The following is a 72089-nucleotide window of genomic DNA, read 5'->3' on the forward strand; positions in this document are numbered from 1 at the left end:
AAAAGGAAGGGAAAAGGCAATGGACACTGTACTGAAACATGGATTTGTGTAACTGTCTTTTTTCTTGGTAAGCTTAATATATTGAATTGAAAGAAACAAAAAGAAAAAAGGCCACAGTGCATTTCAACCCTCAGTTGAAAGCTTACACTTTACATATAGAAAGTCTCAGTCATCTCCGTTACTGTTTGACTTGACTTGTTCAGTTACCTCATTTGCAAATAAAGTAGATATTCCAGGAATAATAGAAGTGCACACACACACCCATTCAAAACACACCTGCCAGGTGACATGCAATGCCTGGGTGCACTGGTGCATATTGTCACATGATAACAGCTCCACCATTACTGGTGGACCTTTCTCCAGACTCCACCCCTTGTAAAGTCACATGGGACAAACTCCTGCACAAGCACAAGGAGTGTCAGATATCACATAGTTTTCTCTAGAATCAGGTGACACATTGAAAGTCTGTAGTGAGTATTCATAATCGAAACTTGTTGGCTAGATTAAGAAAAGACATTAATGTCCAAAACCTTTGAAGACAGGAGGGACTACATTTGAATTATAGAGGTGGGTCTGTATTCATTGATCTGTGAAGAATGTAAATGATCGTCTAAAATGTGTTTTTCATTGACAAAAGAGGCAGCTGTTAAATTGACAAATTAATGAGATTATACTTTTGTTTTAAACACTGCATTTGTCAGGCGTAAATGTAAAATGTACAGTAGTGTTTGAAGAGGGAGTTAAAAAGCTGTTTTGTCTGCCGGTGCTCACCACTTGGCTGAAGATCCAGTTTGACTACCTGACCTTTCTAGGAAGAAGGAAGTCTTTGTGACATGTCATATCTTAGTGTCGTTGAATGTCGCAAAACTTGATAGACTAACATGCAAATAATAATAAAAAAAAAATTATAATCAATTGTTTTATAAATAAAGTTTAGATTTTATTTTTTATTTTATTAAGTTAGTTACTATATTTAATTAAGAAAAACTATGACGTCATATTAATCTTATAAAGATTATTCCACTTTCACATTCTTTCACCTGCCAAGTGCTAAAACACTTTTGTTTTATTATAGAAATTTATTTATTTTTACTTTAATTATTATTGGTATTTTAATCAAATGTCATAAATGTATGGTTTAGAATTTCTAATTGTGTTGGCTAGATGGTTTTTTGTGCATATTCCAGTATAAACTTTAATAATTTTTGATTGTTTAATAATCTTATAATTCACCCAAATATGAAAAACCTGTCAATGTTTACTTACCGTATTACTATTCCAAAAGCATATGACTATTAAGATTAGGATAAAAAAAAAAAAGATATTTCTATTTTAAAATATTCCTTCATCTTTTTTCGATCATACATTTAATTAACACAAACCCTTTGTGCATATAAATTACATAGTAGCTAAATATAATCCATTTGAACCAAGTTGTTTAATCCAAGTCTTCCAAAGAAACAAAATTTATGAACAGATTTAATTTAGGCTTTTATTTATATATAAACACTGATCAATATATATATATATATATACACATACATTTAATATGGTAAAAATGGAAGTACTTAATTAAAATACGTAAACATATAAAGTGATTGTGCTTCTTTAGAAGAGATTAAAGAGATGAACTACAACATTAATAGCATGTATGTACATAAATTTAGCATGTACATGTACTGTATATACATGAAACATTAAAGGGTTAGTTCACCCAAAATTTAAATTAGCCATTCTAATCCAGGATCCAAGTCATCCTAGATGTATATGACTTTCTTCTTTCTACCAGTCGGAGTTATATTAAATATAGATTTTGATCTTTCAAGCGGTTTGATGCCACTCAGCGGGTGTTGCAGTGCTTCAGTCCAAAATAAGTTAAATAAAAAGCACACATCCTTTATAAAAAGTGTCTCACACAGCTCAGGGGGGTGAACAAAGTCCTCCTTTAATTAATCGATGCATTTTTGTTAGAAAAATATCCATATTCTAAGTGTAATAATCACTTTAATCCCTAAACTAACCTTTTAAGTCTATTAATGGCAACATTGTCTGGAGGAGTTATTTGGACACTCTCTGAGAAGAAGGAAAAAAAAGTACAATAGATCCCACTGGACCAGTAACCTTTCAAAAGATATGTCTTTGTGCATTATTTATTCCTAATCACTGACAGCTGATGGTTTTTGTACTTTTGGGAGCATCTGAATATTTTGTTTGCTCAATCCTGGTTACTATTTGATGCACATGACATCATATACTGGTATTCAGGTTGTTGTGTTTTTGATGATTCAGTTTTTAGTTATTTGCTGTAGTTATGTCAATCATTGCTAAGGAAGTTTATCAAAGTGTACGATCAAAGGTCATTATTTGCAGTACTAAAGGAAATGTGTCATCTGATATTCAAAATATGAATTAGACAAAAAGTAATCCATCATTTCCTTTTAAAAGTTGTGATGAATATGTTTATCATTCTCAATTGAATTATTATTTAATAATAATCCAATCTGTTTACTAAATCACCCCTCCCCCATTATTATTTTTTGAGGATATTGTTATACACTGTTCATTATTTGCCAAATTGTAGACTTTTATTTGATGTCTTTTATTGGCCATTGCTTTAGACTGGGCAAGTATGTGAGTGAGACTGGAAAGTATTTTCACTGCTTTGAAGCCAGGAAAGTCAGACATAAAATCACACAGAAAAAGTGCAAACTACAGAATATTAGGACACTGTGTATATGAAAGGTAAAATCACTTTCATGTTAGTATAATAAATATAATAAGGAACGGATAATGTACATCCAGGCGGTTGTTCTCGCAGAATAAACCCTGAGAGGGTGATCAGGACCCCGACACGAAGTGGCTTATAACATGGCTACTTGCCACATAAATAATTAGACACGAAATATTCATTTGAATTCAAATATTTGAATGCAAAGCTTCCGTGATGACAGCAGCTGTGAGACTAGCAAACTAAACAGATATTTAAGGCAAACGGTGCAGGCAAACCACGTATTACATAACATTTCACCACAAAATAATTAAGGCAATAAAATAATTAAGACGAAAAAAAAAATTAAAACCTTACCAGTTTGTTAGTTCTCTTATACTCCATTACAGCATACAAAATAATTGTAGCAAAATGGCAGCAGTTGGGTTTGTATAAAACGAGAGCTAGTCCACGATACCAGGATGATATAATTAAACAATTGTACACCATTTTAAATCAAGTTTTAGTATTTTATTAGCTAAACAAACGCAAAGCTTCCACCAAGAAAAAAAAAAATAGTTCAAGCAAGAGTACAGAGCCGACTGCTGTGTTATTCGCTTTTACAGGTTGTTATCCAGGGATAACATACCTTGGAATGTTGCGACTGACCAATCAGAATCAAGTATTCCATAGAGCCGTGTAATAATGATAAAGAACAACAACAACAATTTTTGCATGCACATATTACATTTTTCAAATGCATTAATCCTGTTTTATAATTTGTACTATCTTGAAACTATATCATTGAGCAAGTAGCTTTTTATAGTTTTACTATATGATGTGTGTTTTAAATCTGTGTTGATATGCAGCGTAAGGTTTACTCAAATGTTCACTCCAAAGGTCCCACCTCTCAAGTCAAAGTCCTCTGTGTCTCACTGTTAATAACTACTGTTCTTGTTGGTCTGGCTATGATTTTGTAATCCACCCAATGATGGCTTTAGATCAGTTGCTCTATTGGTTAAAATCCTCAAACTGTATACCCAAACAATAGCTTTATGTGCTTTACAGATGAATTTGAAGTCTTTATTTATTCAAGATAATCTTTGACTTGGTAATACAAGTTAATGATCCGATTCGTGAACAGATGATTCTTTTGAGACAATCTTTTAAAATAATCATTTATTTTGTTGAACGCAACCAGTGTGGAAACCAATGGTTCACAAACTTTATAGATCTGAGGTGCAGGGCTCGTAAAATAACTAGCCAGATGTCCCGGGGCTATTGTGTTTTCCAGTCGGGTTGCAAAACATATCACCGCTCTGCCCGATGGGCTATCGTGAATGGTGATGTAAAATTCCTAACTTGATTTGCGTTGTTCATTTGCTTGAAGTTGTGAAATTGATCGTATTTTCACTTGTTGCACTTGTTTCTAAATCTTGTAGATAGCGTTTTAAACAATTTGCGCACGTTCGGAGCTTATCGTAACTTCTGAATGAACAAATACACACACAATTATCTCAAAATAATTGTCTCTGCAAGTATTCTCGTACACACAGTTGGTTATGTTTTAAGTGAACGTATACAGAGGCCTGCTGCTCAGAGAAATTTGCTGTGCCGGATAAACCTGTCCCACTCTCTCTATAAATTAGATGACGTGTAAGGGGAAGTGTTTCAAGATATCCAATGGAGTATACCAAACTAATCAGGGAGGGAGGGCAAAACATTCATGCAAACAAAACACACTCCTTGTCGGCTGCGCCATCGACTCACCATTTGCGTAGAAAATAGATATAATATAAGGATTTCCGTCATTATATATATATATATATATATATATATATATATATATATATATATATATATATATATATATATAGTGACGGGGTGAATAATAATTTAAAAATCATATACAAATGCTGTGTAGTCCATAACAGCCAGTTTTACTCACTGAAATATTTATTCGTCATAAAATTATTACTTCACAATTGTATTAGAGTCTTACACACATGCTATTCAGTTAATAGAGTCATGCATAATTTAGAGTGATGACTGCTATTATAAGAGTTGCTTGAAGGAGCACAGGAGATGTACATAACATGATCTTGACCCTTAAGAAACTTTCATTCAATGCTGTCACGTAACAAATCTGTCCAAATATAAAATTAAATGAATAGCTAATTGCTACATTGAAATAAAAATGTAAAGACTGCACAGCTATTATTACTAAATAATTGGGAATTATGTAAAAATATAAAAACTGTGCACATTTCATTTATCTATTATAACATTTATGTAGTTTTGTTTGCTTGGCTGTTGCCTTAAAAAAGTCCAGAAATTTGGCAAGTTGTCCGTCAGGTATAATTTTTAATTATATGATGTCATTACCATGTCGTCAGCCAGTTACTGCACTGCTGATCATGGTTTTGAGTATCGATACATAACCCCTTTTAAACCACACCATGAATGCACAATTATCTTAGATAACTCAATCCAGCCTTACTAATCATCAACAACAGGTACGTTCGAGAAAACTAATTAGCCAGATCCTGATTAGCGCAATGATATCATCTTTGATGTGTCATTTGATCTCGGATGTAATAAGCGACGTACGAAGAATGGGCCCCAGGTCTGCTGTTGCAATCTCCACAATCATCTCGCCTTGTGATTGCTGTCTGAACTCCTCACACGGGGTCCCCCTGGTGGTGGGGGGTCCTATGCAGGTGCTTATATTGCTTATAGGGCTTGGGCGTTGCGTTGCATTCTGGGACGTGGCGGCCATGTTGATGGCCTCACGAATGTAAACATACAGCAAGTCGACAAGAAGAAGCAGAGTTGGGAGAAAGGGATATGCTAAATAGGGATGCCACGGACCGGTATGTGGACAATATCGGCACTATTAACATTTTGGATCCATATAAAATTTCCAAGGAAAAAGTGGAGCACCGACGACGACTTGCTGCCGCACTTTTGCATTACAGATATCTTCAGCTACCTTGTTTGTTTTGTGAGCGCCTACACTTCAGAACAGTTCTGATGCTACACATCATTGGAGTCTCATGTGTGGTTCACAAACAGATGGGTTTAGGAGCTGCAGATCATAAAAAAAAAAAAACAGTACAGTAATCCGGACAAAGGTGAGCTGTGGTCCACCTAGCTGCTAGTTTAGTAACCATTTGTTCTAAGAACCATCCACACATCGACTTTTAACTATGTGTTTAAAAATTGTAGTTAGTAGCTGTCAACCCTCCCATTTTTTTTTCAGGGTTCTCACGTATTTGAGCTCTTTTCCCGCTGTCTTCCCGTTTTAGTATTTTCCTCTAAAATATCCCGTTAGCCCTTCCATCGGACCTGTCAGTCTATGTACTGTTGTCCTGTTACTACCCTCTTGCCCTTCTAGCGAAACTTAGCGTGGCATTGGGCTTTTTAAGATAGCATGGTTGTTGTGAGAGCACGATCTCATGCCAATCTGTAAGCAAAGTCATGTCAGACCTAGCATCATAACTAGCTTAACTAGCTTAACGTTAATGATTTTTTGATGTCAGCAGAGGGATAACAACAGAAAGATTAATGTTAAAATTTTCCCATATTTTGGATGAGTAACCATGGAAATGTCCCTTATGTTCAATGTTGACTTAAGCTATATAAAGTAAATATTCAGATGTTATGGTCTCCGTGGTCGCGCCTCCAAGCAGGAAAGCGGTGGAAAGTTAATCCATTCAAATTTTTTCCCCCATGGTGATTATGTGTTGCGCTATTACACCCCACAGTACAGCAATGGTTGACCATGGTTGAAATAGATTTTAATGAATCAAATTAAGACACACGGCTGAGAGGGAGTACGTCTTAACACTGCGCAGTAGTCCGAGTAGCAATAGAGGAGGCCATCAACATGGCAGGGCCTGCACAGTACACAGGTTAAATGTGCCGTATGAATGGGCACAGAAAGACAGAAAGATGCATGCTCACAAACACATGAATGCAATACACAGGAGCTATTCAGACTTGTAATGTTAGCTATCAGTATATATGTTTGTTTGTCCGTGTGTGTCTATATTTGGCACATGTGAACATTGTCACATTCCTTAGAGTAGATCTAATTTTCTGAATTGTAATTCAAAGAAACTTGAATTTGAAAAACAGTTAATGCATCCTGGCTGTTCTTCTACCCTGGTCAACAAACCCCTCTGTACTTAAGTCCTATTAACCTTTAGATGTAAAATCTTTTAAAACGTTTATTCAGAACTTATAAACTAGGCTTTCTCAACATATAAAGACTAACTTTGCTGTTTTAGGTGTTCTGTTTTCAATCTTTGCTCTGTTTAAAATTCAAGAATAAAACTGTAATGTAAACATTTATACAGCTTCAGACACTTCAGATGTTTCCGTGTAGCAACAAAAACCCTTTTTACTGTTCGATAATAACACATATCACTCTTACTGTACTCATACTGTGGCATATTTCACAGTGATGTAATGTTTGTGCATCTCATGTTTCAAGTCAGGTAAAGCTGAAATGCTCTTCTAACTGATGTAACCTCAGTTTCCTGAGATATGGAACAAGTGTTGTGTTGATATGCTTATCAGTGATGCGCAGGTCAATGTATAAACAACCCGCACCCGACCAATGATTTCAATTAACCCGCCCGCAACTCGGACCGCAAAAAAATAAAAATAAAATATTGTACACAACCTGCTTCCTGACCTAAATTTTTTTACAAAATAGTACAATGGGTTGCCCCTTTATATTAATTTAATTACTTAAATAGGCTATAGACTACAGGATAATAAGCGTTATGACCGCACACATAAGGCTTGCCACAAAGAACCGGTAATGATTATGAATGTGTCTAAATTAGCAAGGAGACATTTAATTGTTTAGTAATAAACTGGTGTTTTCTGTGTCCCTGCTAAGATGAAGTTGACATTGCGGACTCGCCATGAACGCCATAGAGAATGCACATTTCATATGGATTAAATAATAAGAGAGTAGCCTATTTTATTTGATTTGAATATATTTGTTTAAAACTTACTTGGACTTACTTACTTTAGACATTTCAAGCTTTCTGTAATATATTGCCTATATTTCTTTTTAAACCCACGTAACTAAAAGATTAAGGCACTACCCGATCCAAAATATCACCCAAAGTTTCTACAGCTTTTTTCTTAGCTATTTCACTTCACGTCGTATTCTTCACCATGTCCCATAGAAAAACTGCTTTTGCATAAAATGCAAAAAGCTCTCTCTGCTTCGCCATCTACAGGTCTTAACCAAGAGTAAATTGTGGTCCATTTGCTATTAAAAGTGCATCTTCTCTTTTTCGTGGCCACACTGGCCATGACTGCTTAACCTGACCTAACAGCGCGCACGCACTCCTATTTGAGATTGTTGACAATGTTGAGGAGACATTCGTACACCAGTCAACAGTTTGATTGACGTACGACTGAGCCTATCGGCTAACTCTTTTATTGCTCTCCTCTGAACTATTGGACATAAGTTAACACTACACCTAAGGATGTTTCCGTGTATTTATTAGGCAGGGTTGAATGAAAAAGCAGGACAGATGCTGAATTTGCGTGAGGCGGGACAAAGGGTAAAATTGCTGTACAGTACAATGTAAAGTGAGACAGGTGGTCACTCTATAATCGCACCAGTTATTCAGCCAATAAAGTGTAGGCCTATGTATTTCAAAATTGTGTCTAGTACTATATAAATTACAAAGGTTTAATTGGCATCTTTATTTCAAACGACTCGACCGACCGCAACCCGAATATCATTAAAAATATTTTTGGTTAACTCGTAACCGTGGGTAAACACGGTGACTGCAGTGACCGCAGGCGTCTGCTCATTTCGGATCAACCCGCGCATCACTGATGCTTATGGAGAAACTCATGTTTACTCTGATACTGACGCCTGATTTGTTCACGCCCGTGTAGATGCATTTCATCAGAATTGTTCAAATGATAGCGACTGTCATCAACTCACATGCAGCCTTATAGCACAGCAGCCTACAAAATGCTGGTTCACTTATCTCTGGGAACCAAGATTATTTCAGTAACCAGGTCTCTCCCATTGATATGCTTATAGGAAACACATTCAATAGTGTCATGCTATAAGCAAGTGTAGAGAAGCCATCCTGGCAGCTGCGCAAATATCACCTACAGAAACTCCACTGGACCATGCTCAGGAGAAAGCCATTCCTCTGGTGGAATGGGCCCTCACTCCAATAGGATACTGTAAGCTCACTGAGATGTAAACCAAGGCTGCAGTGTCAACTATTCAGCAGGATGGTCTCTGCTTCATATCCTTTATAGTGGCTTCTGAAGCATACTAGAGCTGCTCTAAATGCCAGAAGTGGCTAGAGCACTCTACTTATATTCTAAGAGCCTGAACCAGGCAAAGTAAATTACTTTTGGTTAGCAAGAGCTAGAGGGGTGATGACTTGTGCTCTGGACAGAGTGGAGAACACTTTAGACAGATAGCTGTGTCTTGGTTTGAAGGCCCAAACTAACATGGATGGCATAATAATAATAATACTACTACTACTACTACTACTACTAATAATAATAATAACAATAACTTATATTTAAATAGTGCATTTAAATAGTGCTTTACATAGAGGGGTGGGGGGGTCTCCTCAACCACCACCAGTGTGCAGCATCCGTGTGGTATACTAGTTAGAAATTATTAACCACTTGATGGTAAAGAGGTATTTTTTAGGTATTGTAGACTCCAAAATATTATTAATCACCCTTACAGACAGCTGTAAAGACTCCCAAGAAGGAGTCAAAAATGAAGGATCATGCCCCTTGCTTGAGGGAGGCAGTTTTCATCTTTTCCACTTCTTGGTTCAGTCTGCCTGGCACATGAAAAATTTTTAGGGCTAGAAAATATGTCATCATCTCAAGAAGCTGATGTTACGCCATTGCTCCAGGCTGGACCAAGAGCCCTTCTACAGTTGGATGCATCTATCATGGCAACCTTCCTTCTGGAGCTCAGTCCCAATGGGAAGCCTGTCTGAAACAGGTGAAATGCCTTCCAAAGAACCACAGCGGTGGGTTACCTTGAAGCAAAGTTGTCCCAGGCACAATGGATGGGCCACATGTAAAGCAGGCCCATCAGAATCACAGAGGAGGCAGCTGACACGAGGCAGATCGTCCTCTGGAAGACTCTGGGGGGGTATGTGTGAGACATCCTGAATCTGATGCTGATGGCCACTGAATTGTTAGTGAACTTTTCAGCGTAATTCAGGGTTGCATCTGGGCAAACTCATTGATGCAACATTTGAAAAAATGGCAAGCATGGACATTTGCTCTTAGGAAATGCTCTTCGAGATCACTGGATGGCCTTATGGGAAGCACTGATGAGAGGCATTCTTCCGCTGCCAAGGCTTGCCAGTAGTGAGTTCAGGAATTTGGGGATGGAGAGGATGACATAGAATACATCTTGAGATGCAATTGAGATACTGCAACATTGTAACATTCATTGTAAAATCAGCTTAAAATTCTGAGCTTGGCTTGGCTTAAGTCATCCTTTGTCAAAGAACCACAGTATACAAAGGGAAATATGGGAAATCATTCAACAAGACACTCACAGTACATAATGATTATTTTCTAGTCATTGAATGTACAGTACAATATCCGTACACTTGTTATTTGAATGAATGCAACTGATGATGTCTACTAAGGTTACAGACATGAATACAAATGGTTGTTCCCTCAAAAAGTGCATTATATAATGATGTGGGTGACACATCTGGGGAATTTTACACTAGTAGGTCAGCTACATACTTTAGTTCGGTTTTAATGAAAACATTGAACTGTGTTCTTAGAGCAAGAGTGTCATGGGGCAAGTTGTTCAATTCAATTCAAGTTTATTTGTATAGCGCTTTTTACAAAACAAATCGTTACAAAGCAACTTTAGAGAAAATTATGTTTCTACAATATTTAGTAGTAGCTAGTAGTTTGTGCACATTTGACAAGATTTTAGAAAAAATAAAAATAATAATAATAATACAAGACGTAGTCAGCTAGACGATGAACTATCAATATTATTAATTAAGTTATTATATGATGCAGTCACACATTTAGAAATAATTGTTAGTTCTGTTTGTTGATTCAGGGTTAGCATCATCTGAGGTCCTCTGAGGGTCAGCATCATCTCTTCTCAGGTGTTCTGGATCCAGACTGGAGCTTGTGTAAATCCTAGTTACCACGGGATGTAAATCCTGGGGCGAAACATAGAAACAAAATAGAGACATCATTAGCATAGCTGCTGATCCAACAAAGTAAAATTAGTTTAACCCAAGCTAATGAATAAAAATGCACCTTTGATCAGATGCAACTACACTCACAATTTAAAAGATACATTATTCGAATGCTTGGCGAAAGAGATGTGTTTTTAATCTAGATTTAAACAGAGAGAGTGTGTCTGAACCCCGAACATTATCAGGAAGGCTATTCCAGAGTTTGGGAGCCAAATGTGAGAAAGCTCTACCTCCTTTAGTGGACTTTGCTATCCTAGGAACTACCAAAAGTCCAGCGTATTGTGACCTTAGGGTGCGTGATGGGTTGTAGCGTGGTAGACGGCTAGTTAGGTACGCAGTAGCTAAACCATTTAGGGCCTTATAGGTAAGTAATGATAATTTGTAACTGATACGGAACTTAATAGGTAGCCAGTGCAGAGACTGTAAAATTGGGGTAATATGATCATATTTTCTTGACCTCGTAAGGACTCTAGCTGCTGCATTTTGGACTACATGTAGCTTGTTTATTGACGAAGCAGGACAACCACCTAGAAGTGCATTACAATAGTCCAGTCTAGAGGTCATGAATGCATGAACTAGCTTTTCTGCATCAGAAACAGATAACATGTTTCGTAGCTTGGCAATGTTTCTAAGATGGAAGAATGCAGTTTTTGTAACATTGGAAATATGATTTTCAAAAGACAAATTGCTGTCTAATATAACACCCAGATTTCTGACTGTAGAGGAAGTAACAGTACATCCGTCTAGTTGCAGATTGTACATTTTTTTGTCCAATAATTAGTATCTCTGTCTTATCCGAATTTAATTGGAGAAAATTATTTGTCATCCATTCTTTTACATTTTTAACACACTCTGTTAGCTTAGATAATTGGGAAGTTTCATCTGGTCTCGTTGAGATATATAGCTGAGTATCATCAGCATAACAGTGGAAGCTAATTCCATATTTTCTAATAATATTACCAAGGGGCAACATGTATATTGAAAATAGAAGGGGACCTAGGACGGATCCTTGTGGCACTCCATATTTTACTGATGATAAATGAGATGACTCCCCATTTAAATAAACAAAATGGTAGCGATCGGACAGGTAGGATCTAAACCATCTTAGAGCCTGCCCTTGAATACCTGTATAGTTTTGTAATCTATCTATGAGTATGTCATGATCTATGGTGTCGAACGCAGCACTAAGATCAAGTAAGACTAGAAATGAGATGCAGCCTTGATCTGACGCAAGGAGCAGGTCATTTGTAATTTTAACAAGTGCAGTTTCTGTGCTATGGTGGGGCCTAAAACCTGACTGAAATTCTTCATACAGATCATTTTTATGCAGGAAGGTGCTCAATTGAGCAGACACAGCTTTTTCTAAAATTGTAGACATAAATGGAAGATTTGAAATAGGCCTATAATTTGCCAGTACACTAGGATCTAGTTTTGGTTTCTTAATAAGAGGCTTGATAACAGCCAGCTTGAATGGTTTTGGGATGTGACCTAAAGATAACGACGAGTTAATGATATTGAGAAGCGGTTCTTCGGCTACAGGTAACAGCTCTTTCAGTAATTTAGTGGGTACAGGATCTAATAAACATGTTGTTGGTTTAGATACAGTGATAAGTTTATTTAGCTCTTCCTGTCCTAGTTGCAGAGCACTGCAGTTTATCTTTGGGTGCGATGGATGAAATTGAAGTGTTAGATGCTGTAGAATCTACATTCGCTATTGTATTTCTAATGTTATCTATTTTATCAGTGAAAAAATTCATAAAGTCATTACTATTTAACGTTGGTGGAATATTTGAATCAGGTGGCGTCTGGTAATTTGTTAACTTAGTCACTGTGCTAAATAAAAACCTTGGATTGTTTTGGTTATTTTCAATGAGTTTGTGTATATGCTCTGCTCTAGCAGTTTTTAGAGCCTGTCTATAGCTGGACATACTGTTTTTCCATGCAATTCTAAAAATGTCTAAGTTAGTTTTTCTCCATTTGCATTCAAGACTACGAGTTTCTTTCTTGAGTGAGTGAGTATTACTGTTATACATACATACAAGTTGTCACATATTTCAAATATTAAAACACTGTTCATTCATTAGAACGTTAGGTATTGTGTATTCTATTAATTACCTGTAATTCGACAGTGACTTTGTTGGAAGCAATCTCTATCTCGTTGCGTTTACAACTCATGTAATTGTGAATTGTAATTATGTATGCATATTATGGTTCTATTCTGTAGCCCAGGAGGGTTTGTCTTGCTGCTCTCCCAGCTCTGTCCAAGCATGGCTGCATGGACAGGCATGTTGAGTATTGTCCAGAACATAACCATACCGCCAACACTAACTGTATTCAATATAATTGTCATTAATATACTTGACGGAAGTGGTCCTGATTGAACAAAATTTTCTAATTTCTAAATGTTACCTTTTTCATATGTTTGCTATTCCAATAACTGTTTTGTGTTTCATATTTGATTTTCTTTTTGGCAGAGATGGATGTGGGGCCATTTAGCAGGAAACAGTGGGCTTCACAGTCTTTACGGATCACAGCCAAAGAGATCTCATTGGTTGGGAGCCGTGGCAAGAACAATGCCATCACTGAGCGTTTTTCCAAGTAAGTGATAATCATTTTTCTCTTCATATTATCAGTGCTTATCACATGGCCATGGTAAAAGAAAAAAAAAGGCCTTTATTTGTAAAGAAAATTTTGATGGTCATGTGAATTTTTGATGGTCACACAGTAGGGACGCATGATTAATTGGATGTGATTGTCATGCCCATTTTGTCAGTAAATGCGCTTCTGTAATCAGCAGTATATCATCATCAAGTGCATTCAGGTGAAGCAGCATTTACTACACAGAGCCGTAGTTCAGTGACAAGTTATGAAAAACAAAACAAAAAAAACAATTGCAGATGGTTTTATTTCACGATTAGGAATTCAAAGAATTGATTAGTTCATCTTTCGAGTCTTCGGGTTTGAGTCATTCCTTCATCACGTCACAGCTCAATAAACTAATTCTATGCTGTCTGAGCCAGAAAGAGAATTGATTATTTCACCATTCAAGTCCTCGGGTTTGAGTCGTTTGTTCATCACATGACAGCCCCGTAAGCTAAACATATGATGTCTGAGACAGAAAGAGAATTGATTATTTCATCTTTCATTCTTTTGTCATGAGAAATTAATTTCCTTACAAATGGGTGCATAGTTATTATTATCATTATTATTTACTCTTACAGTAACATGATGCGTTTCTGGTCTCAAATTGTAGCTTTTTATTTCTTACAGCTTATAAATGTGTGAATTTCTGTCATGATGGTTATTTTCCATAACACTGAATGTAGTAACAAAGTTAATAAAAATTTCTGGCTCAAACTGCATTGGTTAAGTATGGGGTTGTCACGTGATGAACGAATGACTCGAAAAATCCGAAGATTCAAATGAGGTGAACTAATTTCAGTACGGAACAGAAGGAAGTTGTGCATAAGCGACTGAAAAAGGTATGCAACGTGTTTTAAGCAATGATAAAGGCATTGCATTATAAATATACTTTATTATAATGAAAATAAAAGGGCAAAATATATGTTGTCACAGTCCTCTGTTTATAAGTCACATTGAATCAATGAAAGCAGTTAAATCTTCTATTTATCCAGCTACCGCTATAGGCATTTCCATATAGGCATATTTGGGGAGCACCCTCTGGTTTTTGGTAGGGATGCACGATCATGATTTTTCATGGCCGATTCCAATATCGATTTTTTTTTTACAAGCAAACTGGCCGATTCCGATAATGATTTCCAATTTTTTTATTTTATTTTAAGCAACAAACAAGAAAGAAGGAAAGTATGCATAAACACGATGTTTATTTGGTATTTAATAGGCCAAACTGGCTTTTGGCTATTGAAAACAATAACCATAACCATATGAAATTAATGGCAGTAACTGCACAGTAAGTAGACTACATTCAGTACAAACATAGATGGTACAGACATCAGCCTTCAGCTTATGTTTTTGAATTGGGTTAAAACTACAGAGAACTGGCCTTAAATATAAAGATTAACTGTAACTATGTGATATTAAAGGCAACAAATGCATAGTTCTACAATCCAAACAACACAATCAACACACATTCAATGAGAGGTTTCTTAATCAGCATTCAGTATTTTAGTTTTTAAATTTGGTTTTAAATTTAAAAAAGGTTTTACCAGTGAGACTAATAAAAAGGATGCTATATAAATACATTTTCCAAAATGTTAAAATCAAATAATGTTGGTGCGAATAAAACAAAGATGCAAAGTGTTTCATTCATCCAATTAAACAAATAAAATAAAAATAGGGTAATGATTCACATCTATATTTTTTTACTTGATTCAATGAAAAATAAATAACTATTGTCTCAAGTTAAAAAATATAGATGTGAATCATTACCCTAAAAATTTTTAATTGGATGAATGAAACTTTTTTTCAGTGTGCTACAGCAGGTGATTTTTAAATCAAATTAAGTCTATGTAATGTTAAGGTAAAATAAAAATAATCATCCTATACAGAACTGACGTTTACTTCAAAACTTTTCAAATTTTTCTAATGAAGCTTTACTGCTGATCACAAAACCATGCTTCACTGAAAGATACGCATGACAATCCCAGTTTCTGTCGAATAGCCATTTCGATTCCATTTCGATTAATCGTGCATCCCTATTGTGCAGCTTATCAAAAAAGCCACTGAAAAATCCTTTTGACGTTTTGTTTAACGAGGCTGATGCTAATTAAAAACAGACACAAAAGAATGACAACCTGGATTGCTAGTAGAATTGTAATTGATTAGCAATATGATGGAAATGGTCCAATCCAGTTTGAAAATGGTCATAACAGTAAAATACCAACACAACCACTGAATCTGGAATTAATAGATTTTTTTTTTTTTTTTTTTGTCAAAAATGATCAGCCCAAGCATGATTTTTCTCATTTTAATGTGAATCCTATAACAATTGTTTAAAAAATAACAGCCAAAGGACTGGGAAATGGTTAAAATAGACAAACTTCCTATTTCATTTATAAATGTATGATTAAATAGTTAATACACTAAACTGACTTAATCACTTCAACAATTACTATTATTTTTTCAAAAGAAAATAAAGTTAATGGAGCGTCAGCTGCAGCAGCGGGTGTAAACCAGCATCTGTACCATAAATTTGTCCACCAGATGGCCACAAAGTATACTGTCCTGAAAAGCTTCAAGTGGGAAAATATTTTAACCAAACAGTGTAGAGGAAAGCTTTGCTTCTTCACAAAGCTTTTATTTGCCATCACTAGAGAACACAGTATATATATATATACATACACACACACACACACACACACACACACATATTCAGTTTTGCTGACACCATTCTAATGGCCTTCAAGTGAAAGCTGAAAGAAAGGAAAAATGAAAATGCTTGCTGCTAGTGCCAGTAGGGGGAAGCAATTTACCATATAAATTTAAATGAGCAACCATTATTTGTTCTTTCTTTGTTTTCAGCTCAGGGCAGTAAGCTTTGAATAACTAAGCAATGTCAATAGTCTGTTCCATTAAATGTATTGGTTTTTAATTATCTTGTATTGATATCAATATCCCCTGAGAATGACTTGATGCCACCACTTAGGCAGTTCTTCTTTTACTCAGGTGTGTGTTTAGTTTTACCTTAAGTGTAATCAAAGTGTTTTCAAAGAAGTTTCCAGCGTTCCCACATCTGATATTGATCAGACAAATATCAGATGTGTCAGATGGGTCAGGATACTACAACAGAGAAGTGTTTTGATTGAGAAATAGTGTCTATAGTTTTTGTCCATATTAAACCAAAAAAGAAAAGTGTATTCTGATGTCAATCATTTTTGTTTTAGTGATTGTAATTATGATACTTCACATTTACTCATACTTTTTTCTTTTTCTTTTTTTTCCCCCTTTTCTTCTTTTTTCAGATATCAGAAAGCTGCTGAGGAGGCAAGTGCAGAGAAGAAAAAATCTGTAAGTTATACTGGTTTTACTATAATTGAATATGATGGAAACTGTTTGAAAAACTGTACTCTCCTTTACCTCATACAGTCTATAGGTTGTATTTTGTTATATTAAAAAATATATATGATAAATTAATTAACATTTATATGTTTGTGTTTTACATGAAATGACATGAGGTGACATTAGATTTTTCATTTTTGGTTTAACTAATTCTTTGCACGTTTAAAACATCAGAATCAGTGCAAGACGTTATCTGTTTCAGTTCTTTAAGAAGGTTTGTCAGTTTAATGATAGGTGGTTTACTGTTAACTCCCAGTAGTAAATCATCAAATCACGTTTAAAGGTCTCTATGTCCTGGTTGAAATATTTTCCTGTTTTTCCTCTTCCTCCCTCTCTCTCTCTCTCTCTCTCTCTCTCCTATGTGTGTGTGTTTATTTATTTATTTGTCTTCTTGAATTTTACAGCCTCATGTATCCTTATGAAATAGACAGGAAAGAGTAAACTTTCATCACATGTATCATTTCCTGTATGCAGGTTTCACTACAGGCGCCTTTTAATCACCCCCCCCCCACCCCACCCCACACACACACACACATTCCTTTCACTTCTCTCTTTCCTTTCTTCATTTGGGCTGTTCAGTTGGGCGGGACTACTTCTTACAAGTTTCTTGCCTGCTGCACATCTGGTAAAGCTTTATCACTGATGTCCAACGCTCAAGGAACTCGGAGAAAGCAGAGCTGAGAAAAAACATAAAGAGTGTCCTGTCTACCAGGTCTTTTCTCGCATCTCCTACAACTTCTTTTTCTGGCATCTTGTTTCAGCATGGTTTCACAATGACTGTTGCATGAATGTAGTCCTCTGTCTATTGAGCCGTATTGACATGGAGTTGTGACATGTTATGCAAAAGAAAAAAGTCATTCTATGTTTGAAATTTCTATTGGACAGCTGTAACTCTTATTAAACCCATCAGTATTGGTATTTTGCTTGACATTATGTCAGCGATTTAATCCATTTCTAAATAAAAGTAAAAACAACAACTATCAAAAAAAATTTTTGTGGATTATTGTACTAAAACAATGATTGATGAAATGATAGTTTTTTGGGTCAGCGTGTCATTATTGGATGTTATTTGGTGTTCTAGTAGTGATTCAATCTTGACTGTGTTTATGAGATGTTTTAAACAGCTGTTTTGAGTTTTCCTAGATTGTTGTAGTAGCCTCGTGTGGAGGTATTGTCCAATGTCTCGTCATGTTCAAACATTTGCCTGTTGCTATGGAGTTGCATTACACTGACACTTCTGTTCCAAACTAAATCGACTAAAATATTTCCATTCAGTAATTTTAATGCTTTAACAAACTTATTTCAGTTAGTTGTCAAGGAAACATTTTATTTATATCAAGTTTTTAATCTTATATTTATATTTATTTCCGCTATATTTCAATAAACTAACTATTTATTTATTTGGATTAGTTTGATTTTACAACATAAAATATGAATGATATATTTAGTGAAGGAGAGGAGTATGCAATTGATAGCCCTTGAAGTAACACTTTGTCCATACCCTAGCCTAGCAACCACATAGCAACACCCTAACATTGTGACAAGCCCCACTTATTTACTTATAGAACATGTAAAAGTAGTTGGAATTCACCACAGGTGTTTTGTTTATTTATTTATTTATTTATTTATTTAACTGTATATTTGTAATTGTTATAATGATCTCTACATGATAATAATTTTAGCTCCTTCTCAGTCTGTTGACAGTGCACCTTTGTCCCTGCGATCAGGAAACCTGAGTGTACTGAAGAAACGCTGGGAACAGACACATCAGGAGAAATCTGCTCCCCAGCTGAGTGTGGCACCAATGAGACTGACGCCTCGGCCTGCTTCCTGCAAACCCAGCAATCCTCCAGAACCATCTGCTTCCTCCAGCAAGCTCACGCGACTGCCCAGCCTGACTCAAGAGTCAACCTCCCATGAAAGACCTAATGCGACTTCATCTGATCTATGTTCCCCTGCAGAGAAACCAGCCCTGCCCCTCAAAAACCTTAAAATGATGTTTGAAAAGGACAAAAGCAAGGTGAGATAGTCACATATGAATGTCATCAGGCTACCTCTCTCTGTACTCTCTATAGTTTACTTCTGGTTCGTTGTGGTAGGAAAAAAAAAAATTAAGTTGCATTTTTCACTCTTACATGGCCAGGCATAATATGGTTTTAAACGAATTATGATCATGATGGTATGATTCATTGAATTTACTAAAAAAAAATTATGGTAAGCGGTTGCAATCAAGGGCAATAATAACTAAGGCGAAGCTTGATGACGCTATGAAGCAGGTGACGATGGGAGATGTCGTTTTTAATGCGTTTGCATTAGTTTTGCAAAGTTTTTTAATAAACTTTGCTTATAAGTGCTATTATTGAAACTGAAACAGTCCATTTGCCACGTTATGTTATTTTCTCACAGGTAACGTTATTGATAAAAAAATGCTAAAGTGACAGAATGTACAGGCATGGTGGTGTAATTCATATCTATTAAAATCATCTTTACTGTAATTATTACGTTACTTGTACAATAACAAAATAAATAATTGATTTGCTTACCTGTCAAGTCCAAGATTTTCGCGCAGCTCTCTCCATCTCGTAAACGCCTGGCCGATATTTATCCTGGTTTTATTCCTCCGTTTGTCACACAGTCTGCGTGTATCCAAATATGGACGCTTACGGTTTACTGGCACTTCAATACTCGCCAAAGATTAATCGTGATCCATAACAACGACAACCAAACCATACGCGCGGCTATAACATAACCACCACTTCCGCATTTGACCATGTGATATTGCGGTGTGGTGGAACATCACATGGTCTACACCAGAAACAAAGTATAGAGTGGACATTGCATCACTGAGAGGTGACATTTCTTTTCCGGGACGGCCAGTTATTTAAAGGGGGGGTGAAATGCTCGTTTTCACTCAATATCCTGTTAATCTTGAGTACCTATAGAGTAGCACTGCATCCTTCATAACTCCAAAAAGTCTTTAGTTTTATTATATTCATAAGAAAAAGATAGTCTGTACCGATTTTTCCCGGAAAAACACAACCGACTGGAGGCGTGACGTGTGGGCGGAGCAAAAGAATCACGAGCGCCAGTAGGCTTTTGCGTAGAGAGCGTTTGGAAGCTGACATTACCTTGAGGAAAAAACCATCATCCAAAACAAACCATGACTAACAGTCAGATTCAGCCGTTTATTTATGATCCAGAATCAGATCCAGAGGCTGAAACTGAACGAGAGCAGCAGCAGCAACGACTCGCTCCGAGCGGGGCTCGAACCCGGGTCTTCGATGGGAGGCGGACGCACTAACAAGGAGGCAGAGATATTTTAAGCAGTTTTACTCACCGCATGCGGTTCCAACACACGATCGTGACCCTTTTTCGTTGGGACTGCATCATCCTTAAGAAATAAACGATGTGCAAATCCGGCGTCAAATTGGGCCTTGTTTGTAAAACAAGCATTTCCGAAATGCAGGGAACAAACACAAACACTTGCGCAACTCCGTTGATGCTTTGTAAAAATAAACTCCATCCACTGGTCCCTGAATGCTGTTTTTTCTTTGGTAATCTGTGCAGGGTTGTCTTGCCCTGGCAACCAAAAACACACTCCTTTTGTGACATTTCGCGACGCTCTCGCTCTGATCAGGGAATGTCTCTGCTCTCAGTCCTCTGCTATACAGGAGCGCGCGCTCTTCCGGGAGAAGTGCCCTCAGGACCCATATAAGGAAATTCCGCTCCATCTAACGTCACACAGAGCCATACTCGAAAAAAACTTTCCGAAACTTGTGACAAACTGGAAGTATTTTTGGAACAGAAATACTCCTTTAAATGTACAATGTAATTTTTGAAACTTTGTCCATGTTTAGCATGGGAATCCAACTCTTTAACAGTGTAAAAAACTCAGTATGCATGAAATAGCATTTCACCCCACCCCGTAAATGTAATAAATACATATAATCCCAAATGCATTTATAATCAAGCATTTCAACTAAATCAGCTTATAATGGCACATTTCCCATCAATCACTAAAAGGTGCATTAATATATATTCAAATATATTCAACCAGACTTACCATTTGCAGGGCATTAGCAGTAGTTTCTGTGTTAATACTTGTGTGCAGTATGTTTTTAAGTACTAGATCTTTAATTGGTTAGCCTTATATTAACACAATTATATTAACTATAATTGTGATGTTTTATAAACTGGGGTATCAGTCTGAATTTTAACTTGTAATGAATTAATGGACATTTTCCAGATGAAGGGCTGCTGATATAAGCTTTACAAAAATGTTTTTAGTAATGCGGTCTTACTCACCTAACAAAACATGTTTTCCCACACTCAGTTATACCACATCTGTTTGCTTCTTGCTGGTGTTGCATGCTGTTGATGTCATACCACTGGTATGCACATACTCTTTAAACCCCACCAGATCTCTGGAGCACTACAAAACCTTCCAGACTGCACACAGTTTGTTTCTCCATATGTCTCCTTGCCTTTTTCCCTGATGTAACCTGGTTTATTTAAGCATGTTCATGTCTTCGTAAAACCATCTTGTTGCATTAATGGTGAGGGAAAAAAGTGAGTTAAACTTTGTAAAAATAAATTTTGTCTAAATTTTTTTTGGTTTTATTTAAAAAAAAAAAAAAGTACTTAGATATATGTCTCACAAATGCGAGCACAGACTCAAGACAAACAAGTGAATAATGTTCCAACACAATCATTAATAGAATATATAATAGAAATAACGTTAACACAAAGTAGCAGCATACACACACTTTATGCATGCAAACATGACCAGACCCAAAAATTATGGAAAACAGGGATTTAAGTATAGCATGAAAGAGGTTATTAATTAAACACATCGGAACTGAATGAACAAATCATATTATTAACCATAGAAACAAAGGAACATCAGGAAATCAAACAAAGGGATATGGGAACAAATGAATGCAAGTCCATGAAACTGAAAGAAAATTTAAATACTGGTGACTGGTGGTAATTGCATTAAGAATAAGCTTAAATTGAGTGGATTGAATTAATGTAGAATATATGAATAATTTTCTTTTTAAAATAAAAATAACATCAGTTAAAATCAGATGTTTATATAAAACACTAATTCATATTGCATTTTCCATTCCATTTTGCAACACGTTATTTACTTACAGGTGTTAAATTTCTTTTTTTATCTTTTTCTTTCTTTCTTTCTTTCTTTCTTTCTTTCTTTCTTTCTTTCTTTCTTTCTTTCTTTCTTTCTTTCTTATTCTTAAATTCAAAAAATGTAAATAATTATTTTTTTAATTATTAAATACATTTTAAATCTTGATATGTAAAATACAATGTTAACAAAAATATATATTTAAATTAATTTAAAGGAAAAATTAAATATAAAATAAAAAAATATATAATAAATAAAAATTAACCAGTATAATAAATAAATAAATAAATATATATATATATATATATATATATATATATATATATATATATATATATATATATATATATATATATATATATATATATATATATTTGTTTTGATATAATTTTGACATTTTCGCTTATATATATATATATATATATATATATATATATATACATATGTATATATATATATATATATATATATATATACATATATACATATATATATATATATATATATATATATATATATATATATATATATATATACGTGTATATATACATATATATACGTATATATATATATATATATATATATATATATATATATATATATATATATATATATATATATATATAAGCGAAAATGTCAAAATTATATCAAAACAGTTCATCTTGAACAAATGTGTGTAAGCCCCCATTACTAAGTGATGGGAAGTCCAAATCCTTTCTTTGAAACAGTTTAATAATCAGCAGAAAAGGAGCAAAATACATCCAACAATAAACTAAATCACAAAACAATTTCTCCAAATGCACTAGACATACAATGTTATAACTGGTCTGATTCTTAATTCTACTTCAAACTCTATTTATTTTCATAAATATTTATTGCTGTCTTGGTGGATTTATTTTTGGTTTTGTGTTTTCCGATGTTTTGTTAAGATAATTTTCATAGTCTGTATTCCAGTAGATAGCATGGTTAGAGAAAGGTTGATGTCAGCTTTGTGCTATTTCCTTATTATGCTCCCATGCAAATGTCATTGTTGTATGTGCACTACAAATTTCTGTCAAATTTTATTGGCAGATGCTTTCAGTCTGTGGCTGGTTTACATGGTTTGTACTTAATTCCTTAGGTGCAAAAAGAAGTGAACACCAGCTCAGAAGATGTGGATACACAAATGGGAAACAAAGGTTAATACAAAATAAATCTCTTTGTATGATGTCTAGATGCAGGACGAAGATAGATAGATAGATAGATAGATAGATAGATAGATAGATAGATAGATAGATAGATAGATAGATAGATAGATAGATAGATAGATATACCATGAATATATACAAATATATATTTATGACTGAATAAATGAACAAATAAATGAATTCTATCATAGGTACGTCCAGTCTGAAGCGCAGTGGCTCGATCAAGGACAGGATGGCGAAATATCAATTATCCGTCACCAGACAGGCTTCTTTTACTGTGCCACGCACTGTGAGTATGTTTGCTATGTGTATAGTCTACAGCATGTACAGATTCAAATAACATTTTATCTTATAGTTTGGTAAAATTAATTCATTTATGTAATTGCTAAAGAATGCTTCATGTTAGCCAGTGTCTGTAGGACTTGACATAAACACACCAATCTTTTAGAAGTGTGCCTACATAAAATTCATCCTATTTAAATCATCTGAAGGTAAATACGCAGCCTAATTTCCATCTTCCATCTAAAATATACATAACTTTATGATGTTGACTTTCGGATAGAACTTTGATTGCTGTGTCATGGTCTTGACATTATGGGAATGTTAATTACTACAATGCCATACTGAATAAATGCCTGTTCACCTGCTGTGAAATCAACTGAAGTGAACCAGGCTGTGCCTAGAGGCACAGATTAATTCCATATTTCATTACCCTTTAGTTGGCACGCTCCTACAAACAGATTGGTTCGAGACCAAATCTGTAGACTAAAGCCTCTGGCAGACCTAACCAGGGAGGCTAAACCTACAGCTGCTGCTGCCAATGAGTTCTAATCAAGGGTGCGTTTCCCAAAACCATAGTTGCTAACTAAGTTAGCAACTTTGTTGGTTGCAATGCAATTTCCCATTGCAAACCAACTAAGTTGCTAACAGGTTAGCAACTATGGTTTTGGGAAATGCACCCCTGGAAAGGGGAAACTGCCGACCCTACCTAATAAGCGATATAAGCGGCTGCATAGGGCCCCGTGGCCCCCAGGGGGCCCCGTGTCGGGAGCTCAGAGTGCAATCACGGGATAAGGTGAGAGCTCCGGTCCCAATCGCGAGATCAAAAGCGAAACAAAAAAGGATGTGTGCACATTCAAATGCAATTTCAATTCCAGCAGTTTGAGAGCGGTTGTGACTCCCTGATGCATGCAAATTATGCTGCATACAATATATACACTGTAATAAGTATACAAATTTTAGTAGGATGTGTAGTTATAACCATCTTTTATCTCTGTATTAGAGACTTGCACAGGATGAATGTTTCAGTCCTGCTCCCACAAGATTCTGTCCCACGCCCGCCCGCTCCCGCAAAAATATAGCCTGACTTATCTGGTCCCACTCCTGCCCACGACATTCACGTTTTGTCCTGCTCCTGCCCACAAAATCCCACATAAAAGTAATCTATATAGATTTTTTCCAGTACATCGAATACATTTACATTAAATTGTTCTGTAACATTTCCTAAACTCCACAACATCCCAGAATAAACGCTCCCGATAAAAGATTAGAGTAGATTCTAACTTAATCACTTCTGATTGGCCATTGCGTTCCAGAAATCAACAACTGAGTCTGTGATTGGCTACATTGCGCAACCATTTAATACATGTTATAAACAGAAGCTTGTGCATGTCGTTTTAATGTGTTTTTTTTTTTTTTTTTTTTTTTTTTAGATTTTTTGTTTTTGTTTTTTGCAACCGATAAATAACAATGTATATAAATCCTCTTTTAGTTTGTTTGTTTTCGATTATCAATTTGTGTAAAATAAAATCAGATAGGAGGTCAAACATTCTAAAAAATAAAAGATGGCATTTATTGCAAGATTAGTTAAAACATTCCAAATGCACCTGCATGTTTTTCATCAGTGAAGATTTCTTTAAACAGTGTTAAAATCTTGTCTAGTTTCGTTCTTGTGAACCCTGTCTCGTGTCTCATCTCAGATTTTTGCCTTCACTTCGGTGTTGCTTAATCTGCTTCAACATGTGTTTACTCTTATGTTTGATTATTTTTGCATTATAATCTGGCCTGTCATGCCAGCCCATTTATTATTATTATTCTGTACTCTAATTTAATTTTCATAACCAGGTGTTTTTGTTTTATGCATTAAACTTGATAATTGTTTATACATTTCTCTCAAGCAATTGTTAAACTCTTTAATTTTACATTTTAAAAAGTTTCAAAAGTTTGATTTTTTTCAATGTTACAGGATATTTTTTTTTTAAATAATTAATATTATCATTTAAAATGTTTTTGTCTTAAATGGAACCATTGTCAAAAACTTTGTTATTAGATTTATAATAATAATAATAATAATAATAATAATAATAGCAATAATAATAATAATAATAATAATAATAATAATAATAATAATAATAATTATTATTATTATTATTATTATTATTAATAATAATAATATTTTTTTAGCTAAATCTCAAAATTGTCATATGGTGTGTCTCAAGGATGTTCAATAAATTACAACTTTTATAAATTTAAAAGAAAAGCATACTTTTACAAGATTATTTTTTAATCCATATATTTCAAATTTCTAGCATTTGAAATTGATACGTTATGACTTTAAAATCTTTGTCCTCTAGTGTGACACCATATCATGTTATTAAACTCTATGGACAATTTTATTTAGGACCAGGAATATTGTTTTACAAAAAAAAAATATTTTTATTTGTCAACAACCCAAATCTAATTTCCTATCTATATCTTGAAAGATGGGGGCCCCCTTTTGGAAATCTGCTTAGGGCCCCCAAAATGCTAGGGCCGGCCCTGCTACTACACCTGTACCTAAGATGTCACCATTCCTCTGCCAATTAAAAAAGCTCTTAAAAGCAACCCAACCGAGGAGAGCATAAAATTTAACATCCAGTTTAACATCCAATTTAACATCCAGGGAGTTATCCTCTGGTCTGTCCACTGTCTACTCAACCCTCAGTCATCCTAAGAGGAAATCCCTGTTGAATCTGGTTCTTAGTTGGTCATAAGCTGGTTTAAGATGCTCCTGAGCTGCTACTATGCTGGTTATGAGCTGGTCCTGAGCAGGAGCTAGTTGCTTAGAACCAGCACATGACCAGTGTAAACTAGCTCAAACCAGCTGCCATGCTTCAAAACATACCTACCCGACATATGCTCTTTTTTTTTAACAGGGATGTCATAAGCATTCTCAGAAAATCATGGTTTGCAGGGGTCCACTAGCCTAGACCGCCACTTTGTAAGCCTTGCCCACAATCCACAATGTAGTTTTAAGATGGCTTAAGGCTGGCGTACACGGTGCGATTTTTGCTGTCGTACGAGTTCGCATGCGATTGTTTTCAATCGTGTGGAAATCGCGTATGCACGCATGGTCGTGGCTCGTATCAATTTGAGATGAATTACGAGCCGAGCAGAGTGGCTTACGAGCACTTCCCGACCTCCCGATCATTTTTAAACATGTCTGAAAAGTTTGTGAGTTATCGGTTTGAATTCGTTACATGTGTGCGGTTGAACGAGCCGATTTGTTGATTTATTTGAAGTTGACCAATCACGAACTAGGAAAACCACAGAAGAAGAAAGACGAAGACGGCAGTGCCACGGCAAATGTGGACTATTGACCAGGAGGATAAACTCGCTGAAGTCTGACAGGAACAGCGAGCGCTGTATGATGTTTCTAGCAACGTGTACCATGCTTTTTAGTTCTCTCTCTCTCTCTCGCTCTCTTTCTCTCACACACACATATGTAGTTTACTCTCCTTCGACGTAACGGTTTTCTATACTGTATATCCCCATACACTACCTCTATCCATCACGGAAAATGCATGTTTAAAATTTCTATTAAACACCGTATTTCTTTAAAGCCATTTGGTTTACGAGGGCACAGGAATTGTCCTCACCTATTATAGCTGCACTGGTCTAATGAAATGAGCCACGCTTCATACAGATGTCCTTTTTGCTGTTTATTTGTCTCTATGTCTCTGTCTCTTTCCAACAGACACCGTGAAAACTACAAGAAATAAACATATAATGTTCAAAATATGCATTTAGTCGAGTTCTTTTCAAGTCTCTCATGTAAATGTCCGCTGATACGCAAATGAACACATGCGACAATCCGAATCTGATTACATCACGATTTACACATAACATCGTTTACATAAACTGATATAAAACAACATTTTACAGAAAATACAACAGATTTAAAGATGAATTACCGTGTGCGCCCTCTTAGACCATGCAGATAAAGGTTACTCTTTTCCAGGCTCTGTATACCATTAACATTACTCTGCATCCATGTTTTTTCAACCCATAATGCAACGGTCCCGCGTTCAACTCAACCTGGTCATATGACCTGTTACGCTTCGATATTAACTCTTTCTTAAAGAAACCATGACATTAAACATTCTAAGGGAGCACATTCTCTACTTTAAACAATAAATGAACTCAAATTGATTAGACTGTTTAAACAAACATAAATAATACACATATCTTTGAAAAACATGTCTTTTGACAGTTACACTCCCACCAAATTACTACAATTTGTGATTAACTTTACGTAAATGTTTCAAAAATTAGTAATTTCACAAACCAGATGAACTTGTGACACTTAAAAGTCTCAAGATCAGACAATAAATCAGATTTAATTGTTCTCTACAAGTACTACTAATTTATGAATAGGACGCTCAAGAATTGATGGATTAGTCAGTCGTTGACCCTTTTTCCCTAACTTCCTATTTCCTATTTGAATTTTGGCTTTTCGCACCAATCCGTCTTCATCTGCACAAGCATCAAGCACTAGTCCAAGTCTCCATTCATTGCGGGGAAGCTGTTCCTCCTTGACAATGACAATATCTCCAATCTTTACATTTCGTCTTGGAGAGTGCCACCGTTGTCTAAGGATGATGTTTGCCAGATATTCCTTCCTCCATCTACTCCAAAATTGCTGTGTCAGATATTGTACTCTGCGCCACCTCTTCCTCGCATACAGGTCCTCTGGCACAAATTTCCCAGGTGGAGGCAGAGGGACAGAAGATTTCATGGTGAGTAAATGGTTTGGGGTAAGTGGCTCTAGCCCTTTGGGATCGTTAATGTTATTTGAGGTGAGTGGGCGATTATTTATGATTGACATGGATTCATAGAAGAAAGTTCTCAAGGAGGCATCATCCAGTCTTCCTGCACTCTGTGAAAGGACCCAACTTAGAACACTTCTAATGGTTCTGATCTGCCTTGTGTCTCGCTAACTGCTGAATTCGAGCAACAACTTTCAATGCAGTGTGCCATTTCGAAAACCTATTGAACCGCTCCAAAAAATCTTCATCACTTGCTACCTTTGTTTGTAGCACTTGCGTTGCCCTGATTTCAGGATCACCAATCAGAAGCTCTGGAGTGGTCTCTGATGTGATAATTTCTCTTTCCCAGAGAAACTTAGGTCCAGTGAGCCAATTCGAATTTATCAACTCCGACACCTTGAGGCCCCTGGAAGCGTGATCTGCAGGATTTTGTTCAGAGTCTATATAATGCCACTGTTCAGGGTCAGTCGTTTCTCTAATTCTTTGGACTCGATTCGCTACGAAAACGTGAAACCTACGGGCTTCATTGTTAATGTAGCCTAAGACTACTTTTGAGTCGGTCCAAAAATATTCTTGATCAATTTTGAGCTCCAACTCCTCCTTTAACATTCTACTGACTGCTGAAGAAATCACCGCAGCAGTTAACTCAAGCCTGGGTATGGTCACAACTTTTGTGGGTGCAACCCTTGCCTTGCCAATGACAAAGGAGCAGTGCACTTTGTCTTCACTCAACACTCGAATATATGAGCATTGACCATAGCCATAACTACTCGCATCTGAAAAGTGATGGAGTTCGATCCTCTGGACAGTCCCTAAATAGTCAGGAACAAAGCATCTTGCAATCTGGAGATTGTGCAGATCCTTCAATTCATTTAGCCAGCTAGTCCATTGTGGCATTAACTCTTTGGGAAGTGAATCATCCCATTCAATGCCCCTTTGACACATCTCCTGTAATACTTTCTTTCCTAATAGGAGAAAGGGAGCCAGGAAGCCTAATGGATCAAACACAGATGCGACTGTTGAGAGGACTCCTCGCCGCGTTGCTGGTTTCTCATCCAGGGCTACTTTAAAGGAAAAGGTGTCACTATTTACACTCCATTTAACTCCCAACACCGTCTGGACTGGAAGTTCATCAGAGCCAAGCTCCACATCTTGAACACCGCTGGCTTGCTCACTAACAGGTATAGACTCCATGACCTTTTTGTCATTTGAGATGAACTTATGTAGACGCAATTTCCCTTTTGCACATACAATTCGGGCTTCTTGTACTAGTTTGATAGCTGTGTCCACATTTTCCACACTAATGAGCCCATCATCAACGTAGAAATTACTTTTGATGAAACTGGCTGCTGCAGGATGCTCTCTTTCGTTTTGACATGCAAGATACTTCATTCCATAATTTGCGCAGCCAGGAGAGGATGCTGCTCCAAAAAGATGGACTTTCATGCGATACTCCTTTGGCTCAGTGTTTGTATCGCCATTTTTCCACCACAGGAACCGTAAGTAATCTCTGTCTTCCTGGCTTACATGGAACCTGTGGAACATTCTTTCTACATCACAGATAATTGTTATTGGATATTTGCGAAACCTGCAAAGTACCCCTGTTAGCCCGTTAGTGAGATCAGGCCCAGTTAACAAGTGATCATTTAATGCGGTGCCATCATATTTGCCAGAGCAATCAAACACAACTCTAATCTTCTCTGGCTTTTTAGGGTGATATACTCCCTGGTGAGGAATGTACCAGACATTTCCTTTTTTAGGTTGGAGTTCAACTCTCTCCGCATCGCCATCCTTGAAGACACCTTCCATAAACTTTACATAATCATCCTTGAATTTTGGGTCTTTCTCAAATTTTCCTTTCAGGCGCTTCAATCGCACCAGAGCCAGCTGTTTATTTTCAGGTAACTGTGGGCGTATCTTAAAGGGGAGGGGCATCTCAAGGTGTCCCTCTGAGTTCTTGTGAATTTTCTCATTCATAAATTGCATGAACTGTATATCATCTTGTGATATGCTCCTTTCCCTTGGATTTGTATCTCCAAAGTCTGATTCAAGGGCTCTGATAATTGAGGTAGGTGTCAGATTTGGGAGTTCCTTAACAGATACACGATGGCACAGGCCTGTAACTTCAGTTGACTTTGCAATCTTAGGTGAGGAGCCAACTATGCTCCAACCCAAGTCTGTCCTGATGGCATATGGTTCGTCATCACCTCCTGTGATGACTTGCCGTGGTGCCAAAGCTCTTGAGCAATCGTAACCTATCAGAAGTCCGACTTCACAATCCAGCAGCATTGGAATTTCCTGAGCAATTTCTTTCAGATGATTCCATCTTCTAGCAGTTTCAGGAGTAGGAATGTGGGAGCGTTCAAGTGGAATGAAGTCTCTAGTATAGGCAGGTGGCAAACTGATTAAGCCATAAGAAGTAAAGCCTCTAACTCTGAGCCCACTAACTCTTTCACTCTGAACAATGGAATCTTTTCCCATCATTGTTGTAAGCTTTAACTTGACTGGCTCTGAAATTGCCCCCATCCTCTCACATACCTCTTGATCCACGAAGGTGTTGCTGCTCTGTGTATCCAGAAGGGCATAAACCAAGATCTCCCTTTCAGGTGTGGAAGTTGAAGAAATCCATACAGGCACAATCATTGATGTACTCCCACCATCGCCACTATCTACACAACAGGAAAGTGAAGATGTGTTTTGTTCTGCTTGCATTGCATGAGAAAATGTGACTGCTGTAGAAGAAGGGCGGTCTTCATGAAGTGGTGTTGGATGATGTTTCTTGCATACACTACAAGTAGCTTTACTCTTGCAATCCTTGGAGTTGTGTCCTTTCCTAAGACAGCCAAAGCAAAGGTTATTGTCTAATATGAACTTCCTTTTGTCCTCCACAGACTTACTGGCAAACGTTTGGCATTTGTGGATGGAGTGGTTTTCCCCACAATACCTGCAAGTGACTGAGTTTGAAACTGAAGGCACAGTGATGACTTTGTCGGATCGGTTTGAATCCACTGAATTGCTTACTCCAACACTGTATGTCTTTGACACTATTCTTGATTTATCTGACGCTTTCACATTAGTGATGAATGCATTTGCCTTTGAGCGCTTAACCTCTCTAGATGGCTTCTCTTGAGTAAGCTTGAGGGCATGAAAGGATGTTACTGGATTGCATGCTATTTCTGCTTCTTGTGCCACGAAATCAGCAAACTCCATGAAAGTAGGGTATTCCTCCAATTGTTTCAGCTGCATTGTTACATGCCGATTCCAACGAGATGTCAGCCAGTCAGGGAGTTTTTGTAGCATTTTCTGATTCTCCTCACAGTCATTTAACACCTGAAGCCCTTTAATGTGTGGCATGGCATTGCTACAGGCTGTCAGAAAATCACTAAATTGTCTCAATTTAACTGACTCTCTCGAGCTTATCTTAGGCCAGTCATTCAGTTTTTCTCTAAATGCACGCTGGATTACAAATGGATGGCCATACCGAGAATTCAGTGCTTCCCATGCTTGTTCATAGGCTTCATCATCCTTTCTGTAGAAGCTTCCTTCCAATACAGACTGGGCCTCACCACTGACATATTTTTGTAGGTAGAACAACTTATCAGCTGGATTTGTGCATCGCTGCTCTATTAATGCCTTGAAACTTGTTCTCCACTCTAAGAACTTGAGTGGGTCTCCTATGAAAACTGAGGGCTCAGGTGCAGGAAGTCTACTGAGAACCATTGTGTCATGTAAGGCTTGTACTATTGATGCATCACCATTACTATGGTCTTTTTGTTCCTGGTTATCATTCTTGCATGCCTGTTCCTTTTTAATTTCCTTAGAAGACATTACAGGACAACTGGCTAAATCACTGCTTGCTGCTATACTATCATTACATGACTCACCTGAGTCAGCTTCAGAGTATACCTTGAGCTTTGCAGCTATTACCTGAAGATCTCTCTGATTCTCCAGTCTTTTAAGTTCTAGCCTTTGAGTAGCAATAGCCTCTTCCATTTTTTATCTCTGCCTGCTTTGCAGCCAACTGTGCGGCACACTCTGCTCTTTTTGCAGTGATACTTTGCTGATCTATTGAGGAGCTTGAACGGTGACTACGAATAGACTTAGAGCTTGTAGTCGTAAATATCGACTGAGCATACTCTTTGTCAAGCACCATATGAATTCTTGCTTCTTCTGCATTAGCATCAAATTCCTCTTGCCCCACTTCACTCATACGAACTTTCATTAGCCCCATCAAATCTGCAGTCACTGCTGTACAGGAATCCATTTTTCTTCTAATCTCCGTAGAAGGAACTGATTGAGATCTTATAAGTTCATATACATTTTTCACTTGACTTTCCATTCCCTCTACACTGTCCATCAGGTCACTTAAGTCTTGGTCCGAGCACTCACCCTTCAGTTTGGTACGTGTAGCTTTAACTTGGTCTTTCCAGCTTTCATACAACTTGATGAATTTACTCTCCTTTTGAGAAACTTCTTGCTGCTTAAGCTCCTGCATTTTTGGAGTTAACTTTCTTTCTCGTGAGGATTTCCTGGGTTCATCTGTTCTTGAAGTGGAAGGAATAGGTTCTGTCATTGCTGTTTGAAGTGACTGTATTTTGGAGTGAACATCACCAATGAGTGACTCTAATCTTTCCCTTTCAACATCATTACTTTGAAATTTCAATTGTTCATTTAACCTAATCAACTCTGCTTGAATGGTCTCTATTTGCTCACTTGATTCACCACATTGTGATTTTTCTCCATAAACTGACATTGTAAATGTTTACCAAAAACACTTTAGTACACGGTTACTTAACTATTACTCTCAGATCAAATTACTCACCATTCACAACAATGTCAATGCTGAAGCATAAATCAATTAAAGCAATATATTTATAACACTTTACCTTTTTTTTTTTTTTTTTAATGTCCATATAGATGTAGAAGGCACAGTCAAACCTGCAGTTAACTGCACAGCAGAACTCTTCTGCTTCAAACAACGATGAAATAAACACAGTACTCTGAAGCCTGTAGGAAGGATACTTGTAAGGCTGTAATCTAGAAGGATGAATGTCGCCCTCTACTGCTCGCGTCGCGGTACTTTCCTCGGCTGTGACAACTGTGAAAGGGGAAGTCTCCTCTCTGATGCAATCTCAGACCGCGCGATGGTTCCGCGATCGTGATTCTTCCTTTTCTCCGACGTCTTGTCTGTACGCGATGCTCCAGCGATGTTGCTTTCTCTTCAGATCCGACGGGTACCGTTCCACATTTGGCGCTGTCGGCTTTGCTGGCGTTACGTTTTCACTATAGCTGCACTGGTCTAATGAAATGAGCCACGCTTCATACAGATGTCCTTTTTGCTGTTTATTTGTCTCTATGTCTCTGTCTCTTTCCAACAGACACCGTGAAAACTACAAGAAATAAACATATAATGTTCAAAATATGCATTTAGTCGAGTTCTTTTCAAGTCTCTCATGTAAATGTCCGCTGATACGCAAATGAACACATGCGACAATCCGAATCTGATTACATCACGATTTACACATAACATCGTTTACATAAACTGATATAAAACAACATTTTACAGAAAATACAACAGATTTAAAGATGAATTACCGTGTGCGCCCTCTTAGACCATGCAGATAAAGGTTACTCTTTTCCAGGCTCTGTATACCATTAACATTACTCTGCATCCATGTTTTTTCAACCCATAATGCAACGGTCCCGCGTTCAACTCAACCTGGTCATATGACCTGTTACGCTTCGATATTAACTCTTTCTTAAAGAACCCATGACATTAAACATTCTAAGGGAGCACATTCTCTACTTTAAACAATAAATGAACTCAAATTGATTAGACTGTTTAAACAAACATAAATAATACACATATCTTTGAAAAACATGTCTTTTGACAGTTACACCTATTGCTGAAAAATAACCTTTATGTGTAGGAAACAGTCACGGCTTGTATCAGTATTTTATATGCAGTTATATTAGGCGCGTTCGACTTGAAGCAGCGCTGCACAGAATGATCACCTGTATGACATCAAAGTACCGCGAGAGCGAATGAAATGCATTGGAAATGTGTGCTCTCTTATCCGTCTCGCTGTACTTGAATGTCACACAGTGATCCTTCTGTGCGTGCAGCGGTGCTTCAAGTCGAACGTGTCTATCAACTTTGTGCGATTGCTTCTGGAATTTGCAGGTTGTAAAATTGTGTTGTATATCATCTGGTCCGTTCAATTTTCAGATAAATTCACTCGTGAGTAGGTAAACAAACTCGTGTCTTCTGGCTCTGGAATGTTTAAACTGGCAAATCTTAAATGAGTTTAGTTTTAGGTGTGCTGTTTAGGTCTCACCTGTGTGCGTGAGATATCAGCACCCGAGTGATGATGGAATAAATGACTACTCATATTCCAGCATTGAACATAAATGCTAAATGGTTTGTCTACATGGTTCGATTTTTTTCCGAAAACTGTTCCACCCTACTTCTGACTGTCTCGGCCTCCTTCGTGATCGGTGCCACTTAATCCTCTCAAAACATATCAGAGGAAGCTGGGCCTCATGGTCTCAGCATTACCAGCACTACAGCTGGGTCTACTTTATGTGCAACCCCTTCAGTGCTGGCTGAAACTGTTGGTTCCATCCCATGTGTGGCGAAACAGATGCCAGGTTGTAACAGGTTGTAACAGCCCTGGACACTTGGAAGAAATATTGCTAGATGGAACATGGGAATGGTTTGCAGGAGAAAGGTTGTCATAACAGATCCCTCCAACATGGGTTGGGGGGCGCTGTGCGAGGGCAAACCAAATTTCAGCCATTGGTCGTAAAGTAAAAAATGGCTTCACATAAACTGCATGCAAATGCTAGCTTGTGTGTCAAGCCTGTCAGTTCTTCCTGCCAGACCTAAGGGGCTAATACACTTGGGCAACATATCAGCGGTGTCCTATATAAATCACCAAGGTGGCCTCTCCTCAAAGTGCCACTTTATTCTGTTAGAGTGCCTTCTGGAACGGGTTCAACTCATCCTGCACTCCCTGAGGGCAGCACATATACCGGGCAAATTTAACTGAGGAGCGGATGTCCCCACATAAGAGAAGATGTTCCATCAGAGATCAGAGAATTTCAGAGATCTTTGGCGAGGCCGAGGTAGACCTCTTTGACTCGGAAGACAACTCTCATTGCCACATTTATTATTTGAAGCACAGAGATGCATTGGACCACAACTGGCCCAACCTTACGCATTTCCCCCTATTGCCCTGATCCCGCATGTAATCAGGTGAACCAGGGAACAGGGACACATGGTTCTCTTAGTGGCCCCACTCTGGAAGAACGAACTTGGTTGTCAGAGCTAACTCCGCTGCTTGTAGCAGCCCCCTGGCCCATTCCACTGAAATGAGATATTCTCTTTCAAATGAACAGGACAATGTGGCACCCTTAGGCCAAACAGTGGGCTCTGCACCTTGGACTGCTCGACGGGAGCCTGCAAGCTTCTCAGAGCGCATGTTAAACATGATTTCAGAAGCTAGAGCCCTGTCTACAAGAGTGCAGGTCATCCCGCTCTTTCGCATCCTCCCTCCGAAGAGGACTGGGAGTTATCCTTGTTCTGTCCTATCAGAGCTCTTAGGATTTACATTAAGCATACTCTCTACATTAGCATACTATTCCTTTGGCCTGCAATGTCCCAACAGAGTACGAGCCCATTCCACTAGAGACATCGCCTCATCTTGGACATGGTCTAGAGGTGTGTCCTTTACAGAGACCTGTGTAGCGGCCTGCTGGGCCTCGCCGTACACATTTGCTAGGTTGTATAACCTGGCCGTCCAGGCCTTGCAAGCCAGAATTCTTTCTGCTTAAGTGGGCACACACTTGCACTATGCAAAACAGTTCAGACCATAACATGTCTGTTAGTTTTCTGGAACAATTACCTCTGGAGCAATTACCCAGGCTGGGTGTGACCTCTGTGAGTTTAATCCCATTTTAGCCTTGGAGAATATTCGGTAACACTTTAGAATATAACATGGATCATATTACATACTGATTAATTAACACATCTTCCTTAGTAGTTAACAGTAGTGAGTTAAGTGTTAATGAATAATCACCTGTTAGTTCTTCAATAATTCCTTATAAGTTATGTAGTAAGTAAGAAACAGTATTCTAAAGTGTTACCGAATATTCTTATGCTCATTTTAAGGAGGTTATATTATGCAGTCATTCCTCTACCAGCATGGTGTGATTGTACTGGGTTCCCATAGCATCTTTTAAGTAAGATGCAGTACAAGTGAAGTATCGACAAGGAACATACTCTATTACTAATGTATTTACATCTTCTCTGTCATTGTGCTGTCAGTTTCTTCTTTGGAAATTTATTTTTCATTGAGTGGCATTGTTTGTTGGGGATAGCAACAGTAACTAAGTAGGGTGGGTATTTGCGAACAGTCAATTGAAAGGTCCCCATAAAGGTTGTGTTCGTTAGTACAGTATAGTAACAGTAGACTTACAATGTAATATTTATACTGCACATGTTAAGGTCTTTATCCTGTGGTAATCAAGACTCTGGCCTGTGATGCAGTTAATTGCCTAATGATTCCAAATGTGTTTAAAAAATAATCAACACATTGAATCCACTAAACATGGTCATATAGATATAAAATCTAAAACATTATTCATTGGAACATAAATCTAGTTTTGTCATGAAATACTAGATGGTGAAGGCTGATAGGTCCTTAATGCAACATGATAGCGATCACATTATCAACACATGGCACAAGCTGATTGGTGTGTGTTGCATCTGTTGTCAGTTAGGCTGCTAATGAATATTTAAATTGTTTGGTTCTGCATTTGATGTAAGCAATTCTTGAAACCGTCTCAAAAACCTTCCACCTCCCCCAATTCCACCTGTATAGGGGTATCTGCTAGGGGTAATTTCCTGTATGTTATTTGTGCAGCAGCAGAATTATATCTTATATGCCTACAGCAGTGTGTATGTTTAGGTGTAGGCAATAGCAAATCCTTTTACTTGTTTTGCAGTATCATCAATAATCAACAGAATCAACAGCAACCTATCAGATCTATTTCTCTAAGACCAAATAAATTAACATTGTCACATCCATTACCATGCTAAACTAAGTGTTTGCGTGACAGTTTCAAATAACGGTTTCATGAAAATTAACTGCATGATTGGAATGATGTAACTACAGAGTAAAGAATCCTCTTTCACAAATCCCTCATAATTTCCAGAACAACTAATGCCACAGCAAATTATTTGATTATTTTTAAAGTATGCTGAGTTGAAGTGATTGTAATTTTTTTTTTCAGGCAAGCCAGTCAGAAACGGAGGAAAGTGTTCCCTCCATGGATCATAAGGAGATTTCGCCACCTGCTGGTGATGGACAGATAGTGGTACATTCTGATTTCCTTCTAAATCTAATCTACATACACTAGACAAATATCACTCAATGATTTATGATCATTATTTTGACTGAATATTTCATAATGTTATCTATAATATATGTCTGCCAAAATATTACATTGTTTACCATGTGATTACCTTAACTTAGACTCCAGCTTAATTTATGGTCTGTTCCTTCTTTCTCTATGATTTGATACAGAGCCCACTCCCTGAGTCAAAATGCACAAAGAACAATGGTGAGTCCATTGTTTTATTATTCCGATTCTAAACTGAATCTATAAGATGATTTTATCCACAGCCAGTTATGGTTATATGCAGATATACCTTTAATCTTAAAAACTATGCAAGCTAAAAGAAAATAAAACCAACATGGTGAATGAGGAAGTATTTGTTTAACAAATGCTAAGATAGATATATCTTATAAAATTAATCATTGTCTCATGATATTACTCTCTAGTCCTGATATGTCAGCCCTCCCTCTACATTGTCTTACCGTATAAAGCTAACTTTTTGTAGTTTTCTTAATGAAGGGGTTTTGTTATTGATTGATTGATTGATTGATTGATTGTCTTAAATGGAAATTACCAGAGGAAAAAAAACTATATAGAAAATGGTAGGTTAAAGGTGGGTACATTAAATAGTGTACAGTAGTATGGAGTATGTAGTGATCTGTCATTTATTTGTGTTTCCTTTAGGTGAACAAGTACACTTATCGAGTCCTAATGTGGCAACTCCTGTATCAGAGAACAAAGAGCCTCCTAAGGTGTCCAGGGTCTGTGGCCTACTAACTCATTCTATTTATCTAAAACACAAAAGCTTACTTCTACCTCTACTCGGTCAATGACTGAGTTTTTGTTATTTTGCTTTCATACACCTTTATACATAAGGGGTCCACAAAATTATATGACATCTACCATTAAGGAGTTACAGCCATTTTAAGCAAACTACTTCCATTTTGAGGGGCTTACCAGTATTTGGACAAAGTGACATAATTGCAAATATATGCACAATTTTAATACTTGGATGAAAATAATTTTCACTCAATAGGCATTTCTCAATGTCAAGGATACTTCCTTGGCAGGACTGGCCGGTGATGCAACCAAGCTAACAATTGTTAAATGACAGGTCCGGTTCAGTTAGCCATCAATAACGTAATTTGTATTTGTATAATTTACAATATCAATATGGTAGTAATTTGTACTGGCATTTAAACGTTAAACTTTACTTATATTTACTACAGTTATAACAAATGATTGGCAACGTAAATAAAAACTGTTAATGCTCCGAGTCCGCTAACGTTCGACATTTTCGAATTTTTAGAACAAGAAAGCAAAGTTGCGCACATATGATTGTGGATGATTTGAGAGCGCGAAGAGTGCCAAGGCTACACATATGCATCCTTTCCTGTGTATGGGATATTTTTCGAACGAAGGACTCAGTCCTTGGTTGAAATTCCGAGGATCCTCAACATTGGAACAGTCTTTAGACGGATGTAGATGACGTAGTATTCTCAAAATTTTGGCTTCCAAGGATCCTTCCTTGACATTGAGAAACGCCTAATGACTGCCTGTAGTCTGGAGCCCATGGACATCACCAAATTCTGAGTTTCCCCCCTTAAGATGCTTTTCCAGGTCTTCACTGCAGCCACCTTGAGTTGTTGCTTGTTCTCAGGGCATGGCCAAATCCACTTTTGCTATTTTAATGACTGAAAAATGATTTGCATGCTTGGACACATCTAAACGTGTTGTCTCTATTCTCTTAATGAGTAATGGGTGTTTTTTGGGCATAACGTGCAATAAACCAATCAGAGTCTCATCTTTCATTCCCCTTAAGAGCCAATTGTGCTCATGCCATGACGGATTTGCTATTTACAGGGCAGAATTTGGCAAGCGCTAAAACAGAACCCGTCTCCGAGATGAAACGGAGCTGCTCGTGTGCTAGCAAATAGCCTAATTCTGATACACGTGATGACTATCCATTATGACATGGAGGCATATATATATATATATATATATATATATATATATATATATATATATATATTTAGCATACAAAAAATTGTTATGCATTGCAATCCTTTAATTTTTAATATCTGGCATGTTTGTGTGCTGCTGTGCGTCGCTGTGTTTAATAAGCAGTGTGTATGCATGTTGTGGACCCGCCTATACTAACACGCTCTTTAAACAACAAAGAACAAACATTGCGCCAGACTTTAGACCAGGTTTGAGTTGGTGTATGGCGCAGTCTATTTTCAGCTCCTTAAAATAGCATTGCCCCATCAGTGCACCTGAACACACCTCGTTTTTAGGCCAGCACGCCCATGGCCACACAAATGAGTGCAAATGCATTTGCTAATTAAACAATGTGGCACTGGACGGAAACTAGCAAACACACTTGCACTGCGCCTTGCATCGCATTGCACCAGGTGTATTACAGGGCCCTAGGTCTTTCTGCCTTTAGTCTTGTCTTTGGTAACTGAAAGGCAGGCGATCAGGCAACTTACTTGACCATTGAAGAATTGTCAATTTGTTTGTCCCACAAGAAGCCTTGAGTTGCTTTCGTAGTATATGTAGGGTCATTATCCATCTGCACTGTTTAACTTTCATCAGTCATTAATCATTAATAGAATTCCACAGGATAAACTTTAACACAAAGTAGCAGCATACAGACACTTTACGCAAACATGACAAGACCCAGAACTGATGGAAAACAGGATTTTAAGTATAGAATGTAAGAGCTGATTAAGTTAACACATCTGAACTGAAGGAACAAATCATATTATTAACCATAGAAACAAAGGAAATTCAGGAAATCAAACAAAAGAATATGGGGGGAAAATTTGTAAGTTAATGAAGCTGAAAGAAAATTTAAATACTGGTGACAATTTAGTGCAGTACATTAAGAATAAGCTTAAAATTAGTGGTTTGAATTAATGTAGAATATATGAATTATTTTCTTATAAAATACAAAGAACATCAGTTAAAGCTGCAGTAGGTAACTTTTGTAAATATATATTTTTTTACATATTTGTTAAACCTGTCATTATGTCCTGACAGTAGAATATGAGACAGATAATCTGTGAAAAAAATCAAGCTCCTCTGGTTCCTCCCAGTGGTCCTATTGCCATTTGCAGTTACGGACCGCTCCCGGTAAGAAATCAACCAATCAGAGCTGCGGTGTTCAAAATGTAGAAAAATGTATAAAATAAGTGAATACACCATGAATACATTTTCCAAACCGTGTTTTTAGCTTGTCCTCAATCACTAGGATGCACCTATAATAAGTGTTTATATTCGGACTATTTTAGATTGCTTCGGGGGTACCGCGGCGGAGTAACCCAGTACCTTTGTGATTCTTCATAGACATAAACAGAGAGAAGTAGTTCCGGCTACAATGTTCTTCCGCAAGACGCAAGCAGTTCTGTTTATAAACCGCTAGAGCGTCAAAAGTTCCCTACCGCAGCTTTAAAATCAGATGTTTGTTTATATAAAGCACTGATTCATATTGCATTTTCCATTCCATTTTGCAACTTGTTATTTGCTTTAAGGTGTTACATTTCTTTTTCTTTCTTTCTTTCTTTCTCTTTTTCTTAAATTCTTACATTGTTTAATAATTTTAATTTTAAATCTTGAAATGTAAAATACAATGTTAACAAAAAAAATATATTTTAAATGAATTTAAAGGAAATTCTTAAAAATTGTCCAGTATATATATGTGCACTACAAATGTATGCCTGTGGCTGGTTTACATGGTTTGTACTTAATTCCTTAGGTGCAAAAAGAAGTGAACACCAGCTCAGAAGATCTGGATACACAAATGGGAAACAAAGGTTAATACAAAATACATCTCTTTGTATGATGTCTAGTTGCAGGAGGAAGATAGATAGATAGATAGATAGATAGATAGATAGATAGATAGATAGATAGATAGATAGATAGATAGATAGATAGATATACCATGAATATATACAAATATATATTTATGACTGAATAAATGAACAAATAAATGAATTCTATCATAGGTACGTCCAGTCTGAAGCGCAGTGGCTCGATCAAGGACAGGATGGCGAAATATCAATTATCCGTCACCAGACAGGCTTCTTTTACTGTGCCACGCACTGTGAGTATGTTTGCTATGTGTATAGTCTACAGCATGTACAGATACAAATAACATTTTATCTTATAGTTTGGTAAAATTAATTCATTTATTTAATTGCTAAAGAATGCTTCATGTTAGCCAGTGTCTGTAGGACTTGACATAAACACACCAATCTTTTAGAAGTGTGCCTATGTAAAATTCATCCCATTTAAATTATCTGAAGGTAAATTCGCAGTCTAATTTCCATCTTCCATCTAAAATATACATAACTGTATGATGTTGACTTTCGGATAGAAATTTGATTGCTGTGTCATGGTCTTGACATTATGGGAATATTAATTACTACTGTGCCATACTGAATAAATGCCTGTTCACCTGCTGTGAAATCAACTGAAGTGAACCATGCTATAGCCAGATTGATGAAAACTACATGTAAGTGACCAACTTAGTGCCCAGAGGCAAAGATTAATTCCATAGTTCATTACCCTTTAGTTGAGACACTCCTAACAGTGATGCACAAGCTGATCCAAAATGAGCGGGTGCCTGCGGTCACCGGCGGTTACCAACGGTTAAGAGTCATCCAAAAATATTTTTAATGATATTCGCGTCGCGTTTAGTCGGGTCGTTTGAAATAAAGATGCCAATTAAACCTTTGTAATTAGACAATTTTTAAATACATAGGCCTACACTTTATTGGCTGAATAACTGGCGCGAAGATGACGCACAAGCTCAGTCTGCAGGTAGAGATGGAGGCGGCAAGAGAAAAGGTGAAGACTGGGGAGGAATGCGCTGTTTTTGGTAAAACATGATTTTGAAATGTTTTATAGAAAACTCTTTTAAAAAGATTTTCGTTTTGTATAAATTGTACCTTAATTTTTATCAGTGTTTTATCAATGAATTGCCTGTATTTAATAAATGAGAAGCAAATATATAGCAGACAATGTATTGAGGCGCCGGGACAATCACTTGCATTGCATGTGAACTGGAGGGCTCCGAAACTCAGCTTGTGCCTCACAGATTTGAGAAATATAGGCTATATATTACAGAAAGCTTGAAATGTCTTCTTTTAAATGAAAATATTCAATCCAAAATAAGTAGGCTACTCTCTGATTTTGTAATCTATATGAAATTTGCATTTCTCTCTGGAGTTCATAGCGAGTCCACATCGTCAACTTCATCTTTGAAGCAACACAGAAAACACCAGTTTATTAGGCTACTAAACAATTACTAAACAATCCTAGCTTATCTAGACAGATTCACAATCGAATTGAATTTGTGGCAAGCTTTATGCGTACGGGCTTATTATCATGTAGGCTATAGCCTATTTAAAGGAACACTCCGACTTTTTGGGACTTTAGCTTATTCACAGTATCCCCCAGAGTTAGAGAATATCCATACATACCTTTTTCATTTGTGTGCGTTTGTGTAAGTGTTATTTGACGCACCCACCGCTAGCTTAGCTTAGCACAAAGACTGGATGTAAATGGATACTGTTAGCATAGTAATCCCAATAAGTGACAAAATAATGAAAACATTTTCTTATTTACATGTTGTGATCTGTATAGTCACAGCGTGTACAAATAACACGGCTATATGAGACAGAGACCATTTTTAATCGTATAAATACTGGGAACTATATTCTCACTAGGCGTAGGAGCACAGCTAACGTTACTTGGGCCGACTGGCTACTTGGGCGGAGTGATTAACGCAGCACACGAGACGCCTTGTTGATGGTTCCGTAAACAAAAGAAGTGACTCGCTAGACGTGACTCGTGATCATGGCTGACTTTGAGGAATTGTCAGACTCAGAGGAATTTTACTGTGTATCAAAAAAAGATCCAGAACCATATAGTTTTGAGCCAGAATACACACACGAGGAGTTACAAACTTTGGAAGCTGTAAGACAAGATGTCGAAGGGAGAATCAGAACGAACACAGACTGGTGCTGTAAATGTGGAACATGCCTGCCAACCTATGCCGACAGAAACTGAGTGCCTTTGTTGTAATGAATGGGACCGGGTATTGCCATCAATGTCAAGGCTTGATGACAATCAAAATATTTGCGTCACTACCACGGAAGATTTCTCTGCCCTAATATACCCGGCAGACAAGATCAACTGGAAGAAACAGCCCATGCCGAGTGAACCTAATGGTCAGCTGTCCACCAAGTAAGTGATTTTGATCACGAGCATTGTGTTCATGACAACACAATAATAACAATAAAGGGGATACACGGAGCCCCTATTCACGTAATAGTGTCACTACTAAGGTTATATTACATTAGCATGGCTCTGTTACAGTATGGCTAATGTTAGTCATCTCAAAAGATAACGGAACACTTACCGCAGCAACAGGTGATCCAATTTGTCCTGTCTTTATTATCGATGGGATGGCTGTATCCTTTAGCACATGTTTCATGGTCCGTGTGGCAACTTGTATTTTTTCAAAATAGTCGTCTACAGTAAAATGTTCAGAGCAAGCGAAATACTTCGTGATGGTGTTTACAGGTGTTTTTGGATCTATTTCCAGAGCAAGTAGCCATCGATTCATCAGTTCAGCATTTTGGGTTGGATCACGAGTCATGTCTAGCTAGTCACTTGTTTTGTTTACGGAACCATCAACAGCGCGTCTCGTGTGCTGCACTAATCACTCCGCCCAAGTAGCCACTCCGCCCAAGTAACGTTAGCTGTGCTCCTACGCCTAGTGAGAATACAGTTCCCAGTATTTATGCGATTAAAAATGGTCTCTGTCTTATATAGCCTTGTTATTTGTACACGCTGTGACTAAACAGATCACAATATGTAAATAGGAAAATGTTTGCATTATTTTGTCACTTATTGGGATTACTATGCTAACAGTATCCATTTACATCCAGTCTTTTGTGCTAAGCTAGGCTAGAGGTGGGTGGGTCAAATAACACTTACAGAACGCACAGAAATGAAAAAGGTATGTATGGACTTATCTAACTCTGGGAGATACTGTGAATAAGCTAAAGTCCCAAAAAGTCAGAGTGTTCCTTTAAGTATGCTTATTAAATTAATATAAAAGGGGCGATTTGTCCATGAAACAACTACCAGTCGACAAAAAAAAAAAAAAATGTTGAAGCAAGCCATTATTGGTTGAGCGAGCGACCCCACGGAATGAGTGAGCACTGCGGAATATTCAGAACTGCGCTCTCCGCTCCCTCAAACATCCCCCCTCCCCCGGCACCCCTACGTCTATGGCCCAATGACGCGACGTTTAGCATTTACTACTTTAAAAAAATGTGGGTCAAGAAGCGGGTCGTGTACAATAATTTATTTTTCTTTTTTTGCGGTTTCTTTTTTAGTTGGTCATAAGCTGATTTAAGATGCTCCTGAGCCGCTACTATGCTGGTTATGAGCTGGTCCTGAGCAGGAGCTAGATGCTTAGAACGAGCACGACCAAATTCAAACCAGCTGCCATGCTTCAAAACATACCTACCCAACATATGCAGTTTTTTTCAACAGGGATGTCATAAGCATTCTCAGAAAATCATGGTTTGCAGGAGTTCCACCAGCCTAGATTACCACTCTGTAAGCCTTGCCCACCATCCAATATGTAGTTTTATAATAGCTTAGAGGGCACACAAGGGGAGAGATTGCTCACAACCAACTCTTCAACACAAGGCATCTTCTCATACCCATTCTCACAAGTTAGAATATTTCCCCCTCACATTAGAATAATTTAAACATCAGAAGTTACTGTGGAAGCTGGGGTATGATTTCCCCACTATCTCAACTCTTTCTGGTGGAGATCAGAGAAAAATGAGGGAACAATTACCTTCCAAGTTGGGCATGACTGCAGCATTACCAGCACTACAGTTGGGCCTACTTTATATTCAGACCCTACAGGGCTGGCTGAAACTGCTGGTTCCATCCCAAGTGTGGCATCATGGATGCCTACTTATCAGGTTGAGCCAGGCCTGTGTAACAGCCCTGGCCCCTTGGAAGAATTATCGCTGGATGGAACAGGGCCATATAAATCACCAAGGTTGGCCTCTCCTCAAAGCGCCTCTTTATTCTGTTAGAGTGGCTTCTGGAATGGGCTCAACTCATCCTGGACTCACTGAGGGCAGTGCATATACTGGGCAAATTTAACTGAGGAGAGGACTTGTTATCTCTGAGCAATGTCCCCTCATAAGAGTAGATGCTCCATCCGCAGATGGTTCAGCGAATTTAAGAGGTCTTTGGCGAAGGCAGAGGTAGACCTCTTTGACTCAGGAGACAACTCTCACTGCCCGATTTATTAATTAAACCACAGAGATGCGTTGGCCCACAAATGGCCCAACCTAACGCATTTCCGATTGCCGAATCCCGCATGTAATCAGGCGAATCAGGGAACAGGTACACATGTTTCTCTTGGTGGCCCCACTCTGGACAAACCTTGGTTGTCAGAGCTAACTCTGCTGCTTGTAGCAGCCCCCTGGCCCATTCCACTGAAATGAGATCTCCTCTCACAAGAGAGCAGGGCAATGTGGCACCCCGCACACAAGCTGTGGGCTCTGCACCTTTGTCAGCTCAACAGGAGACTACAAGCCTCTCAGAGCGCATGTTTTTCTTTCATTTTCCCCGATGTCAGCGTCAAATGTAACAAATCGGAGAGGCAAAGCTGAAGGCTATTTGTGAAAATGTGCTTGGATGCGCTTGCTTGATAAATTGTGGATAAAGTGCCACTTAGCGGTCAAAAGCTGCAAACGCACATTGCAGATGTGGCGGCAATGCTTGTGGCGGCAGAACGATCATTTTGTTTGGCCACCTACATCAAATGACTGACATATATTTTTATACTGCACATTAAGGTCTTTATCCTGTGGTAATCAAGACTCAGTTAATTGCTTAATGATTCCCAATGTGTTTAAAAAAAAATAATCTAAACCTGGAATTTACCTAACACGTTCATATAGATTTAAACCTCCTTTTTTGTAACATAAATCTAGTTTTGTCATGAAACACTAGATGGTGAAGGATGATAAGTCCTTAATGCAACTTGCTAGGTATCACATTATCACCATATGGCACAATCTGACTGGTGTGTTGCATCTGTAGTCAATTAAACTGTTTGGTTCTGCATTTGTTGTAAGCAATTCTTGAAACCCATTCAAAAACCTTCCACTTCCCCCAGCTCCACCCATATGTAGGGGTATCTGCTATGGGTAATTTCATGTTTGTCATTTGTGCAGCAGCAGTATATGCCCACAGCAGTGTGTATGTGTAGGTATTGGCAATAGCAAGTCTTTTTGTTTTGCAGTAGCAGCAATAATCAACATAAGCAGCATCTAAGACCAAATAAATTAACATTGTCTTATCCATTACCATGCTAAACTAAGTGTTTGCGTGACAGTTTCAAATAACGGTTTCATGAAAATTAACTGTATAATTGGAATGATGTAACTGCAGAGTTAAGAATTCTCTCCACAAATTATTATTATTACTATTATTATTATCATTATTTCCAGAACAACCAATGCCACAGCAAATAATAATAATAATAATAATAATAATAATAATAATAAACTTACAATAATCAAGAGCACATACATTCAATTATTAGGGGATAATAAGTGTGGCGGTACTGTAAATGCCTTAGGGTGACAAAATGTATGGTATAGACACATTTAACTTGCATTATGATGATTTATTCATAAATTGTATGATTATTTTTTAAAGTATGCTGATTTGGTATGAGCTGAATTGATATGCTGATATGCTGAATTGATTAATTTGTTTCAGGCAAGCCAGTCAGAAACGGAGGAAAGTGTTCCCTCCATGGATCATAAGGAGATTTCGCCACCTGCTGGTGATGGACAGATAGTGGTACATTCTGATTTCCTTCTAAATCTAATCTAAATAAACTACATAGACAAACATCACTCAATGATTTCATAATATTTCATAAAGTTATCTATAATATATGTCTTCCAAAATATTACATTGTTTACCGTGTGATTACCTTAACTTACCTTAACTCCTGCTTAATTTATGGTCTGTTCCTTCTTTCTCTATGATTTGATACAGAGCCCACTCCCTGAGTCAAAATGCACAAAGAACAATGGTGAGTCCATTGTTTTATTATTCCGATTCTAAACTGAATCTATAAGATGATTTTATAAATAGCGAGTTATGGTTATATGCAGACATAACTTTAACCTTAAAAACTATGCCAGCTAAGAGAAAATAAAACCGAGACCAACTTGCAATTTTCTTTAATTTAACATGCTTGCAATGCTAAGATAGATAGATCTCATAAAATGAATCATTGCCTCATGATATTACTCTCTAGTCATGACACATCAGCCCTCCCTCTAGATTGTCTTACCATATATGAAGCTAAATTTTTTGTAAATTTCTATGTTAAGGGGTTTTGTTATTGATTAATTGATGTATTGATTGATTGATTGATTCATTGATGGATTGATTGATTCATTAATTGATTGTTTGATTGATTCATTGTCATAAATGGAAATTACCAGAGGGGGAAAAAAAAAAACTATACAGAAAATGGTAGGTTAAAGGTGGGTACAGTAAATAGTGTACAGTAGTGTGGAGTATGTAGTGATCTGTCATTTATTTGTGTTTCCTTTAGGTGAACAAGTACACTTATCGAGTCCTAATGTGGCAACTCCTGTATCAGAGAACAAAGAGCCTCCTAAAGTGTCCAAGGTCTGTGGCCTACTGGTGTTTGTAGGGGCTCTATTTTGACGATCTAAACACGAAGTGTAAAGTGCACGGCTAATTATATATATATATATATATATATATATATATATATATATATATATATATATATATATATATATATATATATATATATAATTAGCTTACAAAAAAATTAATATGCATTGCAATCCTTTAATTTGTAATATTTGGCATGTTTGTGTGTTGCCGTACATCCCTGTGTTTAATAAGCAGCATGTATGCATGTTGCGGACCCGCCTATACTAACACGCTCTTTAAATAACAGAAAAAACATTGCGCCAGACTTTAGATCACGTTTTGAGTTGGTCTATGGCGTGTCTATTTTCAGCTCCTTAAAATAGCATTGTGCTATCAATGCGCCTGAACACACCTCTTTTTAGGCCAGCGCGCATGGGCACACAAATGAATCTTATTCTTAAATTCTAAAAAATAACAATAATTAGAATTTTAAATATTTGTATACATGTATATTAAAATGTGTAAAATACAATGTTAACAAAAAAAAAAAAAAAAAATATATATATATATATATATATATATATATATATATATATATATATATATATATATATATTTTTTTTAAATGAATATAAAGGAGAAATTCTTTAAAAAATTACCAGTATATATATATATATATATATATATATATATATATATATATATATATATATATATATATATATATATATATATATCCATATAACATTACTATGAATGTTACTTTAATAAGGGAATAATTAGGGGAAAAATTATGCACAAAAATGTCAAAATTATATCAAAACAGTTCATCTTGAACAAATGTGTCTAAGCCCCCATTACTAAGTGTATGGGAAGTCCAAATCCTTTCTTTGAATCAGTTTAATAATCAGCAGAAAAGGAGCAAAACACATCCCAAACAATAAACTAAATCACAAAACAATTTCTCCAAATGCACTAGACATAAAATGTTTTAACTGGTCTGATTCTTCATTCTACTTCAAACTCTATTTATTGTCATAAATATGTATTGCTGTCTTGGTGGATTTATTTTTGGTTTTGTGTTTTCTGAGGTTTTGTTAAGATAATTTTCACAGTCTGTATTCCAGTGGATAGCATGGTTAGAGAAAAGATGATGTGCTATTTCCTACGGTGGCCGAGAGAGCTCAACACGCTGCAACTAAAGAAAACTCCAGCAAATGAAGAAAACATCTTCATCAGTTTGACAACACAAGTGTTGCAAATCATCACAACACATGCATTAATGAAACGCGCTGCAAATCCTCATAATACATGCACAATAAGAAACAATTAATGACGCATTGCAAATTTATTTTCATTAACCTTGAAATTATATTCAGCTGAGGATATTAAAGTTAGTCATCTTAAGTAACGTTTTACATTTAATCATGTAATTATCCAGCTTATTTAGGCTAATAATATCCAAAAGATAAAGTAATCATGTCATCAGGGTGTTTAAAAAAACAACAACAAAAAAACTCACCTTTCAGTTCAACAAGGCAAGGCAAGGCAAGTTTATTTATATAGCACATTTCGTACACAATGGTAATTCAAAGGGCTTTACATAAAAAAAGTAAAATAATCATGAAGAAAAAAATAACAAAAATAAAACAAGCAATTTTAAAACTTTTAAAATGATTAAAACATTTAAAAACGTAGAAAATTATTAAAATAAAATAAAATAAAAAATAAAACAGTGAAAATATAGTGCAATCAGTTCGGACATTGCACAGTGCTCATTCAATAAATGCACAGCTAAACAGATGGGTTTTGAGTCTAGATTTAAATGTGACTAGTGTTTTAGCACATCTGATCTCTTCTGGAAGCTGATTCCAACTGCGGGCAGCATAGTAACTAAAGGCAGACTCCCCTTGTTTTGTGTGAACCCTTGGTATTTCTAACTGACTTGATCCTAGTGATCTGAGTGGTCTGTTATGTTTATATTCAGTGAACATATCTGCAATATATTTCGGTCCTAGGTCATTTAGTGACTTATATACGAGTAAAAGTACTTTAAAATCAATCCTAAATGTAACTGGAAGCCAGTGTAAGGACCTGAGGACTGGTGTGATATGCTCAGATTTTTTGGTTCTAGTCAGAATCCTGGCAGCAGCGTTCTGGATGAGCTGCAGCTGTCTAATGGTCTTTTTGGGAAGGCCGGTGTGGAGCCTATTACAATAGTCCACCCTGCTGGTGATAAAGGCATGAACAAGTTTATCCAAGTCTTGGCTGGAAACAAAACATCTAATTCTTGCGATGTTTTTTTAAAATGATAGTATGCTGATTTAGTTACTGCTTTGACATGACTACTGAAACTAAGGTCTGTCTCCAGAATCACACCAAGATTCCTGACTTGATTTTTAGTTGTTTGACCCCTAGAGTCAAGGTATGCATTCACCTTGAACACTTCATCTTTGTTTCCAAATGCAATGACTTTTTTCCTTATTTAACTGAAGATAGTTCTGGCACATCCAACTCTAAATTTCTTCAATGCATTGGCAGAGGGAGTCAATGGGGCTGTAGTCATTTGGAGATAAGGCTAGGTAAATCTGGTTATAATCAGCATAGCTGTGGTAGGCAATTTGGCTCTTTCTAATTATTTGACTTAGTGCAAGCATATACAGGCTAAACAAGAGCGGTGCAAGAATTGAGGCTTGTGGGACTCCGCATGTCATGGACGTCCACTTAGACTTATGCTCTCCTATACTCACATAATATCCTCTCCCTTCTAAGTATGACCTGAACCATTTGAGTACCATCCCAGAAAGCCCGACCCAGTTTTCCAGTCTCTCTAGTAGTATGTTATGACAACAACTCCACTGACCAGTAACCACAGCAAGATAAGCAAATCCCAGCCGGGTCTGACACTTTTTGGGGTCTCATTGAAACATTTCCATTGTGGTCAGTGCTATTTGCAGCGCGTTTGTTAATTTGCATGTGTTGTGAAGATTTGCAGCACATTTCGTTAATGCATGTATTGTGAGGATTTGCAGCGTTTCTTAATTTGCATGTGTTGTGAAGGATTTGCAACGCGTTTCGTTATATGCATGTGTTGTGAGATTTTGCAGCGTGTTTCGTTATATGCATGTGCTGTGAGGATTTGCAACACTTGTGTTGTCAAAGTGATGAAGATGGGGGTTTTTTTGCTGGTGTTTTTTTTAATTTGCATATGTTTTTTTTTTGTTTTTTGTTTTTTGTTTTTTTTTTGCAGCGAGTTGAGCTCTCTCCGCCACCGTAATTTGTTGTATGTGCACTACAAATTTCTGTCAAATTTTATAGGCAGATGCTTTCAGTCTGTGGCTGGTTTACATGGTTTGTACTTAATTCCTTAGGTGCAAAAAGAAGTGAACAGCAGCTCAGAAGATGTGGATACACAAATGGGAAACAAAGGTTAATACAAAATAAATCTCTTTGTATGATGTCTAGTTGCAGGAGGAAGATAGATAGATAGATAGATAGATAGATAGATAGATAGATAGATAGATAGATAGATAGATAGATAGATAGATAGATAGACCATGAATATATACAAATATATATTTATGAATGAATAAATGAACAAATAAATGAATTCTATCATAGGTACGTCCAGTCTGAAGCGCAGTGGCTCGATCAAGGACAGGATGGCGAAATATCAATTATCCGTCACCAGACAGGCTTCTTTTACTGTGCCACGCACTGTGAGTATGTTTGCTATGTGTATAGTCTACAGCATGTACAGATACAAATAACATTTTATCTGATAGTTTGGTAAAATTAATTCATTTATTTAATTGCTAAAGAATGCTTCATGTAAGCCAGTGTCTGAAGGACTTGACATAAACACACCAATCTTGAAGAAGTAAGCCTATGTAAAATTAATCATGTTTAAATTGTCTGAAGGTAAATACGCAGTCTCATTTCCATCTTCCATCTAAAATATGATGTTGACTTTCGGATAGAAATTTGATTGCTGTGTCATGGTCTTGACATTATGGGAATATTAATTACTACTGTGCCATACTGAATAAATGCCTGTTCACCTGCTGTGAAATCAACTGAAGTTAACCAGGCTATAGCCAGATTGATGAAAACTAAGTGACCAACTTAGTGCCTAGAGGCACAGATTCATCCAATAGTTCATAACCCTTTAGTTGGGACACTCCTACAAACAGACTGGTTTGAGACCAAATCTGTAGACTAAAGCATCTAGAGGCAGACCTAACCAGGGAGTCTGAACCTACAGCTGCTGCTGCCAATGACTTCTAATCTGGAAGGGGCAGACTACTACACCTGTACCTAAGATCATCTGCCAATTAAAAAAAGCTCTTAAAAGCAACCCAACCGAGGAGAGCATACAATTTAACATCCAGTTTAAAGAACCGGATAGGATGCAGGACAAAGGGAGTTATCCCCTGGTCTGTCCACTGTCTACTCAACCCTCAGTCATCCTAAGAGGAAATCCCTGTTGAATCTGGTCCTTAGTTGTTCATAAGCTGGTTTAAGATGCTCCTGAGCTGCTACTATGCTGGTTATGAGCTGGTCCTGAGCAGGAGCTAGTTGCTTAGAACCAGCACGACCAAACTAAAACCAGCTGCCATGCTTCAAAACATACCGACCCAACATATGCAGTTTTTTTTCCAACAAGGATGTCATAAGCATTCTCTGAAAATCATTGCTTGCAGGAGTCCACAAGCCTAGAATACCACTTTGTAAGCCTTGCCCACCATCCAATATGTAGTTTTATGATGGCTTAGAGCAGTGTTTCCCAACCTTTTTTAGCACTTTGCAGACGTGGCGGCAATACTCGCGGTGGCAGAACGAAAGTTTTATACTGCACATTAAGGTCTTTATCCTGTGGTAATCAAGAATCTGGCCTGTAATGCAGTTAATTGCCTAATGATTCCCAATGTGTTTAAAAAATAACCTGGAATTCACTTAACACGATTGTATAGATTTAAAATCTTAAACCTCTTTTTTTGTAATATAAATCTAGTTTTGTCATGAAACACTAGATGGTGAAGGCTGATTGGTCCTTAATGCAACTTGCTAGCTATCACATGATCACCACATGGCACAATCTGATTGGTGTATTGCATCTGTATTCAATTAGCATGCTAATGAATATTTAAATTGTTTGGTTCTGCATTTGCTGTAAGCAATTCTTGAAACCCTCTCAAAACCTTCCACTTCCCCCAGCTCCACCCATATGTAGGGGTATCTGCTATGGGTAATTTCATGTTTGTCATTTGTGCAGCAGCAGTATATGCCCACAGCAGTGTGTATGTGTAGGTATTGGCAATAGCAAGTCTTTTTGTTTTGCAGTAGCAGCAATAATCAACATAAGCAGCATCTAAGACCAAATAAATTAACATTGTCTTATCCATTACCATGCTAAACTAAGTGTTTGCGTGACAGTTTCAAATAACGGTTTCATGAAAATTAACTGTATAATTGGAATGATGTAACTGCAGAGTTAAGAATTCTCTCCACAAATTATTATTATTACTATTATTATTATCATTATTTCCAGAACAACTGATGCCACGGCAAATAATAATAATAATAAACTTCCAATAATCAAGAGCATATACAGTACATTCAAGAATTAGAAGATAATAAGTGTGGCGGTACTGTAAATCCCTTAGGTTGAGAAAATGTATGGTATAGACACATTTAACTTGCTTTATGATTATTTTTAAAGTATGCTGATTTGAAGTGATTGTAATTTGTTTCAGGCAAGCCAGTCAGAAACGGAGGAAAGTGTTCCCTCCATGGATCATAAGGAGATTTCGCCACCTGCTGGTGATGGACAGATAGTGGTACATTCTGATTTCCTTCTAAATCTAATCTAAATAAACTACTTAGACAAACATCACTCAATGATTTATTAAGAATGAATATTTAATGATGTTATGTATAATATATTTCCAAAATATTATATTGTTTACCTTGTGATTACCTTAAAATTTAATGAGACTCCTGCTTGCTTTATGGTCTGTTCCTTCTTTCTCTATGATTTGATACAGAGCCCACTCCCTGAGTCAAAATGCACTAAGAACAATGGTGAGTCCATTGTTTTATTATTCCGATTCTAAACTGAATCTATAAGATGATTTTATAAATAGCGAGTTATGGTTATATGCAGACATACCTATAACCTTAAAAAATATGCATGCTAAAAGAAAATAAAACCCAGACCAACATGGTGAATGTGGAAGTAATTGTTTCACAAATAAACCTGTCTTGCACTTTTCTTTTATTTAACATGCTTGCAATGCTAAGATAGATAGATCTCATAAAATTAATCGTCTCATGATGTTACTCTCTAGTCCTGATACATCAGCCCTCCCTCTACATTGTCTTACTGTATATGAAGATAACTTTATTGTAAATTTCTAAATTAAGGGTTTTTATTTTTTATTAATTGATTGATTGATTGATTGATTGACTGATTGTCTTAAATGGAAATTACCAGAGGAAAAAAAAACTACATAGAAAATGGTAGGTTAAAGGTGGGTACAGTAAATAGTGTACAGTAGTGTGGAGTATGTAGTGATCTGTCATTTATTTGTGTTTCCTTTAGGTGAACAAGTACACTTATCGAGTCCTAATGTGGCAACTCCTGTTTCAGAGAACAAAGAGCCTCCTAAAGTGTCCAAGGTCTGTGGCCTACTAACTCATTCTATTTATCTAAAACACAAAAGCTTACTTCTATCTCTACTCGGTCAATGACTGAGTTTTTGTTATTTTGCCTTCATACACCTTTATACATAAGGGGTCCACAAAATTATATGACATATACCATTTAGGAGTTACAGCCATTTTAAGCAAACTACTTCCATTTTCAGGGGCTTAGTAGTATTTGGACAAAGTGACATAATTGTAAATATATGCACAATTTTAATACTTGAAAATACTTTGAAGTCAATGACTGCCTGTTGTATGGAGCCCATGGACCACCAAATTTCCTTCCTGGATACGTTTTTCCAGGTTTTCACTGTAGCGACCTTGAGTTGCTGCTTGTTTGTAAGTCTTTCTGCCTTCAGTCTTGTCTTTAGTAACTGAAATAACTTTAATTCAGGCCCTTACGAAAAAGTAGTATACTTCAAGTTTATTTTACGAAGTACTTAAATAAAGTTCAAGTATTTTTAAGTATACTTCATGTAGCAAGTATACAAATATACATATTTGTACATATTTTGTTGTATGAATATCTGAACTTACAAAACATCCAAAAGAAAGAACAGGTGTGTGCTTGTAACCAAAGATATATTATTTTAGCTTCATGCATCATTTTTTTAAACACTTCAATGTGTTTTATAAAGAAAAAACAAGATGAAAATATAAAATATGAATTGGATTCATAATAGTAATCAAAACGTAGATTAAGTGTTTTTTCAACTTAATGATGGTTTCATCAAGATCTCTTTGTACTTCATATTGGAAGCTCCAGTCAAACAGCTTCCAAATGGCAATTTTATACCTTATTTCAACTTCAGATCTTTTATCTTTTTTTTTCTTGATGTAACGAGGGAATGGACAGCACCTTGTTACTTAACCTCTTCTTAGTCCACTGTCCAAATAATATTGAGCTCCTGAAAATGGATGTACTTTTCCTTAAATTAGTTGTAACTCCTAAATGGTAAATTACATATTTTTTGTGGAATCTTTTAAAATAATGCTGAAAGTCTACACTTCATGATTGTTTTATTTCAAATCCATTGTATTTGTATATAAACCCTTACGAAAAATAACCATGGTTTTATTATAGTAAAACTGTAGTAACCCATGGTTTTTTGGCGTGTTGACCACCATTTGTACAACCACAGATTTACTACAAAAACCATGGTTAAACTATGGTTAATATAGCTAATATAGCTTAATATATGGTTTTTTGGTTTTATTTGTAGTAAAACCATGGTTAATTTTCGTAAGGGAAGGCAAAAGGACAAAAACTCAGTGCCCGAATACTTCCATACCTGAGTGTGATAGTCAAATACAAAGTCAAAAACAATACAGTTTGTCTGTGGTAGAGAATAGAATATGAACATTAATTTATTTTAAAGATATTGGGACAATCTATTAACTGCTGGTATGGAATATGAGATGCTATACCATAAAAGTCTGATATTCATACTAAATACTGAAATTCATTGCTGATAAGATGGTTATAACTTGTGTTTCTCTGGGCAGAAATTTAATCCGCCTGTCCAAGAAAAATGTGTTTCCTGCCAAACTACTGTTTACCCATTGGAGAAACTTGTGGCCAATCAGCAGATTTACCACAAGACTTGCTTCCGCTGTATCTTTTGTAGTACCAAACTCAGGTCAGTTTTTGTTTTAAATTATTATTATCCCTCAAAGAATATTCCGTGGTTTCAGTGTACAAAGGTTTATATATAGATGTTTTAAAGCTGAAAAGTGAAGCACACATTGTTTTAAATTAATTATTTTCATTATGTATAACCTGTTGTTGCTACTGTTATGTTTATGTTGTGTGAGGTTGGATTCGCCATTAAACAAGATTATGAATGAAAAAAAAAAAAAAAAAACTTAAATAGTCCAAACTAAAGCAAACTCAATGTGTTAGCAATGTTAATTAACTAGTTGTATCATTCATCATTTTGACAGCCTCAGTCTATGTATTAAAATAATTTGTGAATATTAGTAAATTTCAAATAGTAAAGGTCAGATTTTAGATATCCTTCATATGGAAATAATATGTCTTCTTTCGTGTCCCGTTTATTTCAGTCTGGTGACTTATGCTTCCCTGCATGGTGATATCTACTGTAAACCTCACTTCAGCCAGCTATTTAAGTCTAAGGGCAACTATGATGAGGGATTTGGCCATCGACCACACAAGGAAATGTGGACACCACGAACAAACGAGGAGGAACCTGAGAGAGATGAAAACTCAAAGCAGTCTGTGGTACACTCTGTGTTAGTGAAACCTACAGAACAGTTGAGCCCTAAAGTGGAGGAATCACAACTGGTCAAATTCACTGACCTCACTGCAGCTCCAGAGGCAAAAAGTCAAACCAGCTCAGTGGAAAAACCACAAACCCCTTCTGTGGAAACAAGAAAAATTAGAGTTGCGTGGCCACCTCCTGCAGACAGTGATGGAAGCTCCAAAGCCTCCAGTCCAGTCACTGAAGTTGGAAAGGGTCCATCCAAACTTTTCAAAGCGAAGTGGCCTCCAGAGGAGGAAGCCCTACCTGCTCAGCGGAGCCCTGAAAGAGCAGAACTGAAAAGTCTTCGACGTAGTTCCTCACTTAAAGAGCGGAGCCGTCCCTTTTCTGTGGCACCAAGGTTGGCATTATCCAATGATACAAAACAATTGTCTAACAAGGTTGCTTTGGTCAGACGAGGCTCATTGGAGGAGCTTCATTCACAGTCAAAAGTGAAAACAGACAAAACTGAAGTGCAAGAAGATGCAAGAATGCCAGATGAAAAGACAAAGGACAGTGAAAGCCAATCCAAGAAGAATGTTGAGAGTCCTGCCGAACTTGATAGGACAGAAAAGATGCCCTCCTCTATTCTCAAGCAGAAACAACAAACAAAAAAGGAGGCTGAGCCACAGCAAACAAAAAATGAAGCTGATCTACAACAAACAAATAAAGAATCTCTGACTCAACTAACAAGAAAGGAGCCTAAGCTACAACAACATGAGGTTTTGACAGGCCATGTGGAAGATGAGGAAAAAGCGGTGAAATGCTTAAGCAATTCTCCTGAGCTCCAGTCTTCCCAAGACAAATGCTCTCCAACTGTGGAAGAAAAAGCCCATAGGAAATCCCAGGATGTGGGCTTCTGGGATGGTGAGGAGGCTGAGGAGTCCCTAACTGTAGAGGAGATGATCAAGAGGAATCGCTATTATGACGATGAAGACGACGAGGAAGAAGAGGTGGCAATAGTTTGACAATATATAAATATTGTCATCAATCCCTTCCATTTATTTACTATGAAATTACAACTGGTATAAATTAAACATAATAAAAAAACAAGTACTTTGTTATATTTTAATCAAGTAATATGGTACTGTACATCTTTTTCTGCTTTCTTGGAACTTGGAGCTATCGCTATTTTTTGTATTTTGTTCTTTCCCATTCATGATATATTTTGGTTGCTGTAAAAAAATACTTGTTTATTAATCTAAGAATATTTTGTGTTGATCCAAATTAACATTTTTTTTCTCTTATTCCCAGCCTTTGACATTTTAATCAATAAGGATAGCAGACAAACACAGTTTTGGTTACTCTCCTGGTCTGTGTTTTAAAACATTTTATTTTCTTTTTTGAATGATTATTGAGCATATTGAGATTATTGAGTAAGTACACAATAAACATTATTTCACTGAAATTGGGGACATAAAGGTGCATAATTTCAGTAATATGTTGAATGATGAATGGTATTGTAATGTAATTTTTTCACAGTGTACCTTAAACTCTAAATCCAAACATAATGGTAATATTTTAGATTAAGGTTTCATGTGTAAAAACTTGTAAAACTGTTCATTAATGACCAATAAATTTACAAATGCATTAAAACTCATTTGTAGGGAGTAATAGCTGCATAGATTAGAAGTGTAACTTTTATGCAAATACGTGTAAAATAAAATGTCATTCATTTTAAGTCACAACCTTTATAAAATACTTAATTTATAGTTATTTGAATTAAATTGTGAATCATTATTTATACCATGTGTTCTGCCCTCTTATCAAATGCCCTGCTTGATCTGGCAGACAAAATAACGCCTTCCAACAACAACAGAAGCAAGTAATCTTTTCCCCAGCTTTAATATCAATCTTGGAATTACGTAAACATACAAAAAATCTACAATAAATTGCACAATTTACATGATAAAAGTAATAAGGTTAACATATGCCATATAAAGTATAAAGAATTAACTAAACATACTTTGCATAGAATCACAATATATAAATGTTTTCATACCGAATGTGCCTTCGGATCAACTTAAATCGGGGAATGATAGAAGCCATAACCTCTGTTGCCGCTGGAGATCTGGCTCATAATTATAACATCGTCATATAATGACTCTACAACCTGACATGCAGTACCCAATTTTGAAGAATGGAGGGCAACTAAATGTCAAACATTCTTGTAGAACAGCACACTCCCCGTCTGGTATTCAGGGAATGCCAAACATATACTCCAGTTTAACTGAATATTCTATTCAGAGTCTTCCTGAAGGAGAAGTACTATCTCGTTGATTGGCCTCAGGAACATTTTAGGTCCCTCTTTTCCAATGATTTTTACCTGAACCTTTCAAGCTCTTCCATCTTGGAAGTTTCTATCTGAAGTTTCTGTTATGATGCCCAAGGGACAGTCATTCCATGTGGATTTGGAGTCTTTGAGCAGAACTATGCATCCTTTAGAAATGTTGGGTTGTTGATGTTGCCATTTTCGTCTACACTGTTGCGTTGCAAGGTACTGTTTACGCCATCTGACCCAGATGGTACTTGATAGGCTTTGCACCATATGCCACTGTTGTTTGTACAGGTCATGCTTTCCAAAGTCCCCAGGAGGAATTGAGCAAGTACCGGTCTTTCGGTAAGTAGTGTGGCAGGTGTTGGATGAAAGGATCTGCTGGATCGGTTGACACAGGACTCAATGGTCTGTTGTTTATAATGGCAGTGATTTCAGCCATAAAGGTGATGAGTACCTTGTGCGTGAGTTTGGAGGATGTCATCGGAAGAAGCATAGAATCCAAGATCCTGCGGGTAAGCCCAATCATCCTTTCCCACGCACCGCCCATGTGCGACGAATGCGGAGGATTGAATGTCCATATAGAGCCATGATTGGACAGGAATTGTTATACCACCTTTTCATTAACATTAGAAGGAATTTGCAAGTCTTTATAAGCTCCAATTAAATTGGTGCCTCTATCGGAGCTAATTTGTTTCACAGGACCCTGGATAACCAAAAACCTCCTTAAGGCATTAATGAAGCTGGAGGTAAGAGACTCAATGACTTCTATATGAATGGCTCTGATATTTAGACATGTGAATAGCACTGCCCATCTTTTGCTTTCTGCATGTCCGCCTCTTGTCTTACGAACAGATACTGACCAGGGGCCAAACACATCCAGTCCCACATGTGTGAAGGGAGGCTCTGCGCCGAGTCTGTCAGCAGGCAGATTCGACATTTTATGCGTCTCACAGCCCCTCCTGAGCTTGCGACATAACACAGGAATGGATGAGACTGCTCACACGTCTTTTGCCTCCTATTATCCAATAGCTGGCACATCTAATTGCTCCCTCTGTAAAGTGATGACCCTGATGATGTGTTTGCTCATGAAAATGTAGAATTGGCAGTGATGCCACATGACTTTTACCAGGTATAATAAGTGGTCTCTTCTCTTCAGACCTTAGATCCGCTTTAATCAGACGACCTCCAACTCTTAACAGTCCACTTTGATCAATGAAAGGGTCTAATTTCCAAAGCGTACTAGCTTTTGGAAGTGACTTGCTTTGTCGAAGACACTGTAGTTCATCTGCGTATGTCTCCTGCTGTGTTGCTCGTACAATAATTTCCTTACTCTGAAGTATTATGTCAGCACTCAGAGACAATTTACAACAGTGCCATCCCTTGCATGTGGTAAGGTTGTCATTTTGATCTCGCTTGAAAGAGAGCACAATGTGCTATCGGCTTGCCAATAGCTCTGATCAAACAATTCCAGTCAGAGAAGAGTTGAAAGCATTTTGAGACAGCAGTATGCAACAATGTAACTAATGGGCGAACTTCTGCATCTTGATCGGGATAAACAAGTATGTAGGGTGTTTTAGGGGGAGTCTGTCTTCTTGGGTGATACAAAAATGCAGGTCCACTGAACCAGATGGTGTCTTGCAATTTATTTGGAGCTATAAGTCGTGGTGTCGCAACATCTGCAGGGTTATGCTCCGAGCTCACATAATGTCATAGTTCTGGATTAGTGCTTCTCTGAATTCTCTGTATGTGGTTGCCTACTTAGACATGAAATCTACATTTCTCATTGTAGATATAACCAAGAACCACACGGCTATCTGTATAGAAGGTTATATAGTCGAATTTGACAGCAATTTCTGCAGTGATGGATTCCTTTATGTTTACAGCCAACACAGCAGCACAGAGTTCTAGACGAGCTATAGTGAGCTCTGGTTGTGGTGCTAACCTCACTTTGCTAATGATAATCCCTGTATGACTATTACCATATTCGTCAATCATCTTAAGGTAACCGACTGCTGCAATTACTCTCTCAAAAGCATCAGAGAATACAGAGAGCTCTATGAGCTTGGCACCTAACAAGGATGTAGGTCCATAGCTTCTTGGGACTTGAACATGTTGTAAATCTCTCAAGGAATCTCTCCATATTTCCCACAGCTCTCGCTTGTTGGCAGGTAAGGGTGCATCCCAATCAGTAGTATCCTCAGTTAACTCCCTTAGCAGTGTTTTGCCTTGAACTGTGATTGGAGCCACAAATCCTAGTGGGGTGTACATGCTGTTTATCACTGCTAGCAGTCCACACCTAGTGTAGGCCTTCTCTCATTTTGAATTTGGAAATTGAAGCAGTCTGTGTCCAAATTCCAAAGTATTATTTTTAATTTTGCATTATTATATAATTATTATTCGGTATTTTACTTAATTACTTTATTTATTTTATTTCCCAACTAATGACTCATCTGCGATTTCCAATAGGTTGCACGTAAGGGGGAAAAAAGTAGCGTCCTTACACTTAAGAAGAGTTGTGCACTTTTTAATATATTTTTAATATATCTTTTTACATAAATATTTTTTTTTCTTCTTAAAATCTATGATTTCGTCCTCCGGGCTTTCCAATACTGCTCAAAACCAGTGTTAATTTAATTAAGGACATTATTACTGATAAAGGTTCATCAGGTGAAGGGTTTTTTTGTGTCAACGATGATAAAGCAGGGTTGCTAACTCTCACAAATTGTGCTTGAGACACATATGCATTGATTATTACGCCGAAAACAAACATGCAGATCAACCGTTTTTGTTATGAATTGTATCCTATTTTCCGTTATTACATATAGCCTAATACAGTTAATTAGTTTAGTAGGTATTTAAGATTAAATGGAGAAAAGGGTTTTAAATTCAATGTAAAGAGGCAAATTAAAGTCATTTTGTGGCCAGAAAAATAATAATTCACATTTGCAATGCCATTGTTTACCCACTATAATAAATATACATGTATCTAGTCTAGTTGCTCAAGAGTATTGCAGGTCATAACTGCTTATTTATTTTTTAGGTTTTGCATTTGAATAAATATTTAGACATGATCAAACACTACATTTTCAAATGATACATTTTAAAAAGATACTCGTATAAGCACACAAAATTCATATTAATTCAAGCAAGAAAATACTGAATATAACCCAATAACAGTAAGTACAGTAGGCCTATTCATGTGAATTGATAGTGAACCAAGAGATCTAAATTGATTAATGATCATCAGCATCGTAATCATATCAAATTCTTTCAATTTATTTCCCTCTTGTAGAAACAGTATTGTGACAAAACATATATTTAATGTAGTCTCTCATTCACTAGAAGTTTTCCCAACTATGACATCTTCCGCTAGAAAATATGATCAAGCAGGGCGTTTGATAAGAGGTCAGAACCGTAAAACGAATATCTTCAGTGAGCAACTTCCAGTTCTGATTCTACACCGGGGAGCAAGCCAGCTCACAAGTCGATTTTCTCTCCATGATGTCTAAGTCTGGATCACTGAATAGGGCATAGAATGTACCATGTTTGTCTCGACATTCACGTGGTTTGTCAGCTGTTACCACAGTTACCACGCAATGGCGAGAGGAGAGGCGGAAGCAGCTAGGGCGGAAATAGCATTAGCTAATGTGGCAGACTGGATAAGTTCCCTTCCCTGTAATTAGAATGACAGCCTATCAGAACATGGTACTGCGGATATAAAAGCTACAATTAGGCTTCCTGGGTTGCGTCATTTGCTAGCTCCGCCCTTGGTGTGAGTGTGGGTTCTGCTTAAAGGTGTGTTGTTAGCCGTTTGGCTAATATTGTAAGAGCTCTGGCATATCCATTAACTAAATTCATTTATTGTAGCTGGAATTTCATCTGCTTTGCGGTGGTGTATGAGGCTGCCATTATTCCCGGCTGGGTTTGAGTTAATTCATCTTCAAATAAACTGGTGAGAATTGTGCTGTGAGCAACTGTATAAATTGTGTCTCCTGATGACCAAAATCTGGTATGTTTAGTTTCACTCTTTCTTAATGAGTGAATTTGACAAGTTAATGAATCCTTGTTTTTAGCAGGGCTATCCTTGGGAGCATTCCGTCCTGTTGGGGGTTGGGGCAATCACTTCCTTCATAAACAGGATTACGACGTTGCTGTTTTGCTGTGTGTTTTTGTCCTTCCCATTCTTGACTGTAGCTGCTCCAACTAACTCCATACTGTACGTGTGGGCTGGGTGCTTCGGCCTGCCCTCCCATTCTAGAATTACCAGCTTTGTATAAGTGCGTTTGTCTGGTTTCTTTGGTTGTGGAGTTTGTTTGTTCCCTTTGTACTGTTCGTTTTGTTTATTGTATTGGTTTCTTTATTGATTTGTTTCTTGCTTTATTTGATTTGGCTTATTTTGTAATTTACTTTTATAAACCCTCTTTGTGTATCTTTTTATTAAGTGGCAATTGATTTTCAGCTGAATCTTGTTCGATTTGTAATTTAAGAATGCCATATATCTCCAATCAGGCTCTGGTATATGTCACGGTTTTGGTAAGGGAGGAACTCAGGTGCAGACAGGGATTCTCAACACAAAGGGTTTATTAAATACAAAAAGGGGGAAAACAAAACCCACGAGGGGGAAAACAACAGCTAGGGCAGGAACTAAACAACTTAACAGGGCAGGATTGATAAGACAACAAACTCTTGACACTAACTACAAACACTCACGGTAATACAAGGACTTCAGAGGGTACAGCACAACCTCACACACGATCACAAAGTAGAACACATCTGAGAAACACAATGAACCGACGCAGGACAGAGCACACTAGGAGATCTAAATAGGGGTACTAATCAAGACACGACAGGTGTTACAGATAGGACAATCACGACACGACTAGGATAACAAGGGGGCGGGGCAAGGGAACGAGACAACACAAGCACATGGCCCAAAGACAAGGCCATGCGCTTGTACACAAAACATGGGGTCTGTCATGATCCTGCCTCAAGACTAGGAAAAATCAAGGACACGAGGGCAGAATCATGACAGTATAACCTTGTTTGTATTTTGATTAATTTGTTTTTTTTTTCTTGTGTTTTAGGCTTCTGAGCAGGGAGGCTAGTTCTAGTACTCTGCCGTTTCGAGCACAAGTGTGGATTGCCGTGTGTGTGATCACTTATCTCACTGTGTGTGGGGGGGGGTGGTCAAGAATAATCACCCTACGGCTGGCCTACCCTGCTACAGTTAAGCCTTAGTCATACTAGTTATGTATGTGGTGTACTGAGTTGTGGTTTAACCCATTGGGCTATATCTTAGTCTGGTTGTTTTAAAGTGTCTTATCTGATTATTGTGAAATTAATAAACTTTTTGTACTATGATGCCCATGTCTCTGCCCTCCATGGTAACGAACCTGTGTGTCCGTGTTTAGTTCCCCTTACTTGAAAGGGGTGGCGTAGTCAGCATTAAATTAATTCTTGTTTATTATTCATTGTGCCATTTACTCCTCTGTGGCCACGCTACACTAAGAAAGAAAGTGAACTGAAAATACAACAAGCAAAGCTTGAAGCATCATTAGAGACTTTAAGGCTGGAAAAGAGAGCTGCTGCCATACAAGCGAAGGCAGAGGCCCTAGAAATGGCTGCAGAGCTGGGAAGCAGAGGGAAATCAAGTATAATAGAGTTACCTATAGAGGACTCTGATCGCACACATGCCTACGTATTAAAACATACAGATAGTGTCATGGATTCACAAATGCCAGTGCTGCATGAGCCATTTTATGACAACAAAAGCATAAGCGTTTCAGAAGTGCAACAAACACAGACTACTGATTCCTTTTTGCAGCAGGAAGGTCAGTGTAATTTTTATTCCACTCCACTTAAGTCTCAGCCTGTTGATGCAGAGAGTGTGCATTATCCTGCCATTTCACAATCTGCGGATGTATGCATTACACTCCCAGTACAGCATGAGGCATACTCCTCATCACCTCCAGACATCTATAACTCACTATCTGCAGTGTTTCAAGGCAGTGAGGAAAGGTGCAGAGACAGGCGAGTGATGCTTGACTATTCTCAGACTCAGTCAGCTACCCCATCACAAGCTGGACCATATCTAGGTAATCTGTATGCAAATAATCAAATGTCTGATGTTGTCAAGTTTATCACAAGACGAGAATTAGTGTCTACTGGCCTTACACAGTTTAATGATCAGCCAGAGACCTTTAGAGTATGGAGGGCATCCTTCATAAATGCCACTAAGGACCTTAACCTCTCACCTAGTGAGGAAATGGACTTGCTAGTTAAATTGCTAGGGTGAGAGTCAGCAGAGAATGCAATCGAATTAGAGCTGTTCACAGTAATCATCCATTAAAAGGGCTCAGTCTGATTTGGGACAGACTTTACGAAACACATGGCTCGCCGGAAATGATAGAGAGTTCTCTCTTCAACAGATTGGACAATTTCACAAGAATAGTGAACAGAGATAATCATTGATTGCGTTAATAAGGAGATTTGCTAATGGAGATCCAAGCAGCTAAGCAGGATGGCAATCTGACAAGTCTCTCCTATCTAGACACACCACGGTGATTAAATCCAATAATACAGAAACTGCCATTCAGCTTACAAGAAAAATGGCTCACAGTGGGATCTAAATATAAAGAAGACTACACTGTTTCTTTTCCACACTTCAAGTTCCTAGTAGATTTTGTATGTCAGCAAGCAAAAAAGCGCAATGATCCAAGTTTCTTCCTTACAACGATACAGGAAGAGTCTCGCAGACCAAACAAACCTGCATTTCCTAGAGCTGTCATTACACACAAGACCCAGGTCTCTTCTGAGAATCCATCAGCTTCTAGTGAATCCAAAAACAAGGCAAAACCAGCAAAACAGTGCTTTTTGCACAATAAGCTTCACCCTTCGCTCCAGCTTCAGATGTTGCAGTTCCATTTTACACATGGCAAAGAACTGTGATCAGGTCATTAAGTGATAAGAATGCGGCAGCCTTTACCACATACCCCGCACCATGGATGATTGATCCAAGAAACCCTACATCGGAGGATCACAAAGTGAGTGAGGATGAGCCTGTGGAATCAGAAGTTTCCTCAGCTTGTACAGAGGTATGTGGAGGCAATGAACTCCCATGCTCATGCTCCAAGGTATGTCTTGTCAAAGTATTTCCTGAAAACTAACCAGAGAAAGCAGTCAAAACATGTGATACTAGACGATCAAAGCAACAGATCGCTCGCAAGATCAGAATTCTTCAAGCTGTTTGGTATTACATTGCAATGGTGCAATGTAGGCTATACTCTCAAAAAATGTGCAGGCATGGTTGAAACGCAAGGCAGGCTAGCACAAGGCTTTCAAGTGGAATCCCTTGATGGAAGCATAGTCTTATTCTTACCAGTGCTTCTTGACTGCAACGAGATTCCAGAAAATCACTCAGAAACTCCCACTCCAGAAATAATTAGTAAGCATAGACACTTAAAACATATTGCAAAGTACATTCTAGAGCCTGATCATCATGCCCCTATTCTTCTTCTGTTAGGCAGGGACATCATCAGAGTTCACAAAGCCCACAAACAAGTGAATGGTCCATTGGATGCCCCTTTTGAACAGAAATTAGAAACATCTCTTATTAGGGAGAGCACACCAAAATTAGCAGAATGGGACGTATTCCAAACAAATAAAAATGATGAGGAAAGAGCTTTCTCTATCAAAGACCAACTTTTCCTTCAGATTATTGATAGAGAGGCTTACAAAGACAAAGAAAATTAGTGGGTTGCTCCACTTCCATTCAACCAGCCAAGACGATACCTCCCAAATAATTTTACACAAGCTGTAGAACGCCTAAATTAACTTCTATGAGCTTTCAGTAGGAAGCCAGAGATAAAAGGAAGACTTCATAGGCTTTATGGAAAAGATATTTCAGAATGATCATGTGGAAATTGCCCCTGCAATCAGTCCCAATGAACAGTGTTGGTATTTACCTTCATTTGGCGTATACCATCCTAAAACGCCATCTCAGATCTGAGTAGTCTTCGATTCGAGCAAAGGTGCATCACTTTTGTCAGGTCCTGATCTCAAAAACAATCTCCTTGGAGTAGGGTTGTGCCGATGGAAGATATCATCGTTCATCGTGATAGCTGACTGACATCACGATGGAGAGACTCCATCAAGAGACCTCCCTGCTGTGCTGAAGACCCGCTCTGATGGAGTACTGTTAGCGCATATGCACAGATATTTCCGTGCTAATCTGGCCATGAACAGAAACCTTTTTCCTTCGTTTTCCACCAAGTCAGTGGGTCCTCTTCCCCATCAATGGCCATTTCCTGCAGGTAAATGGTAATTTCTGACTCGACCTTTTGCTCATCAGTGAGTGTGGCTGCAGCTGCTGTGGCTGCTCTCTTCGCAAGAAGGCTGCCTAAAGACTTCTTTTCTTAGGCACGGTGGCAACGCCGGCATCTGGTTCCTCTCCATCTTCTCCAGCATGTGAGGGACCTGGTGTTGGCCTTGGCAGCGACAGATCAATCTCTCTCACAATCTCTTCCATTATTTCAGATTTTGTAGAATGAAGTTCGGGAGGTTTCATATGGTCCCCTCGGTACCTTGGGTCAAGCATTGTTGCTTTACGCATCATCCTCTGGATGTTGTCATCACCATATCTGCCTTCCATCTGCTCCAGGATGACACGCTTCAGGTCTGCTGTCAGTTTGGAATCATCACCTGACTCCTCCAGCACACCTTCTAAATGGGCCAACATGGCCAACAGTGAGGACACCGTTACATAATTTTCTCCAGAGAGAATGTCTGAAGTCCGCTACTGGCTTCAGCACATTGTTCACAGATTCCAGAACACTTATGTCTTCCATGTCAGCTGGGGGAGTGGGCGGCGGCTTTTGTCTTGGGCAAACACACATTTAATGGCTTGCTCCTGCTCCAGCATTCTCTCCACCATTTGCTGTTTTGAGCCCCATCGTGTTGCACAGTCCTGTTAGTAAAGACGCAGTAAATAATAAAATACATATTAAATAATTTAAACAATAATGTAATTTCTTTTTACATTTTTTTTTATAGTTTTTAAATAATTTGTTCGTTGTTAGATAACAGTTTTAAAAATTACCGTGATCAGTAAATGCTCAGGGAGTTTCATTTCCACTTGTGCTTTCTGCAGTTCACGTCGCCTTAGCCAGCTGTGCGAAAACGCAGTGTTGACTGCCTGGCAAACCCCGAAAGCTCGGTCTGTGCTGGCCCTCTGTTGCTCAAGCGAGTTGTTAATGGCCAGGTTCAAGTTGTGCCCAAAGCAACTTAATCATGGCCATTTCAACTGCCGGATGGCTACAACAATATTCGCCCCATTGTCGGTAGTTATACAGGCAATTTGTTTCTCCTGTAGTTTCCAGTCATTAATTGCCTCTCGCAGTGCTTCTTCCAAATTATCTGCTGTATGGCTTTCGGGCATGAAACAAGTTTGTAAGCATTTGGACTGCAGTGTCCACTCTTTATTTACATAATGCACAGTCACTGACATGTAGGGCATCATATTGCAGCTGGACCACATGTCCGTTGTCAGGGCCAAATAGTCTACATCACCCAGCTCTTTCGCGATGTTACTTCTAACCTCGTTGAAAAGGTTTGGGATGGCCGTCTTTGAGAAATATTTCCGACCTGGCAGCTCATACTGTTTATCAAAGGTATGCAGCATGGACTTGAATGACGGCTTCTCCACTGTATTGAACAAAACCATTTCTTTGGCCGGGAAGCGAGTTACCGCATCTGTCAACTGCCTCCATCTGTCACTGTCGGTTTTATTATTTAGTGCCTTTTGCAAAAGCCCCAGTTATCGTCTGCTGACCTTGACTAGCTTTTTTGCTAGGTCCAGCACGTGCAGGCAAGGTGGCATATTCTGCTGGATGGCGAACACGCAAGTGGTCATGAAGATTGGTCGTCTGCCCATCTTTTGTGCGGATCACCCATGAGCAGACCTTGCACACAGCTTCAGTCAGGTCCCTTGGCTTCCCACTCTCATCAGGTCTAAATCCAAAAAATTGCCATATAGGTGAAGTAGTACCCTTTTTAGCAACCAAAACCAACGCCATTGTATCAACTCTTTAAGTGGAAACATGCTAAATTTTTTCCCTCACGGGCAACCTATTGGAAAGCCTGTATGACGAAATTGTATATTTTAAGAAAAAAACATTTATGTAAAACTATATATAAAAAAGTGCACAACTCTTCTTAAGTGTAAGGATGCTATTTTTTTTCCCCTTACATGCAACCTATTGGAAATCGCGGATGAGTCATTAGTTGGGAAATAAAATAAAGTAATAAACAGAATAATAATTATATAATAATGACGATATCATCATCAATACTGATGTTTTACTGTAAAAATCGTCAACTGCCAATTTAAGGGACATCACCCAACCCTACCTTGGAGTCCTCATGCGTTTTCGCAAAGAGCCTGTTGCCTTAATGGTAGACATTCTACAAATGTTCCACTGCTTTAAGGTTCGACCTGCAGACAGGAAATACCTCAGGTTCCTGTGGTTTCATAAAAATAACCCAGATACTGAGGTCACAGAATACTGCATGAAGGTACACATATTTGGGAACAGTCCCTCTCCAGCAGTGGCCATTTACTGTCTTCGCCGTGCGGCTCAAGAAGGAGAAAAGGAATTCGGTCAAGATGCTCAACAATTTGTGGAGTAAGACTTTTATATGGATGATGGATTGAAATCCTTACCCTCCCCAGATATGGCAATCAACTTGCTAAAAAGGACACAGGGCGTGCTGGCAGTATCCAATTTGAAGTTACATAAGCTGGCTTCGAACAGCAAGGAAGTCATGAGAGCTTTCCCATCTGAAGATTATGCCAACTTACTGAAAGAACTGGATTTAGGTGTCAGTTCACTTCCTGTGCAGCGTAATCTTGGACTACTTTGGAATTTGGACACAAACTGCTTCAACTTCCATGTTCAAAATGAGAGAAGGCCTTACACTAGGTGTGGACTGCTAGCAGTGATAAACAGCTTGTACACCCCACTAGGATTTGTGGCTCCAATTACAGTTCAAGGCAAAATACTGCTAAGGGAGTTAACTGAGGATACTACTGATTGGGATGCACCCTTACCTGCCAACAAGCGAAAGCTGTGGGAAATATGGAGAGATTCCTTGAAAGATTTCCAACATTTTCAAGTCACAAGAAGCTATGGACCTACATCCTTGTTAGGTGCCAAGTTCATAGAGCTCTCTGTATTCACCAAATACAGTTCTCTGCTCTCTGTGTCCACCAAAGCATTTTAAGCCAGCTGAAAATGCCAAGCGCTCTGCTGAAAAAACCCAGCTGTGAGCAATTGAGAGCGCTTTTTGTGGGCTGCGTTTTTTTTCCGTTGAGACGCTTTGGTTGCTAGGATACGGAATAATGTTTTTAAAAAACGTGGCGTTCCCACTGAGAACAACTGAAAAAATACGCTAGCTGCGAGGAAAAATGCTTTGGTGGACACGCGTCCTTAAGTTTACTAGATTTAAAATTATTTGTTTAAATCAGAATGGGTGCAATGCTATTTTTTTCTCTCAGAATTACGTTTGATGGCTAATTTACAACTAAAAATGAGATAGTGAGCTAGCATCATAAGATAAAAAAACAACTATTTGACAGACCAAGATTATAATAAAAGTGACTGACCGATTCTAAGATAAACACTTACTCAGTATCATTAAATTAGGTGTACCAAACAACCCTAAAACAAATAAATATTATCTTACCGTCATCGTGAGGTAAAATAACGAGGAAGGGTCACTCTGTCAGACAATCACACAGCGACGTCGCGCCCGCAGTCTGTAAATTCCTTCAGAAAACTTGAACGTATTTTCAGACAAACATCTAATTTGAAGTAGCTTTTTATGGGAGCGGCAGCGCAATACTTTGATAAAAAATAGATAAGGCTATGTCAAATATTGTTTCTATTTTTGTTTTAATGAAAAACCAGGGGACCCCCCAAGGTCATTTTTTTGGGCCTTATGGGGGGTCCCTTGATGCCCACCCTCAATTCGAACACTGAAAAGCAGCCAATTATGGTGTCCCCTACTATTATGTTGTGCTTTGAATTACACCCATCCAAGTGCACACACACAGCAGTGAGTAGTGAACACACACAGAGGGCAGACATCGCTGTATTGGATGGAAATGACATTTAAATATTTTCATACAGTTCTGTGATGTGAAAAAATGGGATTCACACCTGAAGGTTCATACTGTTATTGTCTGGTATT

General features: G+C 37.6%; 2 protein-coding genes across 6 annotated transcripts; one reads left to right on the forward strand and one right to left on the reverse strand.

Annotated features, from left to right (window-relative positions):
- Window positions 1-409: 409 nt before the first annotated feature.
- Window positions 410-59153, forward strand: lima1b (LIM domain and actin binding 1b). Of its 5 annotated transcripts, none has more exons than XM_026242255.1 (21): window positions 411-567; window positions 13446-13569; window positions 16914-16959; window positions 18704-19030; window positions 23277-23334; window positions 23535-23632; window positions 37728-37811; window positions 38021-38057; window positions 38517-38584; window positions 41593-41650; window positions 41843-41940; window positions 47670-47753; window positions 47955-47991; window positions 48523-48599; window positions 51965-52022; window positions 52215-52312; window positions 54350-54433; window positions 54641-54677; window positions 55198-55274; window positions 56808-56941; window positions 57366-59153. In XM_026242255.1, the coding sequence occupies exons 2-21, from the start codon at window positions 13448-13450 to the stop codon at window positions 58528-58530; spliced, it is 2847 nt and encodes a 948-aa protein (XP_026098040.1). In that variant the 5' UTR covers window positions 411-567; window positions 13446-13447; the 3' UTR covers window positions 58531-59153. The 5 variants fall into 5 exon arrangements, with proteins under 5 accessions (XP_026098043.1, XP_026098040.1, XP_026098039.1 ...); XM_026242254.1 differs by having other exon boundaries at window positions 412-567; window positions 38517-38593; XM_026242257.1 differs by lacking the exon at window positions 411-567 and having other exon boundaries at window positions 13488-13569; window positions 18738-19030; window positions 38517-38593.
- On the reverse strand, window positions 27954-34347 carry LOC113069233 (uncharacterized). The gene is made up of 2 exons (XM_026242253.1): window positions 34026-34347; window positions 27954-33820 (listed from the first exon to the last, which is right to left on the reverse strand). Exon 2 carries the CDS (start codon window positions 32421-32423, stop codon window positions 28569-28571), a length of 3855 nt encoding a protein of 1284 aa, XP_026098038.1. The 5' UTR covers window positions 32424-33820; window positions 34026-34347; the 3' UTR covers window positions 27954-28568.
- Window positions 59154-72089: the final 12936 nt, after the last annotated feature.

This window comes from Carassius auratus, unplaced genomic scaffold (genome assembly GCF_003368295.1).
Source record: "Carassius auratus strain Wakin unplaced genomic scaffold, ASM336829v1 scaf_tig00001155, whole genome shotgun sequence".
NCBI lineage: Eukaryota > Metazoa > Chordata > Actinopteri > Cypriniformes > Cyprinidae > Carassius > Carassius auratus.

Coding starts and splice junctions, on each gene's coding strand:
- lima1b (XM_026242254.1), top strand. CDS start 13,448: ATGGATGTGGGGCCATTTAGCAGGAAACAGTGGGCTTCACAGTCTTTA. Junction 23,335..23,534: donor TACACAAATGGGAAACAAAG/GTTAATACAAAA, acceptor ATTCTATCATAG/GTACGTCCAGTCTGAAGCGC. Junction 37,812..38,020: donor CTGGTGATGGACAGATAGTG/GTACATTCTGAT, acceptor GATTTGATACAG/AGCCCACTCCCTGAGTCAAA.
- LOC113069233 (XM_026242253.1), bottom strand. CDS start 32,423: ATGGAAGAGGCTATTGCTACTCAAAGGCTAGAACTTAAAAGACTGGAG.